This window comes from Dermacentor andersoni, chromosome 4 (genome assembly GCF_023375885.2).
Source record: "Dermacentor andersoni chromosome 4, qqDerAnde1_hic_scaffold, whole genome shotgun sequence".
NCBI lineage: Eukaryota > Metazoa > Arthropoda > Arachnida > Ixodida > Ixodidae > Dermacentor > Dermacentor andersoni.
Window position 1 is genome coordinate 131,479,820 of NC_092817.1, and position 72,089 is coordinate 131,551,908.

At 47.2% G+C, this 72,089-nt stretch overlaps 1 long non-coding RNA gene across 1 annotated transcript; it reads left to right on the plus strand.

The window, feature by feature from the left end:
* The first annotated feature begins 17,961 nt into the window (after positions 1-17,961).
* LOC129386529 (uncharacterized) lies at positions 17,962-41,762 on the plus strand. The gene is made up of 2 exons (XR_008613887.1): positions 17,962-18,120; positions 41,184-41,762. It is a non-coding gene; the product is annotated as an uncharacterized lncRNA (long non-coding RNA).
* The last annotated feature ends 30,327 nt before the right edge of the window (positions 41,763-72,089 follow it).

Here is a 72,089-nt window from a genome sequence, read left to right on the forward strand (position 1 = left end):
AAAATGTTATGCAGAACTAATCTCAAGGTGACGGTGGACGGTAATGAGAATAGAAATTGAGACAGACCATAATTATGAAGTCCCGTTTATTTAACATGTATCGTGGCAACGACAAAGGTGTAAATCGACGACGGCGTGATGATAATAACGTGTCCATTTTTAAATTATGACGATGGTATAATGAAAACAAGAAGGCGACGACGACACGAGGACAACTACATGACGACGATGGTGTGACGACTACTGTATGACGACAAGAGGATGAAGCGTGAATGGCGGCGATCGCGGGACCAAGACAGCGTGTCGACGACGGTATGACCAAAGATGAACGATAGCCTCTGCGTGATGACGCAATGACGACGACGTCATGATGACGGCACAATTACTATTGAATGACGATACCGTAATTAGTATAGAATTACGAACAACAAATGACGTTGATGGACGGACGAAGATGGTGCGACGACGACGGCATGACGACATTGAGATGACTATTGACGCGATGACGATGGCCAAAGGATAGCGTCACGACAAAAGGATGACGACAACAGTACGACGACGAATACGTGATGACGAATATATGACGAAGATGGCTAGACAACGGCATGAGAACCATGGGGTGACGACAGTGTATGATGACAATGGCTTGACGGTGACATCATGAGGAGTGTCGGATGACGTAGCTGGAGGGACGGTGACAGCACCACAGCGATGGAGAGACAATGGCGGTCTTACAATGTAGGCTTCATAGCGACTGACGATGTCAGTATGACAAGGGTGCCATAGACATCCGCACGCCAAGTTTCATCCTAGACGACAGCGCTCGTTTCTCCCCTGGTGGAACGATTCCACCTCCAACGGGTGTAGGCTTCCGCCACCGCTTTCTTTCACGGTGGCGCCCGTGTTCTGTTCGCGCTGCGCGCGATACGTCTCTTGTTTGCGACGGCGCCCGTTCGGATGACCGGAAATTATTATTGTGATGTTAACTGTCCCGACAGCAATGTAAACACGAAAGGGTTGGTGCCACCAGTGAAATTCTGCCGATTCACAAGAAAATGTTACGAAAAAAGCAGACGACAGACATGGATTACTGCAGTGCGCCGAACGAAGTAAACGACTGTGCAAAGGAAATGAGCTTGTTCATTTATCACTCGTGAGTGCATGACGGTTTTTATATGCAACCCACACAAATTTCATGATTACACGATATATAATCCTTTTATTCATAAAAAAACTTTCAGTTCGACCAGCGCTTGTCCTGTCTTCTTTCTCGTGTTTCGTTTGTGTGTGCGCTGCCCAAGAATGGAAACTACTTCTGTTGCACGCGCTAGCAGTGGCCGAAGTTCATGCGTGCCGAGATATTGAATATGTGCACGGTGCATTGAACATGACCGGAGTCCATTTCTGCATCACCACTGCACCGATCGATTGATTTACTGGATGATACACGCCCGCGTCTTGGTCGTGCCGGTATTGCTGAAGCATAAATGATTACTAAACTTTCAATTTCCGTCTCTTGAGCACTGTTAAAAAATGGCCAAGCTATTTACACTGCTGCTTGTATTCTATATTGTAGGGAATGTACTAGTTACAATTGTGTGCGCATGTCGCGCTTGTGGTATGTGGCAATATATTTTGTTTATTTCCGCACAGTGTCGACAAAGTCCGTTGTCGCCATCAGAGACAACACGAATTTGCAGAAAACATATTGTGCGAAACTGCAAAAATGACTTTCGCTAACACGCATCGTATGTGCCGAAGATTTCTCCGGCGGCACATACGGTGTCGTTTCCCATTACCTGCTCAGCGTCACTTACATGGCTAAGCAGACGCTGCCCTTTCACCGCATTGCAGCCATAAAAATAATCGTCAAGCGTACCGATCTTCTTACAGGCAAATAGAAGTGTGTACGTCATCCTTCGAATAAAACGTTCACGCGCACGCACGTAGGCACACACCGCGCGCGGTACGAAACGTGCACAAACACGCGCAGTGCAAGAGCCAATCAAGGCGGTGCGAAAGAGAGATGGGAGAGCCTACCACCTGCTAGTTGAATTTTGCCCCGCATGCGGCGCTCTCAACGCCGGTGCGGCAGCGCCGCTCGCGGTGCCATTCTTGTCTATATAGACGATTGAAGGACAACATCCACGATTAAATATAATGATGAAGAAAAATTGGCATTGATGAAAACAAGAAGGCGGTATGACGACGGTGAAATGATGTTAGTGTAGCGACAACAATGATAAAACGACAGCGTAACGATATATGACAACAGCTGTACGACTATCATGCCGTGATGATGACAACATGAAGGTAATCAGATGAAAAAGGTTTGAATGACGACAATGTAACAACCACGATTGCGTCTAGACCTCGAACACATACCTAGTGGCCCAAGCTATTAGCTAACTTTGAGCACGGCCGGACCAGAGTAGAATGCTTGACGACGACAGCATGACGACCGCCAGATCACGAAGTGGGGAAAACGACGATTGAACGAAACTGACGGCAACATTATGCCGGTGTGACAATGAATGCATCACGATGGTATGACGACGATGGCATGACGAAGCTGGCGTGATGAGTGCTGGATTACAAAACGGAAATGTCAGTGGTATAACGACAGTGATGGCATCACGACCACGAGCCCATACCTATTGGCCCAACCTATTAGACAACTTGCGCGACTGGGTCGGGATAGATCGTGTGACAACGATGGCATGACGAGAGTAAGATAACGAGGCTGGATGACAACAATGGAACGACCGTGACGGCATCTCGACCAGCACATACTTGGCGGCCCAAGCAGCTAGACAACTTGGAACAGTGGATTGGCCGGAGAGGGCAGATAGATAGACAGGTAGACAGGCTTAAATTGGCTGAAGTAGCCAAAAAGTGCTATTCGGATTGAAATTCTCATCGAAAAAGATGAATAAAGTACGCGTGTCGATATGCACGTGTCTGCGAGTGCACGGTACGAAACGCGGTGCACCACGCATAGCGCGCATAATGTAATACGAAGTGAACCTAAGTGCTAGCAGGTAGCCAGCAGCGGGAACGCGCTGTGGGAAGCAAGAGAATGGCCGTTGGAATTATTGAATTTATTGCGGAATTTATTACTTTGAATTTATTACGTTTTGTTAACAGGTAACTAAGTTGAGTAATAGAAAGCCACACCCTCCCACCCGCCCCCCATTCCCAAAAATATAAAGGAGCCCGACTTAGCAAAGCGGGAAATAAATAACTTGGTAAATGAAGCAATCAACCAAATGTTCAACAGGCGTTTTATTCAAGTGCTTGCTTCGGCGCTCAGCAACCGCCAGTGATTACTAAAAATGGCCCTCTTTAGCTCTAGCCATATGTGATTGCCCTGCCCGTTGCCCCTTGACTTTTGCTGTCGATATTGCACTTTCTAATACTGGGGGTGGACAGGTAACAAAGGACAGCTTGAAACGGTATTGGAGCTAAAACACCAAGACGTGTTGTGTAGATTAATTACCACGAAACCGACGTCAATGATTTGGCAGCGATAAATAATGTACAACGAATATTATAAGCAGAAAAAAAGAGACATTTGATTTTAATGTTTCACTGCCAGTGAACATACAATTAGTGATACCAAATCATCTTCGAAAACACGTGAGACACTGCATCCTGATTATTGAACCTAAAAGCAGCTGCCCTTAAGCGCTGGCTAATTTTTATTTATTTATATCTCATGCAGCACTCTCTAAGCAATGCGTATGAAGTACTTCGTAAGCGGAAAGGTCAAAGTCAGCTCCAAAATGTGGAAAGAAAACGCCGCACAGCGACGACACAGACTCCCTTGTCTCTGGTTCGAAACAAGCACGTATCATGTTCTCGTGGTCGCATTTCTGAACGCTTACACCTTATTTGTGGAATAGGGAATACCACCACAAGTAATCTTTTTTGATGAGGCGCCTCTAAATACTTATGACACAGACTGTAAAAACAACAGATGCTATCAAGTTGTAAAGGCCACTTTATCGACGGAGTAACTACTTCCCAGGTAGCACAAAAGAGATACGTAACGTTTTCGTAGCGTTTATCCAAGACGATAAAAACGGGTTAAAGAAGACACGAATGAGAGAACTTTGGCGGGAAAACGTCGTATATCTCTGCTAATGTCCGGCTTAATTACTATCTTGAGACGATCTAGAACAGGTCTGCAAGACGTATTCGAAAAGCTTGTCTAGAAATAGGATTGGGAAAGACATAAGTAATCCCTTTGCCAGAACTATTCGTAACCAATTTCTAAACGTTTTTAGGACGTTATCAAAAAGCTGGTCTAGAAGCGGTCTTGAAAGGTTTACGATCATCTGAAGCTAATTTTCGCGGGTGACGGGCGCGATCAGACATCGTTGTTCAAAACACGCGTTTAGTTTCGCCTCACGCGACTGGCCTATGCCGCGCAGACGTCGTCAGCCGCACCCGTTGGCATGGCCTAGGCCAATCGCGTGAGGTGAAACTGATCGGGCGTTTCGAACAACGATCTCCAATCGCGCCCCAGCTGAATAGAAGCGTCGGTGTTGACTGTAAGAGCCATGGCGCAGTGCCAAGCACTGTTCCCCGCGTGGCCGGCGCATCCTCTACCAAGTCGCACGAAAATGAGCCTGTTAGGAATAATGAATCCTTAATACCGCCTTTAGTAAGCTACGATGCTTACAACCACAATGGGAATGACATCCTGCAAAGAACAAATGGCCACATCTTGGCAGGTGGCCAGACCAAGCCCTTCGTGCCAAGAGTGCATGAAATGAGAACATTGTGACAAAGCGAAAACACTTTATTAAAATGTAATGCTTATGCAAGGTTTGAACAAACTGTGTGAGAAATACAAATAGAAGTAAAAGTACATCAACAATGACAAAAGTCGCAGAAAGGATTCGTAATGAACTCGAAAGTGAACATTCACTAGCACATAAACAAAATTCCAAGTACACATACAAAAATGAACAGAAAAACGTGGAGTGTACTAAAGTGTCTAATTTATCATAGTAAAGTGCACGTGCTATTAGATGGACTAGAGTTATGCAGAAGTGACATCGGAGCGAATGGGAGAAGTAGACTGAAAAATGCAAGAGTATGAATCGGATGGTAACTGCCTCCAAGCAATGTTACCAATGAGCTAGAAGCTTGAAAAGAGCACAAAAAGAAATACCACCGCATACCATCATAAAACAATCCTGTGACAGAAAAAAAAATAGGAACAATGCAAAATTGGAAATATTGCCTTTAGGATATATCAAAGAAGGTAACGGCGAGAAAAAATAACCATACAACAAAAAAAGCAATAAAGCGAAATTAGTACAGAATACTTAAACGGGGGATTCAGTGTAACAAGTGAACACTACTGTAGTACAGCGAACGATGAGACAGTAATGCTGCATCTTGCCACTCCAGAACGCGAGAAATGAATATGCAAGCCTCATATTAGAAAACTTACATAAACATGGAAATAAACTGGAATGCACTGGAAGCTGCATTTGTGTAACAAAGGAAGCAATGGTCATAACAAATAGTACGTGTTTTATCTAAAAAGCCCTTTACAGGAGGCAAAGTTGTACCTCTCTGGTAAAAACAAAGTTGCAACGAATAATTTGCAAACCAGCAAATACATTAATTAGCACACTGACATGTCACACTTTGCGTACATCTCCAGTCTCTTAAAGTAAAAAAAAGCACTCTGAATGAGCAAAACTTTTAACACATGTAGCGCAGAGCAAATTCTTTGCCAGTTCACTCACACTTTCACATCCAAAAACATTTGCGACAAAGTCCAGGCACAATTCCACTGATGTTTACCAATTCACCCCCACTTTCACGTCCAAAAATATTTGGCACACAGTCCAGGCAGAGCTTCATAGATAAACAGCTTGAGAGCACCCTACTGATTATTGTGCAGTCCCGCTGCTGGAAATAGAACTGCCGCACATGCTGGTAGGGGTTTCAATGTAGACACACTTGCTGCCCTGGACAGGTATGCTCAGATATCTGCACTGGTGCTCCATTTTGTCGAAGTAGACACATTGATGCACTACGCTGGTAATTGAAATGTTTTGAATGCACAAGTATTGGCTTCACCAGAAAGACTTGCCCACATACCACCACTGGCATATATATGCACTTGCTCTTCACTCAGTAGCATTGAACTTAAAGTGTTCCCTATGTGGGAGCCATGTGTAAAACCGGCGTCACACGAACACTCTCGATCGCGATCAAGCCCGAGCCGGATCGAAATTATCGATGCGACTGGCTCACTCTCGTAGCTTGCGCAGAGGAGCCAATCACGACCGAGAAATTCGATTTGTAACGGACTGGATAGCGGCTAAAGGAGCCTCGTGTGAAACCGGTATCAAATAATGCACAGACGTACGCTAGGAAAATGTGTTGCACAAGGACAAAGAACTGCGGCATGCCCTGTTGTGCGAAGCGCGCGAACAGAACACAGGTATATATATATATATATATATATATATATATATATAAACTGCGAGAGCGCTTCGCGACCCGCCGTGTTTGCTCAGTGGCTATGGTGTTAGGCTGCTGAGCACGAGGTCGCGGGATCGGATCCCGGCCACGGCGGCCGCATTTCGATGGGGGCGAAATGCGAAAACACCCGTGTACTTAGATTTAGGTGCACGTTAAAGAACCCCAGGTGGTCGAAATTTCCGGAGTCCCCCACTACGGCGTGCCTCATAATCAGAAAGTGGTTTTGGCACGTAAAACCCCATAATTTAGAGCGCTTCGCGAACTCCATGCGCACACATGGCACCCGCACGAACTCGGCAGGCCGCCGTAAAGCGCGAAGGGCGCACAGCGTACATTCCGACACATGTCCCAAACTGCACACAATCGCACTACCTAAAGCATACAAGTTATTTTATACCAAGGGCATACTCGACTCACGTATGCAGTATCCACAAGCGAGTTATGGAGCATACATGCTGTATCCATTCGCCAAATAGTAAAATTGATAACAAGCACAAAGCTACAAGGGACTCAATACATTACTACCATTTGAGGCGTCAAATAAAATCGAATTGGCCGTTTCATATATTGGACACAATATATGGACACATGTGGTACCCGGTAATACCATGAAATACCCATCACGTGGGTAAAGGGGGCGAAAACACAATCGAGAACCTGAAGCGCAAGCGATAAAAGCACGGTATGGTGCACGCAAAATTCTGACAGTGCGCTGTAGTGCGAGGGAAGAAAATAGGGCGAGCACTTGACCTCACCTTTTGGGATACCGCACTAGTACTGAATCATTAAAAGAAAAGCCTGTTTGAACCAGTTCCCTTGTCTGCAACACTTTTGCTAAACGGGAGACTAAAATACCACGATGACGGCTCTATTGCGGAGATCGGCAAGGTGCGCGCAGACAGAAATTTTGCCGCCTTTCTTCGCATTCTGCAAGATGCTTTCTTGTTAGGATCACGCATAGCGGCCGATCCCGACGCTAGGGACACACAGGCACGACTTCGTCCCTCTAACTTTCGTCCTTATACTGCCCGTAACGCCTTAATTACAGCGTCAGTGAAAAGGCGCCTCACATAACATGACAATGAACTTGAAGAGCTGATTATAGTGCCCTCCACTCCGCGCCCTCCAATTGAAAACACTACTGATTTCCAAATTAAACTACACAAACAGATCGCACAACCCAAACTAATCACAGAACGTCGTTTTCTTGACGGCAAAACCCTGCAACACTTACATGACAAAGGGCAGCGGCAGCACATTCAGAACAGCCGCTATCATACCACAGCGCAAAGCAAGTGCGATAACGCTATTATGCCCGGCTCAAACAGATCGCACAACCCAAACTAATCACAGAATGTCGTTTTCTTGACAGCAAGGCACTGCAACACTTACATGACAAAGGGCAGCGGCAGCACATTCAGAACAGTCTAAAACAGACCATAGTGCCATGCGAGTGCGATAACGCAACTATGCCCGGCTTCACGAATAACGTGGCCGCCTTGGTCACATAACAATTTAATTAATTAATTTAATTATGGGGTTTTACTTGCCAAAACCACTTTCTGATTATGAGGCACGCCGTAGTGAAGGACTTCGGAAATTTTGACCACCTGGGGTTCTTTAACGTGCACCTAAATCTAAGTACACGGGTGTTTTCGCATTTCGCCACCATCGAAATGCGGCCGCCTTGGTCGGGATTCGATCCCGCGACCTCGTGCTCAGCAGCCCAACCCCATAGCCACTGAGCAACGACGGCGGGTGGTCACATAACAATTGAAAACACTACTGATTTCCAAATTAAAACCACACAAACATATCGCACAACCCAAACTGAACACAGAATATCGTTTTCTTGACAGCAAAACACTGCAACACTTACATAGCAAAGGGCAGCGGCAGCACATTCAGAACAGCCGCAAGCATACCACAGCGCAATGCGAGTGCGGTGACGCGACGACGCCATGACGGCGCGACTATGCCCGGCTCGCCCGGCTGCCCGGCATCACGAATCACGTGGCCACCTTGGTCACATGATTTGACGACGGTATCGCCACCTTGCGCAAGGTTGGATCGCGTTGATGGGTTGTTCAATATTGTAGAAGCCGCTAAAGAGGCTGACGCGCCGTGGCGTGGCGGTGGCGCCTTAAGTCGTTTTCAAAACGTATTCACCCCTCGTTTTTAAGCTGCCTGGCTTCCAACGTTATGAAAACGTATTCACCCCTCGTTTTTAAGCTATCTTCTTTGGAACGTCTTTGATGCGTCGATTTTGGTCAAAAATCCGTTTCAGACGTTGAATCCCTTAATACGACGTTTTCAAGACTTTGTGTGCTACCTGGGTTGACGCAGATAAGATGGTTTTTATAAAGCGCGCGCACTCTAGTAGAGAAAGCGCAAATGGGCTCTGCCCCTTCCGTAGAGAGTAGTAGGCACAGAATAAATCTCCATAGTGCAGAATTGGACTACTTGCAGTACTGCTGATTTTACTATAACGCAAATTTAATGTGTTACTGTAGTAAAGCAGTTTCAGGTGGGTTCAGTAACAGCATGGTGCTGATTTTACTCTGTTGCTGCTTGTTGAGGCAGTTTTGACCTTGCTTGTAAACGAGAATCATGACTGAAAGTTTATTTAAGAAATAACAAGCGCAAGATGTCCAACTTTACAGGACTGTAGTTATGCTTAAGTACATAACAGTGCTGATTCCATGCTCCCTAGTGAGTAGTGCCTAGCCATGCTCTCTAGCATGGCTCTAGGCACGCTAAAAGCCGAAAACGCCATCTTAAGCTACCTAAAACATTCACATGTATCAAAGTGCCTTTCAAGCTTTTCACATACTTAGTCCAGACATAAATACATTGGAAGAATAGAATGAGCGCTGCGACATATGTGGCACCTTGTAAAATCTTTTAAATTTGGGCAACCCTGCAGTTGCAATTATATTAGAAGCACTGGCCAAACTGCGTCAATCTCGCACATCCTGCTAAACTTGTTCCAAGTGGTTGAAGGGCAACGTATATTTATTAGCTGAATCAGTTAAAATGTAGTCTGAGCAAAAGCAAGCAAGCATAACGAAATACTTGCACATTTTATTGAACTGGGGCGAAATTTAGTAGCGAAGATATGGTGAAAAATTAATGTCCCATACCAGCTCACAAGGAATCAAGCCGTGAAAAATTAATGACGCTTACGGAGAAGAAAGCAATTAGACTTATTGTGCTGGAGCTCTCACAGAAAAATAGTGCTCGATTAGTTAGACTACATCACAGGAACCTGAAGAATGGTTTGAAATAGAGAAAGTTTGCAGGGCACAAGGTATTCTCTTTCCACGGCTTAGAAAGAAATGCACAATAATGCAGCACATTTCATTTTATGAGAAATGAAACAAGGAGACATGTCGTTAAAGTTCCTGAAAATATACTTAAGCATAGAAATGTGTTTTCCGCCGTAAGAAGAGGTGAAAACATTCAATATACTGAATAAAGCAGAGCGACTGTATGAAGCCTCCCCCCACCCCGCGCCTCGTTTAAGTGAATAAATGCATTGAATATACCGTATTCAATTACCATGCTTTCTGGGCTACGACTGCGAAAAATAAAATAAATAGTACGGTAGTGACCTGTGAACTGTGCAGACATCACTTGAACGCTATCGATCGTTAATGACAATACAGATACCAACAATACACCATGATAAACGCAAAAAAAGCTGCATACTAACATAGCCTTTCGTTTAGAGGGGGGCGCGTGCCCGGTGTGCCACCTCCTGGCTGCGCCACTGGTTTGCACATTCGTCCCTCACTCTCGTCCCTATGGCGAACACACTTTCGTTAACGGAGCAGTGTTTCAGACGCATTTCGCCAATAGGCAATTCATAACATTCACGACGCTTGTAACGCGTCAGACGAACATCAAAACTGGCACTGAGACAGGCAAAGAACTAACACAAACACCTGAGATGCATTACACTATGATAAGCCTGCAACGCTGCAACGCACTGCTTTATGCTTAGACCGAAAGTCAAGTAAAACATGAAACTGTCGCTGCTAGCAGTGCGGCATTCAAACCTCGATGACACGGCTCTCTCTCTCACACACACACACACACACACACACACACACACACACACACACACACACACACACACACACACACACACACACACACACACACACACACACACACACACGCACACGCACACACGCGCACACGCACACACACACACACACACGCACACACACACACACACACACGCACACGCACACACGCGCACACGCACACACACACACACACACACACACACACACACACACACACACACACACACACACACACACACACACACACACTAAGCAGTTTTCGTCGACCTCCCAAAAGCATTCAGGTATTTGAAAAAGCACCATCGTCGCATTGTATGCTGGTCGCCTGTGCCACTTGAAAACTCGGGAAGAAAGATTGGAAGGCACGAAATCCACAAACAGCGTACACACTCGACCTGCGCCACATTACGTAAACTCGCCACTACGGAGCTGCAGACTCTAAGAGCATTGGAAGGCAGAGTACTCAGATTTAAACAGACACAATTCAGCGTTGAAAAAGACCATGCATCGTGGGAAAGGAGAAAACAGAGGCATTGGGCGACAGTCATTATGTAATGGCACTACGCTTCCACGAGCTCTCGTGCATGCAGGGGTGCCTAAACTTTGGTCGCGCTACGCGCATTATTTCTTCTTCCTCTTCAGTGAACGTCTGGGGCTGATATCGATAGTTCTCTAATGGAGAGTATGCGCACTTGGCTTTCGTTGTGAAATGAACCAAACGTGCCAGAAACGGTAACATTTTTTTGCGAGAGTTCAATGTGAATCCACATGAAGTGGATACACCAGACCTACTACCACTATGCGCCGCGTAGGCGACGTCTCGCTCCACCACTAGCCAGGAAGTTTTTTTCATGATGGCAGTGTGTACGAGTACTTCTCAGGGGTGTGCAAGCAGTTGGCGAGCCATACAGAGAGGAGTGGTAAGCAAACGGTGACTTTTCAGTGCGCGGTTTGTGTCATCCAATTTTTGGGCGTTGTTGATCTGCCGTTAGTCATCAGAAAGCTCTTGACAACGTTTTTTTATTACGTTGACGGGTTTTCGCATCCACAAACACAATAAATAAAGGAATATTTCATGATGTGCATTCGTGTATAGGCATGGCCCTGGAATATTTGCAGAAAATGCTCTGTCATTTCTTGCTCCACCGTCACCAAAGAGTCCGAAAAGAGCAAACATGTTTACTGTGCAGTAGATGTCGCCCTTACATCACAATGACACCCTTATTTTGTGTGTACGCGCGATAGGATTCGCAGGTGGAGCGGTGCAGTGGGAGAGGAGGCAGACTTCACTTTGACCAGCCGATTTTGCGATAGCAAATCTCGAGCAGGCGAATATACCGTGGAAAAAATTTTGGCAGAGCCCATATCATGACGACTGTCGACGGTAATACATTAGCAATGAATCAACATAGCCCAACAACGTATTGTCACTATGAAAACGAGTTCTCTTTCAGGCCTGAACTGCAGCGGGGCTCCTCTTTAGCGCTTCCCTAAGAACACTCGACGCCATCTTGCGCCGCCGTCGCGAAGCCCCGAGCAGCATCCGAAATCAGTGGCAGACCGGTGGGTACGAATGCTGATAAAAAGCGTCATGCGTGAAACGGGCTCCTCTCTCGCACTCCTCCCTGCACACGTTGCACCAGCTGGTGTCATTGCCGAGAAGTACGCGTGTGGCTTCCGAGACGATAAGCGAGGCGCGACGGTGCCTGCGGACACTGTAATTCATTTTTTCCTCTGCCCCACATTCAGGGGCACATGCTGCTTAGAACAGCGGCGAGTTGGGAAAGTTGGTTAAGGTTCACGATTGGCAGCGACGCTTTATAGCGTGGCTCATACACGCTTCTCGTGTAACCGTTGTGTAAATGAGTTGAAATAGTCGATGCCGGACACTGGGGCCGGGGGATGCTTCTATGCCACTTCTCGCTGATGAAATTTTGGTTGCGAATCACGTGATGCATCCTGCGTACATATGTTTATACATTTTGCTTGTTCAATAAACTTCCATTTGCCAGTTCAGCACCTTGTTGATCCTCTCGCTTCGTATTTGTTTTTTCCGTTGCCGTTAGTGACGCATACCCAGTGATCTAAGTTCGCGCGAGCTTGATTGAAGAGCGGCACATGCCCTGTGCTTTTGTGGCGCAGCTCGCTAAAGCGTTGGTGTGCAAAACACTCATTGAAAAGTGGCACATACGCCGTGCATTTGTGGCGCAGCCTGGTAAGGCGCGGGGTCGGCGCTGTCCTTGAGGAAATCTTGTGAAGTGAGTTCGATTCCCCTACGCATCGAAGAAACTTGAAGGATCTTTTTCGTAATTGTAGACCGGCCCATTTCAAGTGGCACATACCTGTTTACCCAGGTTGGCGTTAAAGACGTTCATTGAAGATTTGCGCGCAACAACCTGCGCACGCCCAGTGGTGACGATCACCTAAAAGTAAGTAAAACAAGTTGGCATCAAAGACGTTCACTGGAGGCCAGCACTGACCGAGTGGCGCATGCCCAGTGCTCCAGGTCAGCGTCAAAGCGTTCCTTCAAAGAACTGCACCTACTATGAGACCCATATCGGTGTGAAAGAGGCTCGTTGGAGAGTGGCACGTATATGCGCACATTGCCACATAGTCAGTGACCAAAATTAGTTTGATGGATGATTTCGAACCCTACTAACCGGGCTCCTCTATCGCGCTTTCTCAGACTGGGATAACTCCATTCTCGGCGTTCGCACGCACCGGCACGCCACCAGGGCTGCTCGGCAATACGAGTACGTGACGCAGCGTGCCTAAAGAACGCGAGAGGAGTCGGTTACCGCGTGATGAGTTTCTCAGCGCGTGTGTTAGTGCACCATGCATTTCGGAGACCGCACGCAAACTTCACATCGGTGCCACCGGTTGGCGCAGAGCATGCATAGGGAAGCTCGAGAGAGGAGTCCAGCTGCGGCACATACGTGATGTTTAAGCTGTTTCGAGGGTGGCAATACGTTTTGTCACTATATGGCTTCAATGCGGGGAAGATAGCCGTAGACAGCTATTGTGAAATGGGTTATTATGGCGAATGTGTGTTAACGTAGACGCCCCTGTTTCTTGTTTTGGCGCCTATAACAGGCTGCTCTCAAAGGCTACGTAAGTATGCCAAGCTCCAGGCATGCTGAAATGAGAAGTGCATCAAGAACACCTACTCATTCCTTTGCAGATATCGATCAAACATTATATGGACAATGTGTAGCAATACTGCCTAATTAAAACCTAATAGTCGCAGGATCAACAATCTGTTGGTTATAGCAAAATCAATTAAATTGAAATTATCAATTAGATATCTATGAAGATATTACAAATATTAATAAACGGTGAATAATGATACTACCCAAATAATTGAGTAATTCGATCACAAGTGAATTAAGAGGCTAAAGCTGAGTCGCTGAGCTGGAATAACTCAGGGAAAAGCCACCTTTTGTATTTAACAGATCTGTCATATGGACTGCACAAAACTAAGGACCGAACTTCAAAACACGAACACCCAACACAAACTTCCACTGACATGCGTGCCGCGCTGTAGTTCCGCAATTGTGCTCGTTTGGGCAGTCGTGTGTTTCTAACTGTTTTCGGTTGCGCTGACCTTTGTCAAGCAAGTAGTGTGCTTTACTTGGCACTCCGTGAGCAGCGATTTGTTTGTGTGATTTCAATTTAAAGAGCAGCGGAGTTTTTCATTTGAGAGCGCCTAGTGGATGGCACCAATTTTCTCTTCAAGCTCATGGTTATGTCGCCATGGCTATGTGAGGTGCCTTTTGAATCACGTTGTAATTAAGGCGTGAAGAGCAGTATTAAGATAAATGCTAGAGACGAAATGTGGCTTTTGGGTGCCTGGCATCGGATCGGCCGTCATGCTTGAAACTAACAAGTTTTGCAGGATGCGAAGAAAGGCAGGAATTTCTGTGTCTGCGCACGTTGCCTATGACCCTAGACAGCCCTCATCGTGCAATTCAGTCTCCCGTTTAGCAAGAATGTTGCAGACAAGAGAACTGATCAACGGGCTCCTTGTTTAATGTTCATTCCGAGTACGGTAGCGCAAGAGATGAGGGGAAGTGCCCGTCCTATTTCCTTGCCTTGGGTTACAACGAACTCGTAGAATATTGCGTTAACTACACCGTGCTGTTATCGCTTGCGAGGCAGCTTCTTCGATTGTGTTTTGGCCCCTTTTATCCCACGTGACTGCTGCTTTGTGTCGAATATGAGACGGTCTATTTTGGTTTTCTTCGGCGCGTCGGAATGCTAGCAATATATTACGCTGCTTCTAGCTTTGTCCTTGTTATAGGTTTTGTAGTTCGCGATCGGATACCGCATATACTCTGTGTCATTGACTAGTGGATACTGCATTCGTGAGTCGTGAATTCCCTTGGCGTAAAATATCCTGTTACTCCAGGTGGTCACTATTTTTTGCTGTTAGTGACTGGTGCCGGTCTCTACGCTCCGCGGCAGTTGCGATACTTAGGCGCCCGCCTGCCGAGTGCGCGGGTGTGCCACGTGTACACACGGAGTTTGAGAAGCGCTCGAGCGGTGTTTTAGATTTGCGCGCTGTTCGGGCATTCCAGGCCAGGAGCTCAAGAGCAGCATTGTTTTACTTCATACTTTCATGATGTCGGCTATGTACATTGAGTACATTTGAACTACCAGCGTAGTGCAAGAATTTCGTGTCCATCTCAATGGAATGGAGCAGCAGTGCAAATATCTGGGCATACTTACGTAACCCATTTAAACTCATTGCAAATTCTACAGAGTCAGGCTATTAGGATAATTACATTTAGCCCATATAACAACAAAGCCTCATATCTTTTACGAACTAATCACATTATTACAGTCACAAAACTTGTTAAATATAACCTAGGTACCTTTTTGTTCCGTCGAATCAATTACACACGATGTGATAGCTTGATACCACAATCTTCTCTATTAAATACTAATATTACCAGGTTTGCAATAAATAGGAACATCATTTTACCCAAAATACATAGTAATTATGGCAAACAGAGCGTCCATTTTCATTTATCGCATTCTGCAACACACTACCATTATACACAAAAACACTTGAAATTCATGAATTCAAGGAACAACTAAAAGATTACATTCTGTCGGCTACTGATACCTAGTCCATACTAACAACCATTCTTTCAGGGTGCCTTCATTTCATTTTCATTGCCATACCATTACGTTTCCATTTCTGCCTCACATATACATTCGATCGAGTTAGCAAATTATACTGTGTTCGTCACGTCACCTACGCTGTTACTTTATCAGTTGTCAACGAGATCGGGTTACAGTGCTTTTTTTCATGAAATTTATGCATATGTCATTCTTCAATCTTGCTATTCATACTAAAACCTATATTTTTTCTATGTTAACGATGTGTTGAAACTGCTGTACTTTTGTTTTATTATGTTTACTTTGTAAAGGAGGTCCCATGGGAGTCTGACTTCGGGACCTCCTTCTGAATATTAACAACTTGTAATCTTTCTAATCATCCCAATAAAAACCTATTCTAATTCTGATTCTGATATCTGTCCAGGGCAGCAAGTGTGTCTACATTAAAAAAAATTTCAGGTACCTGCACAGCACCTATAACCAGCACCAATATTGGTGCACCTAGCACCAATAACCAGCCTAGCACCTGATTTCAGTATTGTTACAGCGCCGCTACGGGCGGCGGCGTGCAGTCGAAGTTATCACTCTAAATCAATAAAGCATTGCATACCCCCACAGCATTTGTAGTGGTCGTGTTAAACAGCTTCGCTGGACATCCAGTTTCGCAGGACTGGGATGACGAGCCAATTTTTTTTACTTTAGGTGATTGGAGATGTGTGCAAAGTGTACTAATGTATTCATGGGTTTTCACATGATTCATTGCGACCTGATGCCTGCTCTTGCGAGAGTGGTACTTATGTGCATTTTGTACAATGGTGTTTATATAAACCGGTTCGCATTCATTAAGACCATTGCTCTCTCGGTTACTGAAGCACAGCTTGCTGTGCATCCCAGTTAATTTCCAGGTTTAGATAAGTTTCGAATAATGAGTCTTGCACATTCATTTCTCTTGTATTAGAGCACTAAGGTTGTTTTAGTTATGTAGCCTTACTCACTCTCATCGTACTCTGTTTTACAGTAGTGCTCACGTGTTACACAGATTTCCTTGTTTGATTATATTATACTATTTTTCACTTGATTGTTGTTTTTTAGCTGCATGGTTCTTTTAATTCTTCCAACATTACTATATTTGATGTAATTTTGATCATTACTATTTGATGTACCGCAAGGCAATTTCTTTTCAATTTTGACATGTTCCCGTTGTTTGGTTTTAATAGGAGGATTTATTTTTGATTGAATATGTCGTTATTCTTTTATGTGTTCTTTTCAAGCTTGTAGAGTATTGGTAACATTGCTTGTAGGCGGATATCATGCGATTCAGTCTCGCATTTTCATTCTGATTCTTGCAGTGGCTGTGATATCAATTTTTAAATAACTCTATTCTGTTCACTTGATAGCGTGTGCTCTTTACTGTGCAAAATAAAAAATCTTAGCACACTTCGTGTTCTTGATGTTCGTCATTGTATGTGTGCTTACGAATTTCGTTTATGCATGTTCTAGTCATTGTTGATCAATTTGTAGTTCATTAAGAATTGTTTGTGGTAGCTTTAGTGATTCGCGATGTGCTTTTAATTCGATTTACCTTGCATTCATCATCTATTTTGCAAAAAAACCTTGCATAAGTTCTATTTTTGAAATAAAGTGTTGGTTTGTGATATGCTCCTTTCATGTGCTCTAGGCACAAGAATCCTGGCCTGACCGATTCTCAAGACGCGCCCATTTCTTAGCGGGATGTCATTCCCATTTTGCCTATAAGCATCGTTGCTGCATACCAAAATCGGCATTGCGAATTCATTTTCGTTGACGCTTCGACTCATTTGGAAACCACGAAAAGGAACTTCGGATTACCGCAAACCTTTCCAGACTACTTTAAACCAGCTTTTTGATAACGTCTTACATGCGTTTAGAAATCATATATGAAGAACCCTGGCAAAGGGATAATTTGTGTCTTTCCCAATCCTATTTCAAGACCAGCTTTTCGAATACGTTTTGAAGAGCGGTTCTAGGTCGTCATAAAAAAGTAATTAAGCCGCACATTAGAAGACGTATATGACGTTTCAACAATGAAGCTCTCTTACTCGTGTCTCCTTTAAACCGTTTTTATAGTCTCGGATAAACGCTATAAAAACGTTATGTATCTCTCTTCTGCTGCCTGGGATTCTCGTACAGCAGCCGTATCGTATACGTGGGGTTCTTCGTACTGACAAAGCTTATAGGCAAGAATATTTTTGTTGCTTAAGCTGCCGTGTCCGTTAAAGATGACGTTACAGAGAAGGCGCGATTCCTCGCTGATAACTATTTTGCGTCGTAGAACTGCGATGAAAGTAAGCGTCACACAAACCGAGTTTCTCTTTCGTTACCTGGATACGTCGTCTGCGAATTCTATCAAGTACGTATCACGTGTCGTAACTGCAATTATGCCGACACATCACCCGGCCTAAGGAAAGTATTTGCAAGGGCATAAAAAGTGCTTAGCTTGAAAACGCAAACTATTTGATAAAGACAGTCAGTTGCACGTATTTTACCTTAAAATGTAGCAGGTTGACGGAATATGAGAGACTAATCGAATTTTATTTTTTTCAATATAAGTGCTATCTATGCATTGGAGTCGCCACAAGGAACTGCAGAAGAGCTGGCGATGTTCATATTACATGTTCCAGACTCATCGCACGTTCCCTTGACGTAAATGAGTGCTGCGTCGTAACTCTCTTTTCCCAGACACTCCTGAAAATCCAGAAAAATGTGTATGAGTTCAAGAGCAGCATTGTTTTATTTCACACTTTCATGATTTGGGCTATGCACAATGAGAAGCTCGTCTTCTGTTCTATGAATCTCATAGATTGCAAAATTTACAACCTACCTTGGAAAAGTACTAGAATAAAATTATTATTTTGATGCAACAAGAAAAAGTGTACCTCCATCGCAAATGAAGGGGCAGTACAAGGGATCTGTAAAAAGTTTGCCTTTATTTTTTTCATCATCAGCATCATTTTATTTTATGAAGCCAATACAACAAAACTTGATTGGACCCAAAGCCAGCTCGGCTAGTGGAAGGTCCAAATACAAGATATTCGCTAAAGAAATGGGAGACATGCAAACTACATGTAGAAAAAGGCGTGAGATAGTACAATAGCGGTATTGCAAATATGTAAAGCGCATACATATTCTAAAAAACAACCAAAAATAGGTTTTCAATACACAAAACCAAACAAAAAGGTATTTAGTCCCACAGTTCTGGACAGACAAGAAAAATGTTTTTCAATAAGGCCGAACAATTATGTTTGAGTTTGATGCCATCTGGAATCTCTTGACACTTGGAATTGCATATCTTTTTCCGGTGAGCGCTTTTCACCGTCTAACAAATGTTATCGCTCAGCGTGGGAAGCGCCTGCATGTATCGGAAGTTTCTGGAATGTTATCGATGGTTCTATTTGCCGTCTGTTGTCACGGATCTTTGTGTGATCTCATTGCACGTATGCGCCACGCGAAAGGTGTAACTTTCTGGATGACATGAGGGCACCAGTGATTACACTGGAGCGTGAGATGGCTCGTGTATGACCTGACAGATCAAATTTCGGAGATCGCCGACTGTGTGCGCCCAATGAAAGTTAGTTGCGTCATTCAATGTATAGTATTGCTACTGTGTTCTTTACCGTCACTACTAAGTAACACCTGGTGGAGGTGCTTTGCGTAGATGTACCGGATGGCCTCGCAAAGCCGTGACCCAAGCCCAAACGCGGAATACACTACCAACGTAGCCAAGAACCAGGGATCTAGGCGCAGACTGTAAGAACTGCCTCCGGAGCACGGACGTTTGCTTGAGACGACAAGGAAGATCGTCGCCAAGTCAACCACAATGGCAGCCCCAGCGTCCCCCATCTTGCTGCAACCGCCCAAGGAGCCACGGACCATCCGTGAATCGTCATTTGAAGACCGGGATAACGGACAGGAAACATGTTAAAGGGCCGCTGCATTCAACAACTGGAACTCCGACGACAAACGAGAAGCTCCGGCATGTGTACTTCGCCTTAGAAGATGACGCCAGGACGTGATTTGAGAACCGAGAATCAACCCTGACTAAATAGGACCTGTTCCTCAACGGCTTCCTGCAGACGTTCACGAGCGTGCTGCGCAAAGAGTGAGCCCAAGCTCTACTGGATACCCGCATGCAGCTGCTGAACGAGAACATCGTGATCTTTACGGAGGAGATGACTCGTCTCTTCCGACACGCCGACCCAGACATGTTGGAAGAGAAGAACGTTCCCTTCCTGTTGCGCGGTTTGAAGCAGCAGCTTTCGCCGGATTGATATGCAACCCACTTAAGACCGTTGCCGAATTTATTTTCGAGGCCACAACTATTGAGAAGACGCTCGATACGCGGACAAGGCAATAGAACTGTTGACCGTCGATTGCCAACTCCGACGACATTCAAGAACTCGGCAGCGAGGCTCTGCGAGAGACGATCAGAGTGGTCTTTCGCGAGGAACTGCAGTGGCTCTTTCTGAGGTCGCAGCCTCAGGTGGCCTCAATCACCGATATCGTCAAAAAAAAGGTTTAGAGATCGCTTGCAGTTCTTCAGCTCCAACCATAACCATCGCAGCCCCAGCCGGTAGCGATGACCTACGCCACCATCGCCCGCCGTCAAGGTCCCCCTCCGCGACCACGCCAGGGCCCTGTATAACACCGCAATTCCGTCGTTCACCGCCGCCGCCGTCAGCACGCCCACCAGTTGCACAGCGCAGCTACGCGAGGAAGACGGAGATTTTCGAGCCACCGAAATCCGCCCGCTTTGCTATGACTGCGGAGAAGTCGGCCCTGTTTACCGTCGATGCCCATACCGCGACTTGGGACTGAGAGGGTTCGCAGCCAACATGCCGCGTCCACAGCTTGGGGAGCGCCCACGTAACATCGCCGACTACCCCGCCGCCACTCGGTGGAGTCCTCGACGACCATACCGTTCGCCCTCACCAGGACGCTACCTGTCGCCGCAACGCCGGCCATACACCGGCCTAGCCCGCGGCCGGTCTGCGAGCCCACATTAGGAAAACTAAAAGTAGCAACCGATAGAGGTGTGGTTGCTGTTCGTAGAATATCCTCCGCTGCCTACGAAGACGCCGAAAATTCTGTCTCGGAGACGCCGCCATCCCGATAAAGTCCAGAAGCAAAGAATACGCCAGCAAAAGACGACCTGACGACGACACCTACCAGCCACAGGGCAACACGACGCAGCCGTGTTCCGACGCCAAGACCTAACTGTAACGCAAGACAAAGAAGCACCCACCTCGACGCGCTTCTCGACGGCCACACAGTCACATTCTTAGTGGACATAAGAGCCGATTACTCCGTCGTAAGTGGACCTATCGCCGCCCAGTTGAAAAAAGTTAAGACTGCATGGGATTGCCCTTAAATTCGGACCGCTGCAGGACACCTTATAGCACCGACTGCAAGCTGCATGGAGAGGATTACGTTAATGATCGGGCTTACGCTGCGACCTTCTTTATCCTCCGACGTGTTCACAAGACATCATTCTCAGCATGGACTTCCTGAACCAGCACGGCGCAATCATAGCTCTGAATTCGAAGTCGGTAACGCTGTCGGAAGATCAAGCTATACCGCCGGAGAGCTCTCGTAGTCACCACGCCTTGAGTGTTCTCAAGGATCAAATTTGCATCGCGCCTTGTTCCAGCATTGTTATTTTCGTCAGCACTGGAACAACCGCAGACGTAGAAGGCGTCATCGAGGTCGACCAAAGTCTACTGCTCGACCATGAAATTTGCGTCACAAGAGGGATCGCACGACTGAACGGAGGGAAAGCGGAAGTGATGCTAGCCAACTTCAGCCAGCTGTTCAAGCACATCAACAGGGGCCTGACCATCGCGTACATCGAGGAAATTGTTGAAACCAGCAATGTGTTTGTCCTCCAGGATTCGGCCGCATCAACTCCGACGGCCTTAGTTCCCGAATTAGTCTTCGACATAAATCGAAGTCTCCCCATGAGTAACAGCAACAGCTCAGAAGTTTTCTCCAACGATACAAAGACTATTTGTCAACGTCACCGAGAATTCCACAAACACCAGTCGCGAAGCATCGCATTATATCTGAAGGCTGCGCTCGACCACTTCGCCAGAGCCCTTATCGAGTTCTGACGTGAGAACGTGAAGCTGTAAGACAAGTCGACTAAATGCTGCGCGACGACATCATCCAGCCGTCGAAAAGCCCATGGGCATATCCTGTTGACTGGGTGAATAAAAATGGAACCCTACGTTTCTGCGTCCAGTATCGTCGACTGAACAAGACTACTAAGAAGGACGTATACCCCATCCCACGGATAGACGACGCATTGCATTGGCTCTGCAAAGCTAAATACTTCTCGTCGATGGATTTCAAATCTGGCTACAGGCAAATAGAAGTCGACGAGAGTGATCACGGAAAGACCGCCTTCATCACGCGAGAAGGCATCTACGAGTGCAAGATCATGCCTGTCGGACGGTGCTCGGCGCCTACAACTCTCCAGTGCATGATGGGCATGGTGTTAGCAGGATAGAAGTCGCAGACCTGTCTTCTTTACTTAGATGACCTCGTCGTCTTCGCCGGAAATTTCGACGGTCACCTTAGGCGGCTTTCGACAGTACTAGAAGCCATAAAGTCATCAGGGCTCACTCTGAAGCCGTAAAAGTGCCGCTTCGCTTACGGTGAGCTTTTTTTCCTGGGCCGCGTCATCAGCAAATCTGGAGTCCGCCCCCACCTGCAGAAGACAGGTGCCATCACAAAGTTCCAGCAGCCCATTGACAAGAAAGGAGTAAGTAGATTCCTTGGCATGTGTGCCTACTACAGGCGCTTTGCCAATGACCTTGCTCGCATCGCTGAGCCGCTGACACATCTAACTAAATGTGATGTCGAGTTCAAGTGGGAAACGCCGCCGGCCTACGCATTTCAAGAACTCAAAGTGCGCATGCAGTCGCCACCAGTACTTGGGCACTTCGACGAGTACGCTGATACAGAAATCCATACTGACGCCAGTAGCCTAGGCCTCGGTGCCGTCCTAGACTAAAGGAAAAACGGACTTGAACGGGAGGGGGGGGGGGGGGGTGATAGCTTAGGCTAGCCAGTCACTGTCAAAAGCGGAAGGAAATTATTGTACGACCGAAAAGGAATGCCTCGCCATCGTTTGGGCTACGGCAAAATTTCGCCCTTAACTATATGGCACGCCATTAAATGTCCTCAGCGATCATCATGCGTTGTGTTGGCTAGCAAATTTAAAAGATCCTTCAGGACGGCTGGCGCGGTGGAGCCTCATACAAAAAGAATACATCAATGTAACCTACAAGACCGGACGAAAACACTCTGATGCCGACTGCCTTTCACGTGCCCCCATTGACTCGCCTTCGCAAGATGATGAGGATGACGACGCCTTCGTTTGAATAATAAGCCCACAAATGTTTGCGGGACAGCAAAGAGCACACTTGGAGCTAAAAAGCCTCGTCGAGTATATTTAGAAGGAACAACTGACATTGTCCCTAGGGCATTCAAGCGAGGATTGTCTTCGTTCTCGCTTCAAAACAACCTACTCGTAAAGAACATTTCACCAGTTTGCCACAACTACCTTTTTCTTGTTCCCTCAGTGCTGCGTCCAGAAGTACTACACGCCCTGCATGACGATACAACCGCTAGACATCTCGCATTCTCCCGGACGCTATCGAGGATACAGGAAAGGTATTACTGGCCACAGCAGACCGCGAACGTCGACCGTTACGTCAAGACATGCCGACGTTGTCAGCGACGCAAGGCACCACCGACAAGGTCAGCAGGATTACTGCAGCCGATCGACCCTCTTGCCGACCATTTCAGCTGATCGGGATGGATTTGTTGGGACGCTTTCTGGCGTCAAGATGAGGAAATAAGTGGATCGTCGTGGCGACGGACTACCTCACCCGCTTCGCTGATGCGAAAACTTTGCCGAAAGGTAGCGCAGCGGAAGTGGCGAAATTCTTTGTCGAGAACATCCTGCTGCGACATGGCGTCCCAAAAGTCTTCATCACGCACAGAGGAACGGCCTTCACAGTGGAGCTCACACAAGCCTTCTGCGTTAGTCAGGCAAGCCACAGGAGAACAACTGCCTGCCACCCGTAGACGAATGATCTTACTGAGCGCGTGAACAAGGTCCTTGCCGATATGGTAGCAATGTACGTCGACGTCGAATGCAAGACCTGGGATGCCGTCCTGCCGTGCGTAACGTTCGCTTACAACACGGCGGTGCGAGAAACAACCCAGATCACGTGGGTCGAGCTGGTTTACGGCAAGAACCCGACGACTCTCAACGCATGTTGAGAGTCGTCGCATGTATCCGCATGTATCCGACGAAGATAATCTTGAAGTCGCCTCTTATCTCCAGCGCGCCGAAGAAGCCCGACAGCTCGCCCGCCTGACGATGAAGAACCAGCAGAGGATGGACAGCCGAAATTACAACCTTTCACGACGCTACGGCGAGTACCAGCCCAGCGGCCGTGTTTGGGTTTGGACCACAATACGCCAACGAGGACTTAGCGAGAAGCTTTCTCGCTGCTATTTCGGACCCTGCAAGATCATCCCACGCATTGGCGCATTCGACTGCGAGGTCATACCAGACGGCATATCGCTATCCCAGCGGCGCCGCCATTCGTGACGTGAAATACGCGTGGTCCACGTTGTTCGACTTAAGCCGTTCTACCAGCGCCAATGAGCTTTGGGACTTTGTCTAGCTGGCCTGCGGACTTTCTTTTCTTTGGAATGGGTTACTTTGGACTTTGTTTCTTTGATAAGTGTCCTTTTGTCTTTAGTTCTCTTGTTATGTTTGTAGCACCGGGACAATGCTTTTGGAGAGGGGGCATTAACACGTGGACTTGTTTATCTTTTTCTGGTGAGCGCTTTTCACCGTTTAATAAACGTTATCGCTCAGCGCAGGAGGTGCCTGCTTGTATCGGAAGCTTTAGAATGTTATCGATGGTTCTATCCGCTGTCTGGTAATCATACATGTAATGTGATTACATGTATGCGCGAAGCGAATGGAGTAGAACTTTCTGGAAGACACGCGGCCACCAGAGATTAGTCTGGCATCTTCGATGACTCATGCATAAAAGCCGACGCACTTGAGCGGCAGATCAGATTTTGATGATCGTCGACTGGGTTCGCCGCTATCGTTGTGCTTTAAGTGTAGCCTGTTTTTGTGAGCAGAGGTTCACCCAATAAAAGTAGTTTCGTCATTTTCATAGCATTGATAATGCGTTCTTTACCGTCACTACTACGTTACAATATGCTCGGTACAGTGGTAAATTTTTCTGAATCTATCTATCTATCTATCTATCTATATATATATATATATATATATATATATATATATATATATATATATATATATAATCAGCTAACGTAAGCCGACTAGACATCCTAGAAAGTATGGAGCTGGCACTCTGAGGCTCAACTGTTGTAGACATACATAAATACCACGGATAACTATGCAGGAAAGTGGGCGGAAAAGATTATATGAATTGGTGAGAGCATCGCGCACGTAATGCGAAGACGTGGCTTCGCATCCCACGTGGGTCCATTTGTTTTTCGCTCACTTTCTTGCGACTACCAAACAGCAAAAAATATCTTCGATATGAGTTATTATGTTACAGAAGCTTAATCGCGACATCCAACACTGTATGTGATGTTATATGGGTATGCGTTGTGCGTTAGATAGAAATAATCTCTTGATTAGTAATTGTTCCGTAGCAGCCTATAGATGTCTGTACGCAATAGTAGTATCTACTGGAAATCTGGAAATACTGGCTGCGCTGTTTACGGCACCAGTATCTAGATACAGATTATATTCATCGTTCCTTGTGAACGGAAGCAAAGAGGTGACTATATCAGTTGTCTAGATAAAGACAATACAGGCGTACAAATCGACGTTCATTGTGTTCCTAAATATATCAGTACGAATAATCGAGGCGAAATTGTACACTTGGATATTTGCTTCCTGTTAAACACCACGTTTTATAGAAACACCTACTCCTACCATCGTTTGCTCACGCATATTCTACGGCGGCTGATATTTTATTCCCAGAAGAAATTGTGATTGCAGTGTCAGCTATAAAGCAAGTGCCAATAGTGAAAGGGTAGGGGGCTGGAGGGAGACGCCTATGTAAAACGAAGTTCAAGTGCAGAGCATTGTATTTGTAAGCTAAAGTCTAGTTTCAAATCTTTCACCAAGATATCACCGAACTCGCTTGCAAAAGCAAATAACACATAATTGTATCCCTTTGTGGTGTTGCCGATTACTCGATCGGCTTTGTGTGTGGTGAGAATAATGGGCAGCTGGTGTTCCATAAAAACAGTGACTGTTCCGGTTGATTTCGCCCTTTCATGTAAAGTCGAAAGTGGAAGGGCTTACAGCCAACAAAAGGCGAGGGATAAGCACGAAACAATAGAGCGTAGAGAGATAAACTGTACGTTTTCATATGACATGATACCTCTTCTCTCTCAGCTGCAACTAACAGCAGAGTTCGGCACCGCTAGCTTGTTAGCTTGAAGTGCTTGAAGACCAAATACGAGCACAATCTGTACCGCGTGGTTGGTTGATTTGGGTCATTGTAGATTGCTAGTCCAAAGTTGTCCTTGGTAAAGGACGGAAAGCACTCCTTCTTGTTCGGTTTCACAATGTCAATGTTAAAGCCGCCTTAAAGTCGCCAACATCAAAGCCTCTTGAGCAAAAACAATCGGGTCCTATTTAGCTTCGTGTTTGCGCTGAGCCTCTTGGTAACGAAGTTTATTAATTTTGGGAGCACGCCGCCGCTATTAGTATTGACGTTTATTTTGCTTTATGCGCTCCTCGTATTTACGCTGCTCCTCAGGAGTCCTAACTGTGCATTGCCTAGCCATAACGGTGCTGCACCTACAATAAGATCAGTTGCCAGGCTGGTTCTTTTAATATGAAAGGCTAGTGAAGGCACTCCCCACGTGGCAGCTGCTATCGCCACGGCAGCTTGCGCAACAGTAATGTTGACCGGGGAACGTATGCGGTTAGCGCTAGGTGCTTCGTATTGTTAGCAGGAGCGCCTTTTCATCAATTATGTAGTTTGAATGCCTGTTTTGGACTTGTTCTTTATTGAAAAAAGTGCTGTATGTTGTACGCGTGATACCAAAGAATGTATGCATTTTTCGCTTCAATGACTGTATGTTATTGTTTTTTCCGTGAGGACGATGCTGTGAAAAATCACGACCAACTAGAGGCTGACAGCTTCGCTCTACAAATTAACAATGATAAGGGCGCACATATGGCAGCCCATGTTGCCGCATGTGCGTGGGACATTCGATTTTTGGAGACAACCATTGTACGCAGCAGCCATATGGCTTCTTGTAGAGTTGCACTGGATGCCTTCTTAATCAAGAAAAACGGATATCATCGGCGTGTAGGTGGGCCGTCTATCACATAACTTGATTTAGAATTCGAGTTCTTGCTCAACCGCCTTTTATGTACACATGCCCGTTCATGTTGTTCTATGTGCGCATGCGTGACTAGAGGATGTCTATGAAGAATCCTTTCCTACCATTAAACAGTGTTGAGTAGCGCATGCCTTTGTGTCCCTTTCTTGTGTCTGTGTCTTTTATTAAGCTAATTTAATGCTTCAGGTAGTGACGACAGCTTTGTGTTTACTGTGATACACTGCATTGATTGGTTTGGTTACTTCTTTAAGATAAACCTATACACGCCCGTTGATAAGTAGCTGAGTGGCAGGGGTTGGTGCGGCAATTCAAACCAAACTCTTCTAGCACGAACTGAGTGAACCATTTCTTGTCTGGCTTTGAAATGTCCACATTGAAAGGTCCAGAGATGTTCACTGGGGTAGGAGCATCATGGCTAACCCATGCAAAGGGCGTGTTCATGAACTTCTCGATATCACAATTGGGTGTGCCTGGAGGCACACACACAGTGGACATCACAACTCCATTATTCATTTGTACGGTACATACGTCCCCAAAGTCTGTGTCATTGTCCTCGCGCGAGTGAGGAATGTATGGTTGTACAAACAATTTGTCCTTCTCGTATATGGCAATAACTCCTGCTCGTGAGTCAGCGTGCTGTTCATAAACCATTCTAGTGCACCCATCGACCTGAAACAATGCAACTTGATTTATTTATTTCATTTATTACTGTTATTTATCCTTAGTAATAGTAGGAGTGGAGTGCTTGAAGCCTGCTTCACCTACGCGGCGGGTCGGCCCGCTAATGCACTATCTGCGAGATCGGTCCACGCCCACCCAGGTGTACTTGTATTGTTGAGGCACAAACAGGAAAAAAAAGAGGAAACCCTAGCCATATGCAGCTTCGTTTGCAAGAGATTGCCGCGCGCAGAAATACGAAAGAGTGGTGAAACCACTTACCTTCATCGCTACTGCACATGAAGTAGTGCACCAGCACTAAAAACAGGAAATGCACACGCGCTGTATCTCAAGTTGTCCCTGCTTCGTCACTGAACACGTGCTGTTGAATTGTATATCACCAACTAAGATGAAAAACTAGCGAGAAAAATGCATGCACAAAAATTGCGGCAGAGCGCATTTCACGATGGCTATCGTCGATAATGCGTTGACACTGAATTAACATAGAGACGCAACGTACTGCCACCGTTCAAACAAGTCATGTAAGAGAAGTGTAGTGCAGCGGGAGTCCTCTTTCGCACTTCCTTAAGAATACCCGGTCTCATCTTACGCCGCTGCCGTGAAGCCTGCGCGTGGCCTTCGATATGAATGGCGCGCTGGTGCGTGCGAACTCTGACAAACACGTAATTTGGCAGCCAGACTCCTCTGTTGCACTTTTTTCTAGACGCGCTGCGCCATCTTGTGGCACTGCCCAGAAATGTGCGCGTGGCCTTTGAGAGGGGAAACCTGGCGTGCCGGTGCCTGTGAACTGAGCCGTCCGAGTCACCTACGGAGGGATTGTCGCTATCGTTGGCGTGTTCTCTGCCCGACTCACCATCACTGAGAGAAACACCGTCGTTCTCTTGACCGTCATCGAGCATCACCTTCACGAACTCATCCTAGGTCTGGATTTACTGGCCCCTAATTCTGCCCTAATTCACTGTTTGGTCGGTTCACTTCGTCTTGACTTGCTAATTCTAGCAGACTCACTGAACCCGCCTGAAATCCATCTAAGCTGCATGGATTGTATTTGCCTCCCGCCTCAATCTGTGGCACACATCTACTTGTTTTCCATATCAGCTGTAGCTGACGAGAATTACATCATCGCACCAATTCCAGCCGTCATGTGTGCACATGGTATTACCTTTCGACACAATCTGCTGATAATTACGGACAACCGCACCTGCCTTCCGCTTGTCGATTTCGCGCAAACAGCGCATGTCCTTCCACAAGAGACATCATTGGTTGAAATTAGACCTCTGCAGGATGGTCAGGTCTAGCCATTCACAGTTGAAGATTGCTGCAGCTCAGCCCATACCGCAACGTCATCCCACAGCACTGGCGTCGACATTGAGAAGATGCTTTCCTCCGACTTTACACCTGATCAAGCTAAAGCCCTCTGCCGCGTTCTTGAGGGCTATTACGACATTTTTGACTTTGACAATTGGCCCTTAGGCCAAACGTCCATCGTGACCCATCGCATAAATACTGGCGATGCGAACTCTATTCACAGACACACATATCGTGGTTCCGCGTCAGAACGAGCAGTTATCCAACTGGGAGTAAATTATGGAGCCTTCCTGTAGTCCCTGCGCTTCTCCCGTCGTGCTTGTGAAGAAGAATGAAAAATGGCACTTTTGTGTAGATTGTCGCCATTTGAAAAAAATAAAAAAAGGGCGTTTACGCTTTGCCAGACTTTGATGACGCTCTAGACTGTTATGGTGCTACCTATTTTTCTTCTATCCACCTACAGGCCGGCTGCTGGCAGATTGCCGCCGACAACATGGACCAATATACGACTGCATTTATTGCCGCTTATGGTCTTTGAGACCGTCAGGGGCCGAGACCGAAAGGCATCACCATGAACAGCCAATGAACGTCTCGCCCGAGCCCCTTTTCCTGGTATTTCTAGACCTTCTTGGACCGTTTCCTGTCTCGGGCTCCCGAAATAAATGGGTAGCCGTGACTACCAATTACGCTATGCGGTACCCATCACAAGAGTCCCCCCGACAAGTTGCGCTACTGACGTCGCTGACTATCTACTATACATCATTTTATTTCATGGTGCTGGGCGCCAATTCCCAACTGACCATGACCTTAGCTTTCTTCCGGCACTCGTCGAACAGAACGTCCGCTGCTGATCGACAAAGCGAAAATGAAGCATATCGTACCACCCACAGACCAATTGCCCCACGGAGTGCCTCAGCCAGAACGGAGCGCCTCAACCAGACCATCACGGACATGCTTTCTAAGTACGTTGCGGCCGGTTACCACGACTGGGATCTTCATTTACTGTATGTGACGTTCGCGTATAATTATATATATAATATATAAGACACCGGCGGCTATTCACCATTCTATCTCCTATACGGCCGAGAACCCGTGTTGAACTTTAGGCACTTGGCTTCCTTCGCCCACGCGTTCTGCCACTGAATACGCCCGCCTTGTCATCGCACTCGCTGACCACGCGCAGGAGCTCGCCCGTACACGCCTAGACGCTTCACAGGAGCGTCAGAGATGCCTCTATGATTGACACCATCGCGACGTGCACTTTTCTCGGGGTTTTCTGCTGCTTCTCTGGTCACCTATCCAACGTGTGAGTCTTTCCGACAAGCTGCTGGCACGTTACACTGGTCCATACAGTGTATGGACCTGTGTGTATGGGTGATGCGACAAGTGGCCGACGTCACATATAAAATTATCCCCGCCACGCTAAACGTCGGCGTAAGCTACAAGTGAAATCGTTTGCGTAGCAAGACGAAAGCCCTATCACACACCTTTCATCACGGGTGTGTAGCTGAAGCACCGGGACGATACTTCTAGTGCCGGAGGTCATGATACGTAACAGCCACCGCAGTGTGGCTGCACTGAAGAGAAGGAAGGCAACGCGTTCCCAGTTGTTATGGGGTCGCCATCTTGGTCACCGTTTGTCTACGTGTAGATATATTCTAAACTGCCTTGCGCATCAGCTTGACGTAACGTTATTTTCGCATAGTACGGGCTGCTTACAAAGCTTATCGTGAGCTCTCTTAAATATATCGCGCACGCATTATGTGGCCTACGTCTCCACGAAGCCTGACCTTGGAACGAAGATCCGCGGCGGCTGTGCGCTTCGCGTCACATCTCTGGTGCGGTGTTGGAATTGCAGGATCAGTAGAGTGGAGCAGGCCGCCGTCACATGGGCAGTTGCAGCCGGAGTAGAAAGCCACCCTGGTCCGTCCGCTTCCCCCGGTGCTGCGCAACGTTGGGTGCACCGCGCGACAGGGAAGACGACGCGTTTACTCTCAGCTTCCATCCTATTCGCGCGGGCGAGATTGAGCCACAATCGCCGTCTCCCCTCGCACACGTTCCCTAGCATATACAGCGTAGCAGGCGCGGCAACTGTGTTATCACACTTGTATTTTATACGGAATCTCAGGGCGACCGCAACACCGATGGCAGAAACGCGCTTCGAATATCTATATTGTTACGGAAGGATGAAAGAGGAGAGGAAGAAGAATATCGTGGGACGCAGGCTGCTGCGTGTTGTTGGTGGTCATCCATCTTAACTACTCTGACTCATTCTGTATACATATTGTAAATACAATCTTCTATACTCCCAACATCCCCATAACATATCGGTGAGAGCTGCTGGGTACCACGGCTGGAGCCGGAGCTCCGAAGTGAATGTCGCATCACCATCCGCACCATGAATGACGGTGAGCACTCAGGATCAACATCGTTGCCACCTCCTACGTCACCGTCGCCAGCTACGTCGCTGTCACCTTCGGTTGTCGTTGTGCAGCCCAAGGATACTCGAACTTTCCGCGGGGCCGATGGCACCGACGTTGAAGAGTGGGTGGCCATGTACGAATGCGTGAGTGGAATCAACAGATGGGACCCTACGCTTATGCTAGCTAACCTGTTGTTCTACCTGAGAGGCAAGGCAAAGGTGTGGCACGAAAACCACGAAGAGGAGCTAACCAGCTGAGACCAATGGAAAGAGAAATTGAAAGAGTTGTTTGGCAAACCAGCCGACTATAATATTGCCGCAAAGCAGGAGCTGCCCTCCCGTGCCCAATCCCCCGCGGAGTCCTCTGTCTCGTAGATCCAGAGCGTGCTGGCAGTTTGTCGTAAAGCCGATCACGACATGACAGAAGCTGAGAAGGTCGGGCACGTGCTCAAGGGTATTGGTGACGACGCATTTATTCTGCTCATGAACAAAAGCTGCTTTGCAGTTCATGCACTCATTAAAGAGTGCTGACAATTCGAGCAGGTCAAAAGCCGATACGTCTTGCAACCATTCGCCAAACTTCCCAATACTGCCGCAGCCTCGACGTGTGAAGATCAACCCGCACAGCAGCATGTATCGCAGCATACGTGGTGGGAATCGTTAGAAGTGAATTGGATGCAATTGCGCCCGCCGCTGTCTGTTCGCGTAGCCGTGATGCTACCACATTTTCAATTCCCCTCATACAAGCCATCGTTCGCCAGGAACTTGAAAACATTGGTTTACGTTCTGTGTGTGCTGTCGTCAATCCATCAGCTAACGCACGCCCTTCTAATATTTTCGCTCCACCCCGACTGACTGGAGAACTGTGGCTGACAAGCCGATATGTTTCACCTGTCACCACATTGGTCATGTCGCCCGGTAATGTCGCAACTCGTGGCCCTCAAGACCTCGCACCCCGACCTACCTGAGCCATTTTGATGGAAATGGCCGCAATGTTTCGCCAACTGCTAAGTCTAACAACGCTGACAACTCTGCTGGGAACACGTGGTACAGCCACTCCCCATTGCCGCGAGGACACCAGTCTCGTTCACCGCAAACCCGTCGCCCATCTTTCCGTTCGCCGAAGCCTCGTCGCGTTTCGTCCCCTGTGGCTCTTAGCCGCACCCTTTCAGAAAACTAGGAAACGCAGCCCTCGGAGGTGGTGCTGCATTGCCTAGTACTGCAGCAAATCCGTTGTCTGCGCCACAAAGAGAAGTGTAATTGACGTTAGAATACACGGCGTACCTGTCCAAGAACTCGTCGACACTGGAGACCACGTACTGTAATGAGTGTTAGCCTACGTAGACGTTTAAAAAAGGTCATCACCTAAGGAGCGGCCCGAGGGCTTCGTGTGGCCGACGGCGGTGTGCTTGTTCTTGGAATGTGCACTGCCCGCTTAAGTATAGCCGGCCGCCCTACTTCTGTTCTTTTTGCTGTGATCGACAACTGCCCTCGCGACGTTATCCTTGGATTGGACTTTTTATCTACTCATTCTGCTCTCGTCGACTGCGCGACTGGCGTTATTCAGTTGGAACTGCCTCAACTCGACGATGTTCCAGCCACCGCCCCACCGCACTTGTGCTCGCTTCACGATGTGCGTCTGTCACCCGAGGCAGTTACTTACGTCACTTTGACCGCCCAGCCACAGGTTCCTGACGGTGAATATGTGCTTCGCCCATCATCAGCGTGCTTTTGAACCCGAAAGTTGTTGTTCCGCATACGCTGGTCATGGTAACTAATAACGACGTCGTTCTACCGCTTCGGAAGTTCAGCCGGTACCCTCAAGTGATTCCGGCCGGCATGTTATTGCCCAGTGTTCTAGTGCTTCCGGATTTGATTTGACATTGAGAGACTGAATGCCGAGCGTGGTTTATTAGCGCCAATTTCAGCTGACAGCTCTGGTTCCTTAACGGATGACTTCGCGAAAATGATTGCACCTGACCTCACCTCTACACAGGCCACAGATATACGTCGCTTGCTTGAATTACACAGTGACATCTTTGATTTCGGCGACAGTCCTTTAGGCCAAACATCTGCCGTTCACCACCGTATAAACACTGCAGGCACGAATCATATTCGTCGGCGTCCCTATCGTGTACCGCATGGTGAACGTCGAGTCATCCAATCAGAAGTGGCCAAAATGCTCCGCAAAGGGGTCATTGAGCCATCAGCCAGTCCTTGGGCTTCGCCTGTCGTCCTTGTGAAAAAGAGGGTACCTCACGAAGCTGCAACGATAACAACGATCCCACCGCGGTTCGAGGCCACCACGAGGTGCTATGGTCAAGATGTCCAAGCCCAGGCCATCCAGCAGATCTCGGCAGCCCTCGACAGGCAAGGACCGAGCGAAATCGGAGGGAGGCTGCCACCCCAAAAGAGGGGCAGGCGCGGTCGACCAAAGGGAGTAGTGCGGCTGCGGCCGAAGTAGAGGTGCCACACGCCGCGAAGACGTCATCACCACGTCACGGTAACGCCTCCCTAACAGGGGAAGGCTAACCGTTCTGCAGGCATTCATAACAAAGTTTCTTCACTCACTCACTTCCACCTGGCGTTTTTGCGTCGATTACCGCCACTTAAACAAGATCACGCGAGAAGACGTTTACCCACTACTACGCATCGATGACGCCTTGGAGTGCTTGTACGGAGCTAAATACTTCTCGTCCATGAATCTTTGATTCGGCTACTGGCAGATTTCAGTTGATGAAATGGACCTTGAGAAGACGGCCTTCATTACGCCGGATGGCTTATATCAGTTCAAAGTCATGCCCTTTGGTCTATGCAATGCTCATGCGACGTTTGACCGTATGATGGACTCTCTTCTGCGAGGCTAAAAATGCACCACCTGTCTCTGTTACCTTGACGACGTTATTTTTTTTCCTCCCCAGTTCGGCAGCCACCTTACCAGGTCCTGTCGTTTGTGTTCTTCTTCGGTCCTCATCTTTGCGCCCTGCTCTTTACGCATTCAAGCATCAACCAACTAGCCCAAGCAAGAGTTTACTTTATTCGACTCGCTCCCATTCTTGCGGTCTTCCGTAAAGCCGGCATCCAACTGAATTCCACGAAGTGTCAATTCGGGTGCCATCAGATTACCGTGTTGGGACACCTTGTTGACGCATCCGGTATCCAACCACATCTTGAAAAATTTCGCGCCGTACGCATTTTTCCTATGCCACGTTCTGCTTCTGACGTGCGCTGCTTCGTGGGCCTGTGTTCTTTCGCCGTTTCGTGAAAAACTTCGCCGACGTTGTTCGGCCTATGACAGATCTTCTAAAGAAGAACACGCCATTCTCAAGGGGCACGGAGCAGGCTCATGCGTTCGCCGCCCTCATCGGGTTTCTGACCTCCCCTCCCATACTTACCCACTGATCCATCTGCACCAGGCTGAAGTGCACACTGACGCAAGCGGCCATGGCATCGGCGCTGTTCTCGTCCAATAACAGGATGGTACCGAGTGCGTTATAGCTTACACCAGCCGCCTGCTGTCACCTGCCGAGAGAAATTACTCCATCACCGAGTGGGAGTGCTTTGCTTTAGTTTGGGTCGTCGCCAAGTTCCCGCCATATTTGTACGGCTGCATGTTTTCGGTCGTTACCGATGACCACGCACTCTGCTGGCTGTTTTCCTTCCGGGACCCTGCAGGACAGCTTGGTCGCTGGGCTTTGCGCCTCCAGGAATTTTCATTTATTGTCATCTATAAGTCTGGACATCTGCACAAGGGCACTGACTGCCTCTCTCGTCACCCCGTGGATCTCCCTGATCCTACTGCACAATGATCCAGTGACCTGCGTGATGGCTTTTACTGACATGAACGGCATGCGCGCTGAATCACAACGTGACGAATCCTTACAGTCCATCACCACCGGAGTGCAATCTAGCAGCACTGACGCCACGTGCCGCATGTTCGTGCTGAACAACGGCATCCTCCAGCGCCGCAATATCAACCCTGACGGCCCTGAGTTGCTCCTTGTCCTTTCTCGTAATCTGTGATCCGTCGCTCTCGAACAACTTCACGATGCACGGACGGCGGTACACCTCGGAGTTTTGCGTATACACGACCACGCACGATGCCGGTTCTTCTGGCCGGGTCTGTACTGCTCCGTGCGTCATTATGTCGCAACTTGCGAATTGTGTCAGTGCCGGAAGTAATCTCCCCTGCCACCCGTCGAACGACTCCATCCTATTGAACTTCCCTCTGAACCGCTCTTTCGCGTAGGCCTGGACCTGCTTGGGCCTTTTTCGACGACGACTATACGGAATAAGTGGAGCGCCGTCGCTACTGATTGTGCGACACGCTGCGCGATAACAAAGAAGTTGCCGACAAGTTGCGCAACAGACGTGGCCAATATTCTGCTCCACGACGTCATTCTCTACCACGGTGCACCTCGACAGTTACTTACAGACCACGGCCGCTCGTTCTTGCCTCGAGTTGTCGACGACTTCCTACGCTCTTGTGCCACTGAGCGCAAGCTGTCTGCCGCCTACGACCTACAAACTAACGGTCTTACGGAACGTCTCAACCGAACACTCACAGAGATGCTGTTGATGTACGTCTCCAGCGATCACCGCGACTGGGACGCCACGATTGCCTACGTGACGTTCGCGTTTAACTCGTCCCGACATGACACCGCAGGATATTCACCCTTTTATCTTTTGGTCGCGGCACCACATTGCCGTTTAACACCATCCTCCCTTCTGTGCCACGTGTTGCTACTGAGTACGCGCGTGAAGTCATCGGTCGCGCTCACATGGCACGTCAAGTCGGACGATCTTGTTCATTAACCTCGCAGCATATACAAAAAAGAGCGTTATCACCGATGCCATCGCGATGTTAAGATCGCGCCAGGTGCTTGGATGCTCCTTTCGTCGCTATGTCGACGGGTTTGTCTCTCCCAGACGCTTCTCTCTCGCTACGCAGGACTTTATGAAGTACGTCAAGTTAACGGCGTAAATTACGAGAATTCGATTCTACGGTTTGATGCATCCTCAAGTCCGACGCCTGTAGACGTCGCCCAGGTTTCGCGGCTGAAGCCATATTACGCTCGTAATTCTTCGCCTACCATGCTCCGAGACGGCGCTTCACCAACCGGGGGGTCCTGTTACGGAAGGATGAAAATGGAGTGGAAGAAGATCGCGAGACGCTAGCGGCTGCGTGTTGTTGGTCTTCAGCCACCTTAAGTACTCTGACGCATTAATATATATATATATATATATATATATATATATATATATATATATATATATATATATATATATATATATATATATATATGTTGTAAATACATTCTTCTACACTCCTAGCATCGCCGTGCCATATAATTGCTATGGATGGATGGAAAATTTTTATTGCGAGGTCTTGAGATACGCAATTGTCGCGCAGCGGGCTGCTTCCACGTTGGGAAGGGCAGGTTGAGCCTGGCCGCCGCATCGTGGGTTCTCTGGACAGCCCAGATTTGGTCCCCGTAGCCGGGCTTGGCAGTGAGGTACTCCATCTTGACTGGCCTGCTTGATCTGTGCCTCGTAACGAGGGTAATCACCAGAGCGTATGTTCTAAGTTAGTTGAATCGCCGCACTGAGGGCAGGTACTGCTAGTATACGTGTCTGGATAGATCCAGCGTAATAAAATGGGTAAGGTATATCTCCGTCTGCAAAAGTCTGATGGTAAATATCTGCGCGTTGGTAAGTTCCTTACGTGGGAGCGAATAGACCCTCCTACTAAGGTAAAAGGTTTGCGCGAGCTCATTTCAAGTTGTCGGGGAATTTCTGTTGTAGGGGGTGGTGGGTTGGGTGGATTCTCCATGGACACAGAACGTGAGACCACATGCCTTGGAGTGGGCCAACTCATTTAGGTTGGTGAGCCCCTCTTCAATGGAGCCCATGTGTGCTGGAAACCACGTTATCGTATGTGAGGTGATCATTTTGTCCTTGATAGTACAGTGGGGGTGATGGGGGCGATGGGAAGGGTTCGGAGGGCAGCTCGAGAGCCGCTAAAAACGTTTGGACGTTGTCCGTCAAGTGACGCGATGGCTATGGCAACTTGCTCGGCCGCCCCTGAGGAGGCGCATATAACTGCTGTCGCAATAATAAATATGTTACGAATGTGTAAGCCGCAATTTCAATTTGTGCGTGCGATTTTAAAACATCGGCTGCAATAGTTTCTAGGCACCCGAGCGCGACAGCTGCATTTGTATTAGGGGTTGAAAAGAACTAACACTGCTCAACAGCTTGGCCGGCATCTGCTGAGACATCCTATATAGTTAGTTTTGTATTACTCTGTGCGATAGCATGCTGTAGCTTCAACGCTTACACAAAGCTTGAAGCGAGCCAGAATGGACTTTCTTATTACAACTATCAACTTTTATTGTACTGATGGGTCGGCTCGGAATTCAGGGAATTTGCGTGGATACTATGTCCTGACATGTCTTGCAGAGAGTGCTCAGAGAATAGGAAAATAAATACACATGGAATATTTATCCGCTCAAGCACAGGATTACAGGCAAGCGGTCATGAAACACGGCTTTATTGAAATAAGACGCCGAGACCACCAAGAATCACTTCATGGCGCGATTGGACCTACAGGCTGCTTGCAGCATATTTGTAATAGCGCTTTGTAAAAACGTCAGATGATTCTCCCAAGAATAGGTGATAAACTCAACTCTCGGCCTGGAAGGCAAATTTCGACCAGAGGTGTCTTTTTTTTCAGCAAACATCTACTTCAATACCTTGCCTACAGGCTGGGCTGCCATTGTTACGTCATCGAGGACTTCGCCTTCATTTTACTTTGACTGATTTGTCTTCTTGCTACATGAAAAATAAGTCAGTTCATCAAATCACACACAGAATCGGCGAATCTTCCTTAATATACACAATTAGTGTTCGTGTTTTTAAATAACTCCACATTTTCGCCAGACGCAAAACCAAAAGAAAATTATAGACATCTTGGTACACCAAGTGGCGCACTGCAAACTGCGTGCTACTACGGGTCCTTAGAATTTGCTGTGTCGTACATAGTGGAGAAATAAGTAAAATTGTACAAGTCTTATTTGTCAAAACACTTACCACCATAATGGTGCTTTCCTTAGTCATATTTTCAATCTCCTGTATCACAAGCACCTGCAGAGAAGGTGAAGATTGTAAGGGCATCATTCACCTTGAAGCTTTGAACGAGGAACAATTTTGCGGCATTCGAATGCTGAAGTGTATTGCGACCTTGACCATAATGTAATCTTCAATTGTCAGGCGGCATCCACACGGCATGTGGTATATGCGCGGCAGCGCGTTCACTTGTCACCACTTTGCTACAACACGACTCACAAATAACGACTGGAGTATACAAAGACCCCATTAGGCTATTACACATTTCATACGGTTTTTACTCAGAGTAGAACTCTCAATGCGGCCATTATCAATGATTCAAAATGAATAGCATGAGCTGTGTTAAAATGTATGCTACTGATACTCGCTGATAGGATTTGATGTGTGCAGCCATAGCGAATTTCTAATGAAATGGCTGTTTGGGTGGCTAGATTCGTAGAGTAGATTAAAACGAAACACAAGAAGGTGAGAATGAGAGAGAGACAGGACCAACTCCCACAATTTTGAAACAGTGCAAGGATTCCGTACACAAAGGCAAAGAAACTCTTCGTGTATTTTCTTCGTGCCTTGTTGTTTCAAGATACAGTTAAACCAACTGTTCTAACTTTTCATCCTACTCCAGCTGATACAAGTAACGGCGTTGTATATTAGTCTCCTTCTATATATTAGCCTCCTTCTGCACTCTTCAGGGACGAAGCAGTTTAAGTACTGTCCGAGGTCGTGGTTTTTTTTAACACATGTTTCATGGGTTCGGAAAAGAGGCAGTTAGATAATTCGTGTATGCATCAGCGTGGCGGCAAGTTGCACGGCGCTCAAGGGCGCCGTTTCTGCGAATAGGCGAATCGCTTGCGCTTGCCTGTGTTGGTATAAGTTTTTGGAGATAGCACTTGTAACCTTTACGGTGTGTTCAATTCTGGCCTGCATCGGAGACAGTCTGCATAGACAGCTGAGATAGCCGAGAAAACTTCGAGGCCATGTAATGGAGCGCGTTTCTAGCCGTCTGGAAGATTCACCGAAGACGCTTCTGCGACTTGACGCGGCCTCGCGACGACAAAAAAAATTGAGAAAAGCACATATTCATTCTGTATTTTAAGTATTTGCGCCTGCAAACCTATGAAAAACACGATTTAGTTCGCAATAAGGGCGTAGGATCACCTGTGTACAGTGCCGTCCATTCCAGTGTGGAGAGCGCGAGCAGGTGGCTTTGCTCTTCGGGGCGACACCTTGCGGCGGTTGCAGGGTCTGAGCTAGTGGGCCCAGGAGCATTGGCGGCCTAATAGACGTGCAGGTCTGCGCAGGTTGCTTTAAACTAGAAATGATGTTGATAAGCGCCTTAGTTCTGCAGGCTGTGCGCTTTACCCGAGGGCGCCGTCTTACTATACGCCCGGTGGCAATGGAATCACGCACGTGAGTGGTAACGGGTGCGATTCGTCACGGCATTGGTATTAAAAAAAAGAAGTATGTCTTCACCCATTCCAGATAATGTAATCGGCCAATGAGTTCACAAGGTCACGCGCCTGCCGTCTAGAATAAAATTATAAATAGCAAACGTTTTAGCAGAATTCTATTTCGCCATGGTTCCCTGACTCACAGCAGAAGAGCGACGTGCGATTCATATTATGGGGCACACAATGTCTTAAAGAGCGATATGCACACCTACGTGGCACCCTATGAGCACAGTTAATAGGGTCCTTCGGGCCGCTTATAATGAAGAACGATTTAGTGACGCTCCCCGTGCCCGCCGGACCGTTTGATTGTGGATTTGATAAGGTTAGAACCGTTGAATCGTGGCAGCGGCTGTGGCCGATGCATTCCTCAGCGCCAGGGAAATTAGTGAAGAAGTTCGACTCAGAAATATCTCTCTGACGACAATCAAGACAAGGCTTCACGAAGCCGGTATAGAAAGCAGAATACCGGCGCAAAACACTATGCTGGAGGAAAGACATATATGAATGAGCGTCTTGAATTTTCGTCTGCGGTGGAGTCTTGGTGCCCGAACAAGTGGCGCGCGGTTGTGTTCACGGATAAGGCTTCATTCTGCACATGCTGGGGCCAGCAGAGAAGGGTGCGGCTTCCGCGTAACTGTCGGTATGTCATATATTCATAGCGTTGTCATTGACTGTGAACGCTGTGTAGTTGTTCCCTACTTCTTTCAGGAACAGCACTGCCTGTAAATGAAATTGTCTTTTGTGTAATCTCTCATCCTTGTAAGCATTTATGACGTGTAATAAAGATTTTACTTCAGCATTGTAATACATTCTTTTCTTACTGTATGATCTCGGAAGGTGCCTTACTCGGCGAAGTTTTGACTAGCATCAACCACTTCCCTTTCTTTTTTTTCAACATTGTCCATGCGTGATTTACCCAAATTTCGCTTCTATCTGTCAAATATGTGTACGTAATATATAGCTATCAGTTTAATGAATGTGTCTATGACACATCTCCTGCAGGTACGAGGAGCACTGTCTGGGGTACTCGTTCAAGCTGGCGCACCACTGTCGACGTGTGGGGCGCGGTAAGCCACACAGGTTTGGGACCACTATATCGATTTCTAGAAAGAATGACCTCTAAAACATACATGGACCTTTTAGAGCCAGTGCTCATTCCGCACGTCCTTGATGGCCCCTTCCCGGATGGGCTCTACTGGTTTCAACCGGACAACGCCCGAATTCACACATCAAAGGAAGTGAAGCAGGTGCCGGACAACCTAGGTGTGACAAGGCTGAACTGGCCTGCGAGAAGTCCTGATTTAAATGTCATAGAGATTGTATGGACAATAATAAAATTAAGCATAGCCAGAAAGGCAAGTGTAGCCATAGCTAACGATGACCAGCTTTGGTTAGCCATTCAAGAGGAGTGGGACTGTCTCCGACAGGTGCCCTACCTCGTGAATGAGCTCCATGACTAGCTTCCCATGAGGACCGCAAGAGCGAAACAGAATATTGAGGAACCCATGTTCTATGAGGCGATAGGCGCTATAGCCCGCTCCTGATTTTCGCGTAAATAAAGCAACTTTTTTTCTATGCTTCCATGCTCATTCTAAATGCTATAAGTCGTCGTGGCACCCTACTGATCCAAACATGCGGTCACGGCTTCCGAATGGCCATGGTATTTATCGTGATGCTGTTTGTTACAAAGCGCCACAACGGGGCTACGTAGATGAAATCTACGTAGACGTAGATTTCAAGGCGTCCGCATCGGCCTAACCAGGAAAAGCTCAGGAAGGCGCCAACGTTTAAGAAACAGGGCCTTTCAATGACAGATAATTACGCAAATAAGTCTTCTTGAACCGCTCGCTGTAAGCTAAAGCTTCTCTTGTTCGGAAATTGTTGATCACACCATGTTCTGTTAATCAGATAGAGCCAAAATACAGAAGAACGCAATAGCGATAACCGCCTAAGGTTGGCAAAACACGGTATCAACAAATGAACGTATTATATTTCATTTTGCTCAGCTGTTCGCGTTATCATTTTTCCATGTAGCCGCGTCTCTCGGCAGAGCCAGAAAGCGTGCATCGTTTGTTGCGAAAGAGCCGGCCCCGTGTTAACAGTCGAAACACGCCATTCTTTGCCATCGCTACGCCGCAAGCTCCTTGAGGCTGCATGCACATTCGGTTAAACAGGGGCGCTTTTCAACGCTGACCCTCGTGCAAATCAGACCTGCATGTCTATTAGGCCGCGCATGCTCCAGGGCTCACTAGCTCAGGCACCGCAACCGCCGCAAGGTGTGGCCTCACAAAGCAAAGACAGGTGCTTCTGCGCTCTACACTGAAGTGGACGGATCTGTATAATTTCCTGTGCGTAGACAACTGTCCTGTCGGGTTTCCAGGCGTTCTGCTCAGCCGCCATCTCGTTTGTACAGGAAAGTGGCCTGAGTAGCCTGCGTCGTTTTTGACTTCGATGCTGTCTTCACGAAGCTGTCTACTTTGACGTCTTCGTGAGAATCGGAGCGAGAATTAAGAAGGCGCTGTCCACTTAGCCGTCTCCTTAGCCCTCTATGGCGAGTATTGTACCACAACCCTAGTAAGAATCGAATCCAGCCCCCACTTCTTTATGTGGGCGGCGTTAAAGGGGTGGTATGGCACCAATGTTGTTTCTTAATGGATTAAGTTTCTGGGGTTCATTGAAGGCTCACTGATTCCTTGGCAAGGAATCATCATGCTTACAAAGCCGAGAGCCACAGTGCTACTGTGCATGGCAGGGTATCAAAAGCTAGGCACTTAGCTCGGGCATTGTCAACGATTTCTCGATAGGTGCGTCAAGTGAGAATTGCGGTTGATGGACTGTGGTGAAGATATCAAGGAGTAGTCCAGAAGGTTTGCCAGCCAATGGGCACATTGTGCGTGGGTGGGAAATATATAAGTTGTACTATGGTCATTTAATATATGTGTGCAAGGTATGGCCTCGCAGGGTGAGTAGCTTGGCGCAGTACTCGACTTCCTTAGCCGTGAACCTGTCGTTTTAATTATGTTCACCGCGACGTCAGCTCCACTAACGTATTACGTCAGTGGCTCGTGCCAGTTCCAACCTAAGTCCCGCCACCCAGTTTGCAAGAACTGCAACTGTTCACTTTCTATCTAAACCCGATTATAAGTATATAAACACTCCTGAGAAAGGAGGCAAAGCAACACTTTGAAGCAATTTTAGAACATTATTACGTGCACTGGGCTTTCTCCCTCCGATTTTCCGACCTGCTAAGAAACGCTTCAGCATTTTTCGCCCCGAGCTGCTCGCTATCCGCTCCACCATCCAGCACTTCCCGCACTTCTTGGCGGGCCAGTCATTTTATGTTCTAACAGATAATAAGCGTCAGGAGTATGTCGCACATGAGCTTTGCGAACAAACCTATATGTCGGAGTCCACTCGAGATATCCGGCACATACTAGAAGGCATCGAAAACAAGAGAGCTGATGCACTCTCCCACATCACCTCCCTGGGCACTTCTACATCAACTGTGGACTGAAAATGTCTAGCTCGGGCGTAGATGGAAGGCCCTGAGCTTCAAGCACTACGTCACAGTTGCCGTTCTCTCCGTCTACAATTTGTTTGTTGCCCGTTTGTGCCTGGCTCATTCTAGCGTGACATGTCAGCGGCTGCACCTCGCCCTTTATTCCGGCTGCCTTCCATCGTGCGGTGTTCCAGTCCCTTCACGACATCTGGCATTCAAGCATCCGAGCCACGCAGCACCTCGTTACACAGCGCTACGTCTGGCCAAGCATCAACATCGACGTTCGCCAGTGGGCATGTTCGTGCCTTGTGTTCCAGACGACCAAAGTGACCCGCCACACGAAGGCTCCCGTGCATTCTTTATTGCCACCTGGCTGTAGCTTTGGCCACGTTGATCTTGATTTGGCTGGACCACTTTCTGCCTTTCACGACTGCCAGTACATTCTAACAATGATTGATCGCATCGCCAGTTGGCCTGAAACCGTACTCATTCCGGACATCACTGTGGAAATGGGTTTCCCGCTTCGGCTGCCCCAACATCGTCACCACTGATCGCGGTCGGCAATTTGACTGTACCCTCTTCACTCCCCTCAACCGCCTGCTTGGCGCTAAATACTGCCCTACCACTGCATATCATCCCTGTGCAAACGGCACAGTTGAGTGGCTTCACCACCAACTCAAGGCTGCCCTTACAGTGTGCCTGGATCGGGAGCACCAAGTCAACCAACTTCCTATGGCGCGTCTCGGCCTACGCGCTGTCCTTGGTCGCGGTCTTGGCTGCTCTCCGGCCGAACTCGTTTATGGTGCACCCTTGCGGCTTCTTGGAGACTTGTGCGATCCATTAGACCCCTCACCCCAGCCGTTGCCGTACCTTCAATTCCTACAGGACTGCATTCAGCAACGGCGACACGTCTCGCCTCAATCTTCGGTCTACAGCATCGTTGTACATCCAGGTCTTCAACCCTCATTTTTCTCAAACAAGACGCTGTAAAGGCACTCACACTCTCATGCGATGGGCCGTGCCGTGTCCTTCAGAAGATGCCGAAGTTCCCAACAATCCTAATAAATGTTAGCGAAGAGGAAGTCTCAGTAGACCACCCCAAACTGGCCTACCTCGAGAGCCCTCCTACGGAGCTCCACGCGGATGTCGCCGGCGTATCCGCAGATCTGCACGTAACCACAGACAGCACCGTATCCACTTCGTCGACGAGTACATGTTGCCGTTCAATCTGGGCAAGAGGGGGGGGGGGGGGGCTGTGGCGCTCAGCGACGCCGCTACGCGCGAACATTAAAGTAGTCGCTCTTGGTTGGCACTGGGAAAGATGACGAAAATAAAGTTAGGCGGCGCGTGCTCGCAGTGCAAGCACGGCACGCTCTAGTCCTTTCTAAGAACATGCTACGCTGCTCCTCTGGTTCTGGCACTCTACTGTAATCCCTCGGTTTGCGACAGGCTCTGGGATGTTTCCTTTTATACTTGTGTGGAAATATCAGTTTACGTGGGAAAACTCTGTGCATTCACACCGTGAGTACTTCCTCTGAGTGTTGTGCGCTTTTTCACGGCTCGAACTGACGTATTTTTTCAGCTACATGGACCTTTTCGACGGCGGCCCACTGATCTAATCCTAACCACGTCTAGGCCTAGCCCAAGTGCGGCCTCGGCGAGGCCGGCTCGGTGAGCAGGATATGATGTCGTTGTCATCACTGCACCATTACCACTCTAGTTGACCCAGCGTGGAAGTTGTATGCTCACCTAAACGCAGAGATGCCGAAAAACTGATGAGTAGGCCCTTCAAATTGCAGAGATCGCGACGAGCGAAGCGCACTGAGAGCGTCGAAATGCCAAGTGAACGCCGAGATGCAGCCGAAGACGGCGGGGCGCGTCACTCGATGGAGGAGGCCAGTAAGAGGGAGTCGGAAGTAAAACGACCAAATGGATATTCAGTATGCTAGCGAGGACAAAAACCGACTATCACAATCATGGAGACAACGAGCTGTACAATGGAAGCGTAGACTGATCCTTGTTCAGCAAGCAGAAGCCAAGCAGAAATGTCAAGGCCGAACAGCTTCGCCTCGAACGGGTAAGTCGACCTCATTTGGCACTCTCGATCAGGCCACTTAACAAGGTACACGTCCATGACATACCTAAGCACACTATAACTGCAGCACTAGAGATGCCGACAAAAAGTTGAGAGCTTGCAGAACTAGCAATTTTCCGCTACGACTCTGCAGCGAACTGCATAAGCGTTACTCTTAGCGATGAAGAACACGCGGAGGGTCTTGAGGCGCTGACACGTCTGGCCGTGAAAATAAGTGGTCGCGTTCGTACGTATGAAGTAACAATGGAAGAAACGCCAACGCAGAAGGCCAGGTACAGTCAGGGGGCCATCAATGTGCGTCCCGGCCAGGCCATCGAATATATCAATGATCCCTTGGGATGCGAGAATGTTATGCTAGTGGCACGCCTGTAGGGGTAAAAAACTTGTGGTTAATAACTTTTGAGACGGAATCTCCTTGAAACAGGTTCGTATTTGACTATGAGATCGCAAGGATGCGCGAGTACAGGCTGATGATTTCAGCCTGCAATAATTGTCACGGATCGGCAAAAATTGCAAAATTGCCCTTCAGACGAAGTTTGTAAGCAGTGCGATAGAAAACACCCTGAAGACAAGGAACGTGAAAAAGAGCTATTATCTGTCGCATCGCAGAAACAGGGTCATAAATCGATAAACTCAGCCTGTCCTAGTCGTGTGCAAGAAGGCATTAAGAAAGTCGTGCAGAACATAGAAGAAGGTCCGAGGACGGTGACCTGGCCTGAAAAAGAGCTGCCGCGCAGAACTAAACAACTCACGCTACCCCCTGACTATGAACAACAAATGAAAAAAATTAGAAAGGAAAATCAGCAGTTGAGAGCGATGCTGCAGAAAATACTCTCGCTTCCGCCTGAGCAACGAGATATGCAACCACTACCAAGGCCACGGCAACGCGAATCAGAGGCGCCGACAGATCGAGCAAAATGCGCGCGTTTGAGCAGTCGTGTCGGGCGAGCAGTTAGTCGTAGAATCACGGTAAACTCGAGAAGGGCGCAATATGCTGAACCTGCACTGTCCCCGCAGAATCAGGCACATTTAGCGCCAAACCCACTCTTAGCCCAAGACTCGGCGTATGCGCATATGCTGCGCAACCTAAGGTAGGAATGACACACTGAGACACAGTGCCTCGAGAAGAACTCGGGAAATGAATTTGCGACGGCAACGACTGCAATCCAAACCCAGATGCAAGCAATATTCACAGAAGTTCATAGAAATATTCAGAAGCAACTTGAATAGCCTAAAAGATGACCGCAAGAGCTACATGCATCCAATAGAACTATCGAAGTTTTACGAAGAATGGATGTACGCTGAGACAGCAAATTAAAAATTCAAACCCCTTGTCATGCTGCTCCAGGACACAAAGGCACCGTGCGCTATTCGAGGTTAGTGAACCTTTCAAAAGGCTACGATGCTGCAAACGAAACCAATGAGTGCAAAGTCAAGCTGCTCTGTCAGGCACGGTTACACAGCAACTAAACTGCAAGTACCAGCTTAAGGGGTTAACAGCGCCCACAGACGGTGACAAGAAAACAACAGGATACAGCGCTAAACTACCACTGATAGTTTATTGGAAGAAGCTACACCTCCGTGATTAGGAAAGAGAAGGACAAGCTGACTCCTGAAGTGATCAAACTGTATGAAATCCAGTGTGATAAATATAATTGAGTTAGCACGCCTTCAGTGACGCTCTAAAAACAAAACTTATTATCTCGATGACGCCTTGTAAAGGGTAGAGGGCGACATGACCAAGGTTCGATTTCTTTCTTTATTTATGTTTGGTTTTGTTAGTATTCCCATAGGGTGTTTCAGCCTATATATGTGTTGCTTCTTCCAATGAAGTACCAGTTGCAGTTTAGCGCTGTGTCCTGTTGTTCTTTCTGTTGCCATCTGTGTGCACTCTTAACCCTTTAAGATGCTTTACAAACTAGCCCACCAAGTCTTCCTTGTGAGCTTCAAATACCAAATTGTGTATAAGGATTTCAGAGAAATTGTGGCAGTAAAGCTATGCCTGCGCGGCCACCGGCCAGTGGTTGCAGTGTGCGCCCACTGCAGACCCCTAATGGGCTAGGACCGGTATGACTCCTAGCAATGGCTCGAGAACGTGCAGGCACAAGCCGGAGGCCTTCCTATTCTAGTGACGGTGGGGGAGCGGGTGAGAAATTAACGCCCAGTACCAAACCTAGGGCTTTGCTTATAACCTGACCCGAGAGGGCCTATACTACACGATGCAATAGAAATGTCAACTCTCGATATATGCCGCACACCAGAGACGCCAACCCGCTTAGCATGACAACAAAACACAACACCCGATCCGACACTAGCCACTCCGGGGCGCTATAACTTAAACCTATTCCAAACCGCCCACTGCGATTGGTCAAAAACTTTTTTGGGACCACCCCCACTTCACCTGTCTGTCACGCGACGTCACGAAAACCGTGATACCTCTCCATCTGATGTGACGTGTAGACACTGATTATGCATAATTTAGCCGAACAAAATAAAACTTGTTATTTCTGATTCGACGCATTTTTGCCATTAGCCCTCGGCTATTCGCCAAAAGTTTTCGGGCTGCACCCATTTCACCTGCCTTTCACGCGACGTCACAAAACCGCAAGAACTCACCCCGTCAAAGTGACGTGTGCGCGATAAAGATGCATTAATATGCCGAACAAAACTGAATTTTGTTCTGAATAGCCGCAGGCTGCCCCGGTCCGAAAGGAATAAAAGATGGCTACCGCCGATCGCTCCAGCACTGGCTACTCGCCCCTAACGGAGAGCATGGGTTTATTTGCGTGTAATAAAACTTTTTGCGTGGCCATGTAACGTTTTCGAGAACTTTCGGCACGTTTACGACCTTGTTCTGCCAACTCTTTGTTGAGGATCGTTTTAGCGTCCTTTTTAAGCTTCCGTTGCATGCCGCCGCAATTGTCGACGAGCCACCGCAAGCTAGGAGAAAGCGGATCAATCGTAGACGCCGGCACCAGCCTCTTCATCCGGTTATCGATATTCAGTGCAGTGGCTCGGCCGCATAGAATCTCTTTCCACTTGAGCATGCTCCTCGCCTCTTGTGAGCCAATTAGATAAGACAAGCCGCTCAGTGCAGGTAATTTTATTCGTTTTCAAGCAAACAAAAGAGACCTCCTATGAACGAGGGGAGCATTTGATCGGTTTGTTCAGACAAACCTGCGGGTGACCGCCCGATGTTTGCGTCGGTGGTTGCGCAAATTCGACGTCAGGAGATTGGAATAAAAACATATTAGAATAGTTTTACGTTATACGGCCCCAGGGCTCACAAGGCAATGGGAAATAGAATCGGTGACATGGGGAAGCGACCGTTCACCAATAATCATCACGCTAAATCGCAAAAACGTCTGATAAAGGAGGGGAACTGCGTTTTTTGACCGGAAAAAGATTTCAAGAGCCACCGAGGAACCTTTTGCGGGCTTTGAACAATTCCACGCTTTGACAGAGGAGGCATGGGTGGAGGCCAGAGAAACTATCCCATGTGACAGCACTAAAACTCATATGGATATGCACCGCGCACATCTATGGCGGAAGGTCAACCGTTTGACATAGCAATACCGTTATAAAGGAAAGCGTCACAAATATCTTATGCGCTTTAAACATCAACATCGACTCATTCAGGATTGCCGACAACTACAAGTAGACGCGTGGTACAACATGTGCGCGAAGCTTGGCCGCGAACCCGGTCTAAAAATGCTATGGTTGATATTGAGGAGCCTGCTTGGCAGAAAGAAAGGAGCGTCTCCTGTCGCGGAACGCTTTTTGCGAGAAGAGGCTGCAGTGCTGGAAGACTGCGTCATCCACACTTTCTTCCCGCATGCTACCGAAACGCCTCCATAACCACTGCCTTTTGCCACGATAGTCAACGGCAAAGCGGAACCGGACAGGCCCTTTAGGCTCGGGCACAACACTAGAAGAAAAAGAAGAGTAGACAGGACAATGGGACGAATGTTGAAATCCTAAGGAAACCGGGGCGTGCTGGCGCTGAAGGGGGAAACGCAGCCGCTCACGCAGTGGCCGCGCAGTGGGTAGGCTTGATTGCACATACAGCACCCCACACTCGATTTCCTCGCCAAACCCCGCTGACCAACATCCATACCTAAAGATATATGGCGCGAAAGCTCTCCTAGCTGAGAACTGATGCTTTACATTCCCACCAGGATAAAAGTAGACAGCAAACACAGACTATTCAACCTATACACGGGCGGCCTTACTCACACGGAATAGAGGTTTTTCTAAACAAAGTTATGGCGAGTGCTGCATACACGCCACACATACTTGACAAATGGCACGAAATCAGAGAAGCTACGACTGCGAACATTTATTGTTGAGAATCATCTAGACCAGACTTGCAACACCTCATCTGGAGCTGCGCAGCTTTTTCACACGTGAGATCCGGCGTTCAGCACTTACTGCGCGAAAACACTAGAACCCTAGGAAATCGAACACCAGCTATCCCTGAAACGCAGAAATCCCTCTTGACATATCGCAAAGTAGCCGTTTCCAATAGTGTAGGAGGGGTCGACCAGCTTATGCGAGAGCGATTGAACATACAGCTAGTAATACCAGAGTCTGCATAAAGGGGAAGATCAAAGACAAGACAGATGAAGATGTGCATCAGCCAGGAATCCGGCAGCCTGGAATCCTTTCCCACTTAATCCCTAACAGCGGGCGAGAGCCGCTCCTTTCTTTAAAATAAAGGCTTGATTCATTTTATGTACTCATGTCGTGGAGCACATCCTACCAATTGGCTGCGCCGTCGCGTGCTCAACGACGTATGCTCTAGGCCATACGTTTAGTCATTCAAATTGCTGCGACGCTACCTGTGCAGTGACGCACGCACTAGGCACACATTTAGTCAACGAGAACCGGGGAGCCGTCACGGCCTCGGGGAAACATGCTCGTCTCGCCCCCAGACATGCGGGTTCAATTCCCACCATGACCGAAATATTCCTAGTGTTCCTTTCAAATGCGGTAATCTTCTTTGTTTACAGGAACCTCCAGGAGAAATTTGACCTCAATTGGAGTATTTCTTGATGCGGTTTTACCCTCTGTCTTGTGACATTTTTGGTGCCATGATTCGGTGACGCCGCGTCCTACAACGCCGGATTATCGCATAAGGGGGATATAATGCTTTCGCATTATTAAAAACAAACCTTCAATTTTTTTTCCTAAACAGCAAACACTCACCCAGCATTCAGTACCAGGTAGAAAGTTGATGGTTGTTGTTCCGACCTCGCTAGGACATGTGACTTGACATCCAAGGGTGATGTTATTAACCTGGACCACAAAAGTTGGTATTGATTAAGAACTAATATATGGTAGAATGCACGCTATTACAGCAGTAGCCTCTACTGAAATAGTTTTGAAGAAGTTTTAAAACTTCAACGTTATAAGAGAGGGTGGGTGCGGATTACCAATGCATAAAATTTTTAACTAAGCCTATTTATGATTGCAGCCTAATTTATTCTAATCATATTTATTGGCAGCTGTTCAATTTAATCATATTGAAATATTTAAGTATGTTTTAGACAATATGCGAAATATCCTTTATTTCTAAGCGATCGGTGAGGCGAAGCGATCTCTTCGTATTTAATGTGGCTAAGACGCAATATTTGCTTTGAAACTAACTGCCGAAAGGTCGCAATGAAGCGCAGAGTGACGCTGTCATCTGAACTCACTAATTTTATTAGCTCCGCTATCGCAAGTGCTAGAGATTGTAGCTCGGTCTTGAAGAGAGAGAAAAAAGTAAAGACGTTCTCTGTACCTTTGCGCGTAGGGAAAATAGCTTTCTTTGGATTGCTATTGCTTGCATCGGTTAGTGCCAGAAAGTGAGAGGTGTAGCAGCACAACATCTTCCATAGAACCACTCTAAGTGTGGCTGAAAACTATAGGAGGAAAGGCTTGAAATTTCATTGGAAGCGTTGAAGTGGTGATTAGCGGTGCCTCTCTGTGCGAAACCTCGACAAAATTGCTTCCACTGCGAAAAACAACACACATGTCTTTCTAAAGCTTTGTGAATCTCCTGACTTCGTATAACTTCAAAACTACAATAATATAGATTTTCCACGACTTTTCGCCGCATACGATGGTTAGTGTGATGTATAATACTCGCGACGCCTATGGACTTAGGCGAAAGCTGAAGTATATTCCATTGACTTAGACTTTTTACATAGGGAATATTCTTGGCGTCTTCTCGGCATGTATGATTGTGAGCTGCTGTAACGCATTTTACAATTAATACTTACGCTGCGTTTTAAACAGGCACACAATAATGATTTACCGAATACTTCACAGGATACCCGAACTTAATTTTCTTCGTCACCTGATGCAAAGTAGGGTAAGTTCTAATGCACATATAGCTCATAAGTTTAATACCGGCTCTTTTAACATGCACCGAGCCTTGCGGGTGGCTATGCGTGTGTGCGACGGTTAAACGTGGCTTCCAACGGCTAAATAATTGTAGTTTGACTATTGCCCATTCATAAAATTTTTAGTTTTTGCATCTACAGTTTGTTCTCAAATTTATTGATACTTTATGTATAATATCACTCTGCGACTTCATACATTGTTGCTGACTCCAACCTAGTTTACTTGTACATGGTTTAATCAGTGGTTTTCCTGATGGTCTTACTATAGAACGCCCTTCTGCATTTACAATATATTTGCATATTAGGCTTTTATTCCAATACATTTCATTAAATAAAACTTAAGCAATACTAAAACGATGAAGACGAAATGACAGGGAGGTTTTGCGGAAGCTTGTATGAAATTTGTGCACGCGGCCAACATTTGTTCCTTGAATGGAAACATATGATACACTAAAGATTGGAGAGGTCACACATGTGGTTCCTAAACTTTGGGAGAGAAATTTTCTTTTGAGCCTTGTCTGAATACAAATACATAAATTTACATTTCACGCTTAATGTCCCCCATATGTAATTGAAAAAAGTCGCAGTTTCGCCCGAAAGGCGAAGCATCGATTGCGATAGTAAATTAGCACACAGCTATACGAAGTAAGGCTAGTCTTATGAGCCGTATAAACTTGAAAGCATTCGCTTACTAACAATGAAGAAGCGTGCATAAGCAAACATCAGCACATCGCACTCGATGAGCGCGGATCTTGCTGCAGAACGCTGGTCCCTGGTGTGAGCAAGCGCGGCAGCGGCAGTGAGCGAAGTGACCTTCCTACGGCCTATCGCTTCAACACGAGAGTGGCGAGAACATAGCGCACGCAAATGTATAAGCCGTCTGAAGATGTATAAGCCGTCTGGAAGTACGCACTTGTTTGCGAAGTCAAAGCTGCCCCACCACCCTCCCGCGCTGCCGCGCCCCGTTCCTTTATACATGGCGCGCGAGATTGAGTCGCGATTGCCAGTTCCCCTTGCGCCCGGTCGCGAAATGCGCAGTTCCTGCCGTAACGCAAGCCCCTCCACCTCCTTTCCTCTCATCCCCCTACTAGTACACTATACTCCCACGGCCTTTCGCGCGACGGAAGACGGCGCCTTTGCTCTTCTCATTCTCCTAGCACGCGCCAGGTTGAACCACGGTCGCCGTCATCCGTCGCGTGCTTGCACTCGCACATACAGCATACGACGTGCGGCAACGTGGGCGTTATACGGAACCTCAAGGCGATGCCGAAGGTAGCGGCAAAATGCGCCTGGAGTGTCAATATAATTGCTATCGCAATAAACTTAAAGGAGAACTCATGCCACTATGATTGTCGGTGGTAATGGCATTAGCATTCGAACAATGTAGCAACGCACCGTATTTTAGAGGTCACGTTTATTTAACATCTGTAGAGGCCATTTGAGACGTCCATTGCTTCAGCTATATGCAACACATTCTAGTATCGTCCAACTTCGCCATGATGCCCGCTTTCTGAGGTCACCTAGGAGTACGGTGGCATGACTGCAAGTGTACGGCGCCGATGAAGTGACGGCGATTGAATGAGGAAGAAGGAACGACGCTTACGCAAAGACAAATGCGGTATGACGATGAAGCCACGACGACACTGAGATGAGGATTCTTAAATGATAACGAGAATATAACAGCCAGAGTGTGGTAAAGCTGTGGTCGTTAGGGAATGCGACAGGCGTGTGACGACGGTATGACAACCGGATGACGAATTTGGAATATCAACGGTGGCACGACCAGGATAACATCTATGGCAAAGGACGCATAATAGGGACTGCCTGATGAAGACGCTATGACTATAGATGGCACGCTGACGGCGACACAGTCGTTATTGAAGGGCAATAATTACGATAGAATGACGAAAAAAGAATGAGATCGATGAATCCAGGAAGGCAGTAGGACGACGGTGACATGACGTAATGGGATGATGTTACTGAAGTGATGAAGATGGGAAAATGACAGTTTTACGGTGACGCCGTGACGACAATGGCATGCCCCGATAGTGGCACCGATGGCGTGACGTGAGTCGGATGACAAACTTAGAATGACGTCCATGGATTGACCACGACGGCACCACGCATTGTATAACAACAAATGCATGTCGACCACTGTATGAAAAGGACACAATGACGAATGGCATTGCAACAGTTTGAAGACAATCATGTCTAGGAATTCTGGACATTCTCCTTCAGAACTTCACGGCAATGCACAAGTGCAAGTCAACGAGGAAAAAGAAATCAAAAATTGCATTTCCGAATATCGGCCGAACACCAAAAAGTTTCAACTGACTACAACAAGACGGTAGCCCCTTATAACAACATGTGTATTTATGGCACTTATAGTCGGAACATTGGTGATGCGTTCAAGCAGTGTTTTGGTCAGGGATGGGCGATGAAGTCACACAGCAGGAGCAAATAATTTTGCACCTACGCGGCAAAGGGCACATCGACTTGAAAAAGCACCGAATTTACACCGTAATAGGATTTATTACACCTGGCGTTGGAACGCCAATGGTAGAGCGAGTGTTATGCGGTCTGTTTGCGCGCGCAGGTCTCTGAGAGGCGGCCGATGTGGCAGAGAATGATCATGCATGCGCATGTCTTGAGGGTGCCTGTGAACGATTGTATTCGCGTGTATGTATGCGTGTGCGTGTGCCTCCGTATTTCCATTTGCATTCGAGCGTGTGTGTAAAATCTTTGTGCGAGCGTTGGCGGCCTGTGTGTATGGCTGCACTTGCGTGTACGTGCGCGTGTACGCGCGTCCTAGTGCACGTGTGCGTGCATTTGCAGCGCATGCGTGGGCGCGTGTGAAGGTGTGCCAACGTGCGTGTTCGCATTTCAGCATGCTTGCTTGAGGACAAATATGTGCGTGTTTGCGTATGTGCGTGCGTATTGTGTGTGTGTGTGTGCGAGGCAGAGAGTGTGTGCGTGCTTGCGTGCGAGGGTGCGTGTGTATGTGGGTGTGTGTGCGTGTGAGCGAACATTTTCCTGCTTACACCTACTCTTGGAAACAAATTCAATGTGGAAATAATTTAGAGCCATGTTTCAATCTAAGAGACAAGAACGAATGACACTGCATTTATAGCATTATATATCTGAAACTGAAGAAACAAAGCGCCTGTGACGTCAGTATTGCCCCCTTAATTGTCACGGCCCTGTGAGACGCGGCTAGGGGGTTCACGTTTGTCATCTTGCTTCCGTCGGCGGCAGCGAAATGTCTTGAGGTCAATGACGCGCTAAATCTGCATCTTCATTGAATCGTGTATCATTGCGGTGACAAAGCGAGCTTTCGGCAGCGCACGTCAGTTGCTACATTGACATTTCAACTTTAAATGAAAAAAAAAATTATGGGGTTTTACGTGCCAAAACCACTTTCTGATTATGAGGCACGCCGTAGTGGAGGACTCCGGAAATTTCGACCACCTGGGGTTCTTTAACGTGCACCTAAATCTAAGTACACGGGTGTTTTCGCATTTCGCCCCCATCGAAATGCGGCCGCCGAGGCCGGGATTCGATCCCGCGACCTCGTGCTCAGCAGCCTAACACCATAGCCACTGAGCAACCACGGCGGGTTAACTTTAAATGGCATGCCTTCAGAATAACATTCTGAATAAAAGTCGGCAGTCATCTGGCTGCATGGAACATGCTTAGGGAGCCTTACAAATGATGACAATATAATAAGAGGCTGGAAGCGGTCAGGACGACGACCTCTTTCGGCGTCAGTTGCGCTTTCAGAGAGCGCTTAGTTGCAAAATTTTTGTTCTTAGCTCTTACAAAAGCATGTTTAATAAACATCTATTCGCTCAGCTACACAATCTCGAAGACAGGCTCCCAACTACTCATTTGTTTTAGCCACCCAAGATCAATCATTTAAAAGTTAATTAACGCAGCTTCGTGAACCACGTACACATTTGAACAACTAGCTCCGTATCCGGACGTTGCCATGGGGACACTCGCAAGACAACCATAATGTCAGGAAGATTCGCATTGGTCTATTTCTTAAAATTTGGTGCCGTTAAAATTACCGCCTGTATATTCATGGTGCAGTACGCTTCTGGGGAAGCAGCTGCGAATGCTTGGACAGGTTTTCTTGACGCAATTGAAGTTCATAACTTAGAACCCATGCGCCCAGCCGTGCACCCTTTTCTCTACAATATACTCTCATACATTATAAAAAAAACCACCTCAGCGCCACAAAAGGTGTACGGGAACATTATCTACCCTCCCGGTTAGATTTCTGAGCTTTGGTGACGTCAGGCTTGGTTTCCTGGCATCACTAGGAATGAAAGGAGCACATACCTAGTGGCCCACGCAGGTAGACTACTTCGGCCGCTGGATCGGCATATGACAGATAGATAGATAGATAGACAGACAGACAGACAGACAGACAGACAGACAGACAGACAGACAGACAGACAGACAGACAGACAGACAGACAGACAGACAGGCAGACAGACGGAGAGGCAGACAGACAGACAGACATACAGATAGATAGATAGATAGATAGATATATATATATATATATATATATAGATAGATAGATAGATAGATAGATAGATAGATAGATAGATAGATAGATAGATAGATAGATAGATAGATAGATAGATAGATAGATAGATAGATAGATAGATAGATAGATAGATAGATAGATCGTGAACAAAAATCGTGAACAAACTGGCCGCAAGGTACATGGTCAGGGAACCGCACCATTGATGGCAATATCACGAATGGCTAGGGCCAGTCAGATAGACCTTAGGTACGTTCTTTTCTGTGTCAGTTACCGGTTAAGAGACCGTTTAACCGGAAAATATTTATTCAAATAGCTCTTACATAAGCATGTTCATTAAGTATTTTTTCGCTTTGCTACGTAATCTCGAGGACGGACTCCAAAGTATTCATTTGCTTTATCCACCTACGATCAATTATTGCAATGGTAATCAACGCTGCTTCGTTATTTACCCGAGCTGCCCAACTTACTCCGTATCTTAAGATTACCACCCTCAACACCCGAATGATAAAGTGGTCACTAAGATGTATATTGGTTTTGCAAGGAGGTTTATTGGACGAGTCCAACAAACAGGTGGTTGCTCGTAACAGTACGTCGGGAGAACAAGATGGTGGAGTTCGAGCACCGATCTCGTGCCCTCCGCTCTGATCGGGATGTCATTCTCTTCCTTTCTTCATTACTATTGCCCCCGTCGAGAGAGGTGGAGCCATCCTGGCGATCTAACAGGTGGGGACAAGGGGGTCGAAGTACGGCTTGAGGCGGTCTACGTGAACATCACGTCCACGTCGGCGACAGTCACCGTGCAGCGTAAGAGGTTCAATGACGAAGTTTACGGGGGAAGTACGCTCGACGACGCGGTAGGAACCATGATAATTTGGGAGTACATTGGACGACGCTATCTAGTGAGGCGAGTCTAGCAGTGCTATTGGAGGAAATAGAGGGCAGTAAATTGGATATAATTGGGCTCAGTGAAGTTAGGAGGCCTAAAGAAGCATATACAGTGCAAAAAAGTGGGCACGTCCTGTGCTACCGGGGCTTAACGGAGAGACGAGAACTAGGAGTCGGATTCCTGATTAATAAGAATATAGCTGGTAACATACAGGAATTCTATAGCGTTAACGAGAGGGTGGCAGGTCTTGTGAAACTTAATGAGAGGTAGAAAATGAAGGTTGTACAGGTCCACGCCCCTACATGCAGTCATGATGACCAGGAAGTCGAAAGCTTCTATGAAGACGTGGAATCGGCGATGGGTAAAGTCAAAACAAAATACACCATACTGATGGGTGACTTCAATGCCGAGGTAGGCAAGAAACAGGCTGGAGACAAGGCAGTGGGGGACTATGGCATAGGCATTAGGAATAGCAGGGGAGAGGTATTAGTTGAGTTTGCGGAACAGAATAATAGGCGGATTATGAATACCCTCTTCCGCAAGCGGGATAGCCGAAAGTGGACGTGGAGGAGCCCGAATGGCGAGACTAAAAATGGAATAGACTTTATACTCTGCGCTTACCCTGGTATCATACAAGATGTGGATGTGCTCAGCAAGGTGCGCTGCAGTGACCATAGGATGGTAAGAACTCGAATTAGCCGAAACCTGAGGAGGGAACGGAAGAAACTGGTACATAAGAAGCCGATCAATGAGTTAGCGGTAAGAGGGAAAATAGAGGAATTCCAGATCAAGCTACAGAACAGGTATTCGGCTTTAACTCAGGAAGACGACCTTAGTGTTGAAGCAATGAACGACAGTCTTGTGGGCATCATTAAGGAGTGTGCAATAGAAGTCGGTAACTCCGTTAGGCAGGACTCCAGAAAGCTATCGCAGGAGACAAAAGATCTCACCCAGAAACAGCAATGTAGAAAGCCTCTAATCCTACTGCTAGAATAGAACTGGCAGAACGTTCGAAGTTAATCAACAAGGTCTAATTAAGAAACGGCAATGCATGAAAGCCTCTAACCCTACAGCTAGAACAGAAATGGCAGAAATGTCCAGGTTAATCAACAAGCGTAAGACAGCTGTCATGAAGTGTAATATGGGTAGAGCTGAACATGCTCTCAGGAACGGAGCAAGCCTAAAAGCCGTGAAGAACAAACTAGGAATAGGCAAGAATCAGATGTATGCGTTAAGAGACAAAGCCGGCAATATCATTACTAATATGGATGAGATAGTTCAAGTGGCTGAGGAGTTCTATAGAGATTTATACAGTACCAGTGGTACCCACGACGGTAACGGAAGAGAGAATAGTCAGAGGAATTCGAAATCCCACAGGTAACGCCGGAAGATGTAAAGAAAGCCTTGGGAGCTATGCAAAGGGGGAAGGCAGCTGCGGAGGATGAGGTAACAGCAGATTTGTTGAAGGATGGTGGGCAGATTGTTCTAGAGAAACTGGCCACCCTGTATACGCAATGCTTCATGACTTCGAGCGTACCGGAATCTTGGAAAAACGCTAACATAATCCTAATCCATAAGAAAGGGGACGCCAAAGACTTGAAAAATTACAGACCGATCAGCTTACTATCCGTTGCCTACAAAGTATCTACTGAGGTAATTGCAAATAGAATCAGGAAGACCTTAGACTTCCGTCAACCAAAGGACCAGGCAGGATTGCGTAAAGGCTACTCAACAATAGACCATATTCACACTATCAATTAGGTGATAGAAAAATGTGCGGAATATAACCAACCTTTATATATAGCTTTCATTGATTACGAGAAAGCATTTGATTCAGTCGAAACCTCAGCAGTCATGGAGGCGTTGTAGAGTCAGGGTGTAGACGAGCCATATGTAAAAATACTGAAAAATATCTATAGCGGCTCCACAGCCACCGTAGTCCTCCATAAAGAAAGCAAAAATTCCCAATAAAGAAAGGCATCAGGCAGGGAGATACGATCTCTGCAATGCTATTCTCAGCGTGTTTACAGGAGGTATTCAGAGACCTGGATTGGGAAGAATTGGGGATAAGAGTTATTGGAGAATACCTTAGTAACTTGCGATTCGCTGATGATATTGCCTTGCTTAGTAACTCAGGGGACCAACTGCAATGCATGCTCACTGACCTGGAGAGGCAAAGCCGAAGGGTGGGTCTAAAAAGTAACCTGCAGAAAACTAAAGTAATGTTTAACAGTCTCGGAAGAGAACAGCAGTTTACGATAGATAGTGAGGCACTGGAAGTGGTAAGGGAATACATTTACTTAGGACAGGTCGTGACTGCAGATTGCGCACCATGAGACTGAAATAATCAGAAGAGTAAGAATGGGATGGCGTGCGTTTGGCAAGCATTCTGAGATCATGAACAGCAGGTTGCATTATCCCTCAAGAGAAAAGTGTGTAATACCTGTGTCTTACGAGTACTCACCTACGGGGCAGTAACCTGGAGGCTTACGAAAAGGGTTCTACTTAAATTGAGGACGACGCAACAAGCTATGGAAAGAAGAATGATAGGTGTAACGTTAAGGGAAAAGAAAAGAGCAGATTGGGTGAGGGAACAAATCAAGAAAATGAAATGGGCATGGGCAGGACACGTAACGAGGAGGGAAGATAACTGATGATCATGAAGAGTTACGTAATCGATTCCAAGGGAAGGGAAGCGTAGCAGAGGGCGGCAGAAAGTTAGGTGGGTGGATGAGATTAAGAAGTTTGCAGGGACAGCATGGCCACAATTAGTACATGACCGGAGTAGTTGGAGAAGTATGGGAGAGGCCTTTGCCCTGCAGTGGGCGTAACCAGGCTGATGATGGTGATGATGATGATGGACGACAAGCCAGGGGCGCAAGGTGGTACATGCAGCCAAACAAGTGCTCCAGGAGCGAATGTTGCGGCTGGAGAGTGGTCATCAGCGCGGGCGTTCTTCTAGCTTTGTTGGTCGGCTGTAGTAAAGCGTTTGGCTAGTTGTCGGCAATCTTCAGCGTAACGGGCGGCTTCCGACACAGGTGTACACTCTGAGTCATCTGGTGCGTATGGCAGCAATGTGTCGATAGTGTGCGTCGGCTGGCGACCGTACAGAAGGAAGGGGGAAAACCCGGTTGTGCCTTGCGTAGCGGTGTTATACGCGTATGTCGCAAATGTAGGAACCAGGTCCCACTTTGACTGATCAGATGCGACATGTGTCGTGAGCATGTCGCCCAGTGTCCGATTAAACCGCTCAGCGAGACCGTTCGTCTTAGGGTGGTAGGCAGTACACGTCTGATGTACAATGTTGCACTGGTGGAGAAGTGCTTGAATTACATCGGAGAGAAATACACGGTCACGGTCACTGAGGAGTTCGCGAGGAGGACCGTGTCGAAGCACAAAACGCTTGAGGATGAAAGAGGCGACGTCCTGTGCTGTCGCCGTGGGAAGAGAAGCAGTTTCGGCGTATCGTGTAAGGTGGTCTAAAGCAATGATAGCCCATCGGTTTCCTGCCGTGGTCAAAGGTAAAGGTCCATAAAGGTGAATTCTAACGCAGTCGAATGGGCGGTCTGGGCATGGAAGGGCTTGTAATGAACCTGCGGCAGGACGCGGTGGTTTTTTTCGTCGCTGACACTCGTGGCAGCCGCGAATGAACTTGCGGACAAAGCGAAACATTCCGCGCCAGTAGTACCTTTTCCGTAAGCGTTCGTAGGTCTTGAAGACACCGCCGTGAGCTCCCTGCGAGTCGGAGTGAAAGGACGCGCACATTGTAGAGCGCAGCGTTCGGGGGATAACTAGGAGCCACTTCCTACCATCTGGCGAGTAGTTGCGCCGGTAGAAGAGGCTATCACGGATGCTGAAGTGCGAAGCTTGACGACGCCGTGTTCGAGTGGTTGAAAGGGTGGGTGCCTCGGATAAAACGTCAAGAAGCGAACGATCCAGGGATCGTGGCGCGGTGCAGAGGAGACGGCGGCGACATCAAGAGTTGAGAATGGGTGGTATATAGTGGATATGGACGCAGTTTCGGTGGATAGTGGTGACCGCGACAGTGCATACGCATCGGCATGCTTGCTCCCGGAACGATATATAACGTGGATGGATGTCAAACTAGATAACATTATTTCGCTATGAAATGCGTGACAACATTCTGGAATTTGATATGCATGCAGGCGCACCTTGCGGAAGACGATCTCATTCTCACAGTGGTTAAACGATCAATAAAGGTCACCTGAAAAAGTTAAAAGAAAAATAAGTTAAAATAAAAGCGAAGTTAGGGGCACCAAACTCTGTGTTGTTTAGCGCTGTTGACTGCTCGTAATCATGAACCAACCAGCCCAAATGCTTACATTTCTGCATGTCATTAATGCATGTCGACACTTCGAAGAAGCAGAAAGACGTTGCGTCTCACATTAGTTGACGCGTCTTCCAAATACCGCTGCTACGTCTTCGTGCGAGGACCTTCAGTGTGCGCATCAGCCATCAACGTCTGAGAGCCTCATCCGTATTGTTCGCCGGAAGATAAAAGCCACGGCACCAGTTGGCTTACAGACCTGTTCGAACTAGACTCGACCGACGATCTCCCTTGTGCAGTCTGTCATGCACAACGAGTTGTCGAGCCTTGGAATTAATTCTGTCGATTCTGTCAATCGTTCGCACATCTACATTTTCTAGGATCCCTTCTCCGCCAGGGCAGTACCCCTGTGGGTATTTTCGCAACCCATCGGAATGGCGAATATCCGATGACCGGCCGAGTTGTTTCAACTGCCGGCGCGTTGACCCTAATTTCCGTCACTGCCGCAATGTCCGGACGCCATGAAAATATCAGTCTCTATTTTAATCTTTCTGCCGCGTGTCAGGTACTAGTACACCACCGGAAGATTCCAGAGCCATAGAGCTCTACTCAGGCGTCCTCATCTACACGGCAGAGTGGTCCACCCTCACCACGAGGGCCGCTGTCTCACTCACCCACTATTTGCCGTCCTCCGTCCTCCAAGTACCTGCACTATGCGGGAAACTGATAGGTGAAGCTCCGAGAGGTGATGCTGCTAGAACGATCGGGACTGCAATTGCTCACTGACCCAACCGACGGATAGGAATTTACTTGATATGACGTAGATGGTGTCCCTGTCACTGCTCTGCCGAATTCAGGCGTCCATATCTCTGTGATAAGCGATCAGCTTCGTAGACGCCTCACTAAAGTCCTGCGGCGTCCTGTCTTGTGCAACTCGCTAGATGAAGAACACTGGCCACAGTAGGAATGTGCGCCGCTCGCGTTGGTGTCGGTGGCCGCCAAACATGTTTTGTTTACTGTTATTCAAGAGTGTGCTAATGACGTTATACTAGGCCTTGGTTTACTATCCGCTGACTCCGCCCTTATTGACTGCTCCGCCGGAGTTATTCAAGTAGACGTACTTTGCCCTGACCCTCCTGAGAAAGGTCGCAGCAGCCTCTGCTTTGCCGAGCACATTCGACTCGCCGCACAAGCACAGAGAGTCGTGGACACGTGCGTTATGAGGAATCCGCTATCTCTTGCTTATATCGGAATTGTCCAACGAGATCCCACACGATAGCGGCGACCAGAATGTAGCTGCTGACACCCTGAGCCACGTGAACGCCATGACACCACTTGCATTTCCTGCACCACTCGATGTGCAGAAACTCGCCACATATCAAGTTAATGATCCTGAGCTCTTTCAACTGCACTCTATATATCCTGCTATATATCCTGCTTGATGGTGTCACACTCCTCTGTGACACTTCTGCAGGCACAGAGAGACCCCAGAACGTTAGTCCCCAGCACGCTACGCAAGCAGCCTTTCGACACACTGCACCAGCTCACTCACCCCGGTCTTCATGACACACAGGGCCTTATCTCTTTGCGCTACGTATCACCCCGGATGGCGCCGATGTACATGACTAGGTTCGTGCATGTGCACCCTGCCAGCGTGCAAAAGTTCATAATTATCCTGTTGCCCGAGCACACCGCTTTCTACATGCTGATCATCGTTTCGGCGTTGTCCACATTGACAATGGTGGACCGCTACCACCGTGTCAGTGATTTCGCTACCTGCTCACCTCGATCGACAGGTTTACCCGTTAGCCAGAAGCAACGTCACTTCAACACAGCTTTGCTGTAACGGTCGCGGCAACTTTTGTCACAACATGGGTAGCCCACTTCGGATGCCATACTGCAATTGTTGCTGACATAGGACAGAAATTCGAATCCACTCTCTTCCAAGAGCTCCTGCACTTGTTTGGCACGAATCATCGGCGCACGGCCGCCTACCATCCCCAGAACAATGACCTAGTGGAAAGCCTTGATCAACATCTCAAGTTAGCGATGATTTTTCATGGCATGCCATTGCAATGGGTTCAACGTCTACCACTGGTTCTTCTGGGTATTCGGTGTGCCTAGAAGTCGTACATCGGGTGCTTGAGCGTGTAGCTCGGCTACGATACTCCACTCCATCTGGCCAGCTACTCCTTTTCACCACGAATTGTCTTGCACTGCACGGCTTAGTTGAATAGCGGACATGCTCTTCATGTATGTTTCTGATAAACATCGTCACTAGGATACTGCTCTCTCTTTTGTCACATTCGCGTACGATTGCTTACGCCACGACACTGCAGGTAACTCGCCATATAATTTCTTTTACGGCCGAGATCCAGTCTTGCCTTTTATTACAATACTGGCTACCACTCAAGAGTGCATGTCTCCGTATACCTGCGCTGCCATTGTTCAAGCCGAAGAAGCCATGGCAAGTTGCTCACAGTTGCCTTTGTGTTTCTCAGAACAAGCAAAAAAGCATTTGTGGCAGTTGTCTCCGGGAATACGTTCCCAGGGATTTTGTACTTCTGTGATCTCACACCTGCCGCTTGGGAAAAACTAATGTCCGGTTACTCCGGTCATTACTGTGTCCTCCGTCAGGTAACCAGCGTAACCTATGAGATTTCTACGGTCGAACCTATTACTCGCTGCATCCATACTTCCCATGACGTCCTTCATGCCAGCCGCCTAAAACACAACCAGTACCCTTCTGCCTAAAAAGCACCGGGACGGCACTTCTACGCCGGGCGGAAATATGTTACACAGCTCTGCACAACGCTCAGAAAGATGAGCACGAGCTTGAGACAGAAGAAGACAAGCCTTCAGTGACTAGGGTCCTCTAGACGTGTCTTTTTCAATTACTGTAAGTTACTGTGCATCCTGTAAATTAAAAAATAAATATAAATTATGGGGTTTTACGTACCAAAACCACAATCTGATTATGAGGCACGCCGTAGTGGGGGAGTCCGGAAAATTTCGACCACCTATAGGGTCATTTATCGTACACCTATATCTAAGTACGCGGGTGTTTTCGCATTCCGCCACTATGAAAATGCGAGCGCCATTCTGTATATACGTTAGCCGTCTTGCTTCTTCCCTCTGCAACAATATTATTCGAAATCGAACCTAATGGGAAGCTTTAGCTCCTGAATGGGAAATGAGCAATCCTGTCTTCTGACAACCACTGCGCCGAAATTAATGAGTTACGTTGAACTTAGGCGGTCAAAATGCCATTTCAGAAAGCGATTTTTTTTTGTCAAGCTTACACTTATTTGCCATAAGTTCTGAAAAATTGCAAAATTTCAATAAACAGTACTTGAAGTATACAATCGGAAATTCAGCAACTAAAAACCATATCGCAATTCTGTAAGCTGCACCTAATATTTCATTTAATGTGGGGGAAAATGATATATCACATGCCACTCTGAAATGCGCCACTAACTTCTGAATATGACATTCGCAAAGCCTTTACAAGCATTGTAATGAACTCACATAAGTCATAAATTCATACTTGAAACTTGTCCCATTGAGATGCTCCAAGGGATGCAGATTACACTGGTGCGATATTAGTTTTCGGAGATAACGCATTTGTAAACTTCTTACTTCTATTTGTTTTTCAGATTTTCCAATTTCCGATAATTTCGAAAAATTTCGAGGCCTAAATCAGAATTATTAGTGCAGCAATCACAATGATTTAACGTTCTTTCTTAAATGCAAGAGTTCTCATGCCGATGCATGTATTTGAGGAGCCGGCATCAAAGATGGACCCACGTTAAAGCTTCATCTTAATGCATCAGCCAGGTACTGTAGGAAACCTACGAAACATAACGCTGACTATATGCAAGCCAGCGGACGCGGTGATGCACAAATATTAAGAAAAAGCAATGGAGAAAGAAAACCCGCCGAAAGCTTTTTGGGAGCTGTTATCTGAGCAGGACATCTCATTCGGAATGCCGATGTACTGTCTGGCAAGGTGTCTAGCCAAATCGTCAATTCTTGCCAGTCGAACAAGTAGCTGGTCACCTTAGAGATAAGGATGATACATAAGCGCGCTTGTTTTCAAGTATCAAGGTGAAGCAACAGTGTCAGGGTGTGCTTGTTTTTATTGTTTTCTGCAGTTGTGCGCTATGACATACGTCATGGCGCGAATTTCAGAGTTTTAAGGTCGGTACGCCACGTAGTGGCGAAAAAAGAAACTGAACGTATATCCAGAATTCGTGGGTATGTGGATGACGTCAAGTGTATGGCAACAACAACGTGAGACGACAATATTGCGAGGCTTATATGACCACGATAGCGTGAAGATTACGGCATGGCGAGGGTCGCATGGCGAAGCTGAGTGAAGACGATGGGACGACCTCGACAGCCGCATGACAACAAATGCATAATGTATGTTGACGATGGCGTGACAACGATGTCATGACAAGAGTAAGGTGAGGAAGTTAGAATGCTAATGATGAAAACGCGATGACGGGCACAAACATAGTGGCCGGAGCTATTGGTAACTTGGGCCACTGAGTCGGCGTAGAAGGGGGTAGGATGACGGCATCACGATGGTCAGATAACGAAGCTGGAACGATGACGATAAAACGGCCCTAATGGCATCATGTCCATGTGCACATACCAGTAGCTCAGACTGCTAGATAACTTGGCCTACTGGGGTCGGCGTAATAAGATAGATAGATATATAGATATATATATAGATAGATAGATAGATAGATAGATAGATAGATAGATAGATAGATAGATAGATAGATAGATAGATAGATAGATAGATAGATAGATAGATAGATAAAATCAAAACGGCTGAAATAGGCAAGGAATGATAATTGAGACAAGCCACGAGAAAGCATGACGTCACTCAGAGATCCTTGGCAAGCCAACTTCCTCTGATGACGCCTTCGTTTGTTCGGAACCTATATGTGCATGGAGGCTCTTGGGAACGATAAGGCCCGAGTGCATGCCGGACCATTCGAGATACTGTTTCGTTCATGGGAACTTTTAGCAGCTCTTGCCGTCAGAGTTTGAGGCACAGAAAAGAAAGGATAAAGTGGTTTTTTTTGCCGCCTCCGTGGATTCTTTTCTGTTGTCTCCGTGGGTACAGGATCCACGGAGAAAGGCTAGGGTTCCTGGTGTTCGACCATAGTATTACCGACGCGTTATTATCGCTTACCGACACGGTTGGCGAACTCGCGAGCGCTCTAGCCTCGGCGCTTGCGCAGAACGCCTGAGCTTGGTCGAACTTTTCCACGAACCATGTAAAATTCGTCATATCAGCTGTAGTGCACTTTGAATTTTAGTGAATATTAAAGTTCTTAACACACTGTACCTGGTTTCCTTGGAAGAGGTTGTCTAGCGCCTCTCGAGCACAATGCACGTAACGCATACAACAAACTCGAGCATGAACGTATCACTCAGGTCAAGCAAAGCGCTCACATGGGCATGCTCACGGTGAACTTTGTGGTAAAAATGTGAGTGGTGCTGAGACTAGACCACCAAAGGCGTCTAGGCACATTTCGTAAAATGCGGTAAGCTGAAAGGAAAGGGAAGCACCAAGCATCAGGCAACAGCGTCTTACTACAACTTCCGCGGCAACGCCTCAAAGGTTTCGTGCTGCTGCTGTTCCAACACAGGCATCTGACCTGCGCAATTTTTTTGTTGTCACCCCGCCACCTTCCCACCAGGCAGATGACGAGAGACGCAACTACCGAAGCAGACGTATGCAGACGCAGCTAAACTGAGGCAACCAGATGCTTTCACTTGCCTGTCACGTAACGCTCCTTTATATTTTTATTACTAGGCTTCAAAATTTACACGTGGCGTCCTCTTCTCGTTCATTTATTGCTCCATGTATGGAAGCGACCTCTGAAGCGCGCGTAAAAACAGCACCCAAGTACTAAGCGCGAGAAGTGTTTCTCTGTTAGAATAACTGGATCGAGAGCGTGGCAGAGAGCCGCGTTTGGCTCTCTGCCGAAAAGGTGTTTCATTGCCAACTATCAGACGCAAACGACACCCATAACTGTAGATATGAAAGCGTCACCGAGGGGAAAAATTATCATCCACCCTAATGTAGCACGAAGCTACAAAAGAAACCAATACAAGTTTCTCAGGAAGTTTCTCCTCCAGCTATTGGTATTCCGCAGAAGTGATTTGCCACATGAAAGAAGTATCTGTGAATTCGTGTACACTATTAATGCAATGTGTTAGAAAACGGGAAACTAGGCCGGTCTTCGGCGTTTGCACATGAGTGGGTTCAAGAGGGACACTTCGTTAAAGGACGTTCTGCGTTTCGCAGCCGCACCGCAATCGGGTCTCAATTATTATTCCGTGCCATTGCTCGCTGCTGATTTGTTAACGATCTAATGTTGATACCGTTCCTCGCATTATGAGCACAATCTTCTGCTGCTGTCGTTTCTAGCGTGTCCTTCATATCTGCTGGATAACGAAAGAAGCAGTACCGGGGCGCCTTAACGTAAAGCTATTTCCAACATGTTCTACCTTTCCATTTTCTCCATTAGTCTTTCACGATTCGTGGAAAACTTACCGGTCACGTCTACTTCACCTCTCTACCACGCGACGTCACAACACCTGTGAAACCTCCTCATCTAGCATGACGTGCACACACTCACTAAAGATGTTTTGGGTAAACAAAAGAAAGTTCTGATTTTGCGCTTTTATTGGGATTAGCCAATTAGCCAAAACTATTAGTCAATCCTTTTCCAGTTGCGATCGCATTGCCTGTTAGTCTAGACCGTGACGTCACAAAACCGCCATAACTCATCACGTGAAAGTGATTTGATGGCTTTTGTAATAAGTGCAATAACGTGCAATTTTTTTTTCCTGATAGCTGCAAGCTGCTCCATTCGTAAAGGAATAGAACATGATTGCCCGCCCATAGCTCTGGAACTGGCTGCGGGGAGCTTCCGATGAGAATGCATTTCTTTTTCTCGTATAAAATTTTTTCAAGGCAGTATAACGATTTAGATCTACCCGCTGCGTTGGCTTAGCGGCTTTGGTGTCTCGCTGCTTAGTATGTGGTCGCGGGATCAAATCTCGGCCACGGCGGCCGCATTTCGGTAATTAGAAATGTTAAACGTCCGTGTTTCGTCAATTGGCGGCACGCAAAAGATGCCGTGGTGGTCAAAATAAATGGCGAGTCCCCGACTACGGCGTTCCTCATAATCAAATTGTGGTTTTGGCACATAGAACCACAGAATGGAACGAGGTCGCGAGATGAAATCCCGGCCACAGCGGCCGTATCAGATGGAGCGAAATGCTAAACGCCCGTGTTTCGTGCATTGGCGGCAAGTGAATGACCCCGTCGTGGTAAAAATAAATGAGGAGGCCCCCACTACGGAATTCCTCATAATCAAATCGTGGTTTTGGCACATAGAACCACAGAATATTATGATGTCGCGAGATGAAATCCCGGCCACGGCGTCCGCATTTCGATTAAGCGAAATGCTAAATGCGTGTGTTTCGTGCTTTGGTGGTACGTTGAAGATACCGTGGTAGTGAAACTAAATGGGGAACCCCCCCCCCCCCCCCCCTTTACGGCGTCCCTGATAATCAAATTGTGGCTTTGGCACATAGAACCACAGAATAGTACGACGTCGCGAGATGAAATCCCGGCCATGACGGCCGCATTTCGATGGAGCGAAATGCTAAACGCCTGTGTTTCGTGCCTTGGTGGTACGTGAAAGATCCCGTGGTGGTCAAAATCAGTGGGGTGTCCCTCACTACGGCGCTCCTCATAATCAAATCGTGGTTTTGGCATATAGAACCGCAGAATAGTACGATATCGCGGAATCAAATCCCGGCAACGGCGGCCGTATTTCGATGGAGTGAAATGGTAAACGTCAGTTTTTCGTTCATTGGCGGTACGTAAAAGATACCGTCGTGGTCAAAATAAATGTGGAATCCCCGACTACTACGTTCGTCATAAGCAAATCGTGGTTTTGGCACAGAGAACCGCATAATTAAATTCAATTTGTTTTCAAGTCCTTTCGGAACATACGCGGGATCGCTCTGCCAACTATGTTTTGCTTAGCACCTGTTTTAGCGGGATTCGCCGTTGCTCTAAGCCGAAAATGTCGGTCAGCCACCGCAAGCTAAGCAAGAGGAAGCTTATTAATGGCAGACTCCTGCACCATCCTGTTGACGCAATTATCTACTTCCGCAGCGCTAGCTCAGCTACATCAAAACCCACTCCAATTCGGCGCGCTTCTGTCTTCTTGTAAGCCAAATAAATAAGAAAGACCTGTCGCGGTAGGCGATATTATTCGCCTTGAAAGCAAACAAAAAAGATAGCCTATGAACGTCGATTGCGTCAATTGACCTGTTAAAATAACGCACCGGGTCAGTGCCCAAGGCTTGAGTCAATGGCCACGCAACATGGACGTCAGAAGATGACGATAAAGTCAATTATAACCTATACTGCCTCTGAAGCGTTCTGCACCACTCTATAATATACGTGGCACCGCTATGGTCTGCTTCAGCTGATTTAACATTCCTCACCGCCGCGTGCTTCAGCAAACATGAAGCAGAAAATGAACGGCATTTATGGATCAGCATGGAAAGTGCTTGAAGCACCTGTGTACCTACAGAAAAAGAGCTGTATGATTCAGAAAATACTAGAGTACACTGCATATCATTCACATACCCTGTGATAATTGCAAGTGAGGGGGATGCAAAGTCCTTTATAGCATTCTCCGTGAAGTCTCTTCAACACGCCCTGGGGCGCCTCATTTTCGCCAGTCTGTAATAAAGCGCAATTGAAACGAGTAACGTATCAAGTGTTTTCTCTCACTCTCCCTTTCAAGAAATGCGCGGTTTTTTACGTTGAATGAAGGCAAGCGTATATTTGGGAACAATTATATTCCACAAAAGTAAAAAGCATTATGAGTAGCATGTAGTTTAAAAGAAAATTACTGTCGCATTTTTGTACTTTTGTCACGTTACTTAACTATTCCTATTGAATGTTTTGCCTTTTCTTAATGCATCGTCATTTGTCCAAAGGTATAGCATGCACAGGTAGGAAAAGAAATAACTGATGCTGTTTTATTACGCCAAGCGACATTTTCAACAGCCTATTTATATTGCTCAAGTCAAATGCCTGGCTGGGGATATTAAGAACGTATGCTTTCCGATGCCAGTATACCGTACCACATTCGCTAATTTTCAATTGTCTGATTTGTTGAATCGCGTTAAGAAAAACTGCGTGTTTCCAATAGCAAAAACATTCTTTTTTAAACTTCATACTTCCACTCTTCGTGTGATGAAGTGGAAAACACTAAGGTATTCTTTGTCCCCTAGCACACAAATGTCAGATTTTGCGAAAAGCCCGAGGTTAATGATGAATGCTTTATTTACAGTGAGGATTTTATAGTTTTAATGGTTTACAGTGTACATTGAAAAATGACTTCGAAATTAATCGAGGCTGTATCAGGTACCACGATGTATCAGAAAACAAATCCTTGCCGTACGATCTCCTTTTTTTGTTTGATTATGGGAAATCTGAAGGGCAAGGATTATTGATTAATGTATCTAAGCACCGCAAGCGATCTCCGGCACCTTAGAGAAGCCAATATTTCAAATACATAGAATATATCACCTCTCCAACGACGATTTTGACTGCTTTTTTTCCTATTTGAATTTGCTTGACCACTGGCTTATGAGGTTTTGTTATAATGTAACTTCGGGGGCCCGATAGAAAAAAGAAAAGTTCAATTCTTACGTAGTAGCTAAAGGGTCAGGCTGCTCTGTTCGGAGTGTGAAGTTTGGTCCCATCACCGGAGACAGTTTGTTTTTACTGAAAACGCTTCAAACAATGCGACCACGGGAACCCAACTACTCACCTACTGCAAAGTGCCTGATATGAGCGAAAAAAACATTTTGCATTAAGAGCCACAGGTATCCTTAGTGGTCCGAGATATTTCATTTAAAGCTCCATTTCCATAGAGGAGCATGAGTGAGTGAGTGAAGTAACTTTATTTCGGTCCAGAGAAGACGCAGGGGAGACCCCACGCCACCCGGCTAGTCCCACGTAGGGACCGCCAAGCCGAGCTTGACGGCCCGATCGCGGGCACTCTGGACGGCCAGGGTTTGGTCGTTGAGTTCGGGGCTGCCCAAAAGCGCAGCCACCCTTTCCTCGCTGAAGG